A 72,089-nucleotide genomic window follows, 5' to 3' on the forward strand; every position below is an offset into this window, starting at 1 on the left:
AGAAAATTTAAAATTTTTGGCGAAAAACAAGGTGGCGGAAAATTAATCACCACACAGGAAAATTTATAATTTTTGGTGAAATACAAGGTGACGCCAAATTACCCTATCGGAAGATTTAAAAGATTTGAGGAAATACAAGGATGCGCAAAATTAATCACCACACAGGAAAATTTATAGTTTTTAGGACAATACAAGGTGGCGTAGAATTGATCACCACACAGAAAAATTTATAATTTTTGGGAGTGGCACAAGGTGGCGCAAAATTAATCACCCTCGCGGAAGATATATAATTTCTGGAGAATAACAAGGTGGTGCACAATTAATCACCCTATCGAAAAATTTATAATTTTTAGGGAAATACAAGGAGGCGCAAAATCAATCTCCCTATCGTCAAATTTATAATTTTTTTTTAAAACTCAAGGTGGCGCAAAATTAATCACCCTCTCGGAAGATTTATAATTTTTGGAGAAAAACAAGGTGGCACAAAATTATTCATCCTACCAGAAAATTTGTTTCTTTTTGGGGGAATACAAAGTGGCGCACAATTAATCACCCTGTGGGAAGATTTATAATTTTTGCAAATGACGTCGTAAGTCAATCGTATTGACACTTCTGAACTAGACAGCTGAAGTACACCTACAGACAAGCAATGGACCGCGCAAAGTTCAAAATAAAGATTTCCATCATTGAAGACCATTTTAGTAAAAAAATGATTGAAAAACAAAATGGGTGATTAATTTTGTGTCACCTTTTATGTGGCAGCATAAAAATATATGTATATACTCGTATGTGTATACATTCATGGTCGAAAAGAATAAATACTCCATATTTTGACCAGTTTTGACTACTTTGTTTTGAATTTTCATTAACTGTTTTTGTAAAAAAGATTTTTATACTTCATTTTATAAAAGCTTGAGGAATTTTCTTCGAAACTCCAAATTTTTTAAAATAAAAAATTTTGATTAAGAGAATTGAGTACGCAGTTTTATAGCTCATTGAATTTTAGTCCGATTGCATGAAATGTTTTTTATATGGTGCATTTAGTACCAGAGTGTTGTACTGATTTTATTTTTCAAACTCTGATAATTTGTTGTCTGACGCTCTACACAATTACCTGTTGCCACTCAACAAAAACCAATGACCAACTCGACAATCGGACAAACGATGAGCGTCCGAAAAAAGGAATGTATTCATAGTTATCTCTTTTTCTTCTTGCTAACGGAACATTTAACGAAGTGTCATCTTCTGTTTCATTCTACTACCCATTGCCTTCCTTTCCTTGGTTAAGTGCTGCTACTTTGCTTATAATTATAAATATTTAAATAAAATACCTTTCAGCTACATTAAATGGAGAAAATTCGGAGCACAGTCAGGGAAAGTTTCGTAAAAAAACAACGATTATTGTGAGCCACTCCAAACTTGGACTTTATTATACTCGTACCTGTAATAAAACTTAATGGGCTATAAATATGTGTAACGAATTTTTTTTTAATTCCTATTGAAATATTTAAAAATTTGAGGAATATTTTTTGACATAAAGATTTTTAATTGAGTTTTTATAAATTTTGTACAGAGTTTTGAACCTACTTATATGCATATGTTATTTGTGGAATAATGAGCTGTATTAAAAAAAAAAAAATTATGAAACTCAAAGAAGAAAAGAAGGTAGTCAAAACTGCTCAACATTTTTAAAAAAAATTAAATGAAAATTAAATAAAAAAGGAAAGTAGTGAAAATTACTCAAAATATGGCGTAACTATTATTTTGGCCACGTGTGTATACAAGAAAAGGCTTTGAATGATGAGAGGTATCAGTTTAGTTATGTCCGCCCGCCCGTCCATCCGTGCGCACTATAATTCGAGCAAAAATAATGATATTTCGATGAAACTTGTCCAAGGGTGGCTGATATTGAAAATGAGCAAAATCTGTAAAATACCACGCCTACCTACCCCAGCACAAATCACTCACATGCGGTACAAATGATGAACACAGAAAGAAGTCAAAGAAATACGACGGAACAATTTGAAAAATAGGCGGTGCCACGCCCATATCTACATATCTCCTGATTCCTATAACCCTTCTAATGCTGCCTGTTGATATATTTTTGTGCGCCACTGTACAAGTATTTTATGTTACTTTCATTTTCGTTAGCTAGTAAAATTTTTCGTTGTTTATTTTTTCTCCGGATGCTTTTGTTTTACTATTTCCATTTCATTGTTTCACTTTTGCTATTGCGAGTTAAGTAATTAGAACAGCACACAAACTAACAACTTTTAATGGAGTGCAACTTTTTGTAAACTAGTTCAACTTGAATAAACTTTGCGTTCAGTATTCAGTTCTTTTCTACCTTAGTTGTAAAATTTCAACAGGAAGTTGATATTTCAATTAGATTGATTAAAGTGTATCTGAACTTTTCGGAAGTAAATTTCAGCTAGACGTAGAATTTTAACAGTCTTTAAGAGGAAGTTAATAAAATGAATGTTGGCTGACTAAGCGAATTTCTACAGGAGAATTTATTTAAAATTCAGTTAGTTTTTGATGATAAAATTCAAGTTTGCAAATCAATCATTCACTGAATGCTAGAAAAAATCCAGAAATCCATAGTTTTGGAAATAATTAAATGCGTTAAGTGGTTAAATGTGAGGGACGCAGTAACGGAATGGGGAGGGCAGTATGATAATGAACAGTGACATTTGTACTAAATTTACATATGTATGTATGTGTGTATGTACCTCTCTGTTGTACATATGGCGTACCTGTTCTACTATGCCACAGCATACACCGTACAGCAGTTCACGATTCACACTTCAACGATTACACTTATTCGTGTGCAATATATTCGGCAAAAAAGTTCGTTATGCATAAGAAAATGTTTGCTCACTCCACGACCACTACCGACATCGCCCGCTCATACTAGAAATTGTTTGTGGATTTATTGCAGAAGATGATGTGCAGTGCGATTCGGTTATCATTTTTATGCAATTTTACATGACTGTAAGCGAGAAGAACCAAGGTGACATCACGATAAACTACTCTGCTGTGATGTGATCGTATGCGAGAATCGATTTAGCGCTGTTGTGATTATATAATATTATTGTATTTATTCATGACTTATATTAATTTGATTGACTAATTATATTACTTTTATTTATGCATGGAAAATGAGTCTGTAAAACTGTCACCATTACAAAAAAACTTAAAAATATTCGAAAAATTAGTAATTTTATAACAATTTGAGTATCTTCCATTTTATTTAAATTTAATTGAAAAAAAAGTGTGAAATGAAAATTTTAATAGGTCGAGAGGTCGAGAAGCATTTGAAAGCAGGAGAGATTTGGTGGCTCCTATAGCACTCTCGCTAAAAAGCCCATTGAATTTAGAGCTCAGACACAAAGAAAAGCTTGATGTATTGTTTGAGTTGTTGAAATCCTGAGCAGATTGTTTCTCCTGGGAAAATGATTGAGAAGATGAGTACTAAAACTCCGCGGCATTTGCCTGCTGCGGACAATGGTACAATAGTCATGTGAGAATTTGACTGGAAATGATGGATTCATGCTGACATCTGGGTCGACGCTTCGGCGTTGTTTCGCATGTTTGGCCATTTCAGGTACAGACTTTTTTCGAACATCAAACATCAAAGGTCTAGTAAAAAAGAGAAATACTGCATACTTAAAATATTTAATTGGCTCTCAAAATCTGAACTTTGAACCTGGATGGTAGGAAAGCCATACGGCCATTTTAGTTACAATTTTTTTGAAGTAAATTTTGTTCTTGTGTTGTCATGGTAACTTTGCTTTCGGCATTGATGCCAGGTTATTTGCACATAATTATGACTTGAACTTAGAAATATTTAATTTTCTTGGCGCTGCAATTAGTAGAAATGATGCCTATGATACAATTTTCTTATTCGAGTTCAAGATTTTTAACTGCCACTAATGAAATTGTAAAAGCTTTAAATAAAATTTCATATTTTTCTAATCAATATAAAGTTCGTGTGTAAATGTAGTTTATATGTATATGTATGTACATATGTGTATAAATTTATGTTTATTTATTTATGCCCTTGCCTATCTTCTTTGCGGCAAAGTTCCAAATAAAATCAGCGCCTTTCGGTTGGCAGCGCGAGCAGTTTAATGGTAAAATTATTGCTTGGGAACGCTGGTGGTCCAGCTATTATATAACTTAGTGAAATTGATTGGACACCAAGTCAGCTACCAACAACCAGCAGCCAGCTTCCATCTGTGAAATGGTAGTTAATAGCAGTTTGCCTCTTCCGCCAAAAATTGTGCCACTTTTCAATGGTCACAAAAGACTTGTCGGTGATGTAGAGCACGTTTTTATGTGCATTAATAAATATTTACAAAAATATTTTAAATTTATAGTGCAGAATTGTGTTGGGTAAATTTGTACATTTGAAAAACATTTGCAGTCATGTTCTAAATCGATTTCATTCATCATGCTTTGGAAACAGGAAATTAGCAAAACAGGAACACTAAAAAGCAACATTTGATGGGAATTGGAAATTAAATTATTTCACTAACACCATTTGCATGCCGTAAAAAGTGGGCAGTAAGTTTATCTAAACAGAGAGAAATCTAATAAAAAAACGAATACAAAAATCTAATAAAAACTTAGTAAAAAAATGTAATAAAAAAATTTTGTTTTTCTTCTGCGCAGTAAGTTTTTATGAATTTTCTTAGTAACACCAAATACTTACATATAAAGAGAATAAAGTTAACAAATCAGACCGTTTTTTATTCGATGTTATTTAATATTTCACCATGCCACGATTTCCACTCGAGTAGCGCAACAAGTTCAAGGTGCTTAGTAACGAGACTCGTTTCTGGCTCGCTAGGTTTGTGATTTAGCAAAATGTTCGTATAAATACTAATCCACAGGTGGTTTATCAACTAAATCTGTACCTAAAAAAATACCGAAAATATCTGTGCCTATGGTGTTGTTATTTTAGTTTCATCGATGAGTTAGGGCTCAAAATGCCTTTGCACTTACAGTGACCGCCGTCTACTGCGTCGAGTGGTGTGGTCACTAAAGAATTCCCTCCTCACTTTCTGGAGAGACACCCCTCCCGGAACAACTTTCGGCATTACTTGGGAAGGGCCCAAAATGACATCCATAAAGGACCAATTCTATTCACCCACGTCTGGGTCCACCGTATTTGTAGTTCCAGCTGTCCTCGCGTTCGAGCATTTTGTTCATTATGTTGCTCGGCGCGATGTCGCCAATCTGCTTCCTCGGAGCACCTCTTTCTGCGAACCATCTCTCATATCGCTCGACACTTCGCAGTATATGCACTTGAAATCTGTTACCTTGCCCATGCGGTGTAGGTATCTCCAAAAGTATCCATGGCCTGAGAGGAACTGAATTAAGAAGCAATTCACTTCCTCGCAGCTCCTTAGCAGCCATTTGCCTGTGCATGGAATGAGTTTCGCCGTAAATGCTCCACTCGGTTCAGTTTCTCATTGGCTTTGCCACCGCAGCATGGTTTGGCATCTCCGTTTTGCGATGCTAGTGATGACATGACGTGTGATGACATGATATGTACTGGGGTGTATGTAAAAAATAGGTAGAAAATAGAACTGCCTCTGACAATGAAGTAAGATGAAGAGTCATAATTAACATTGCTCGACAGTCGATAGAGAGATTGATGATGCCAAGTTTTTCTGAAAACGTGCAGACCTCGGGCTCCAAATAATAGAAAAAGTATTTTCTAATAGCGTTCGCCACTCGGCAGGCAATGGCAAACCCTCGACTGCATTTCTGCCATAAAATGGCTTCTCCCATCCACCTTTTGGACGCGGCGTAAGCCTGTAGGTCTCTCCAATTGTGGAAAACATGAAGACGCACACAAAAAAGAAGCGGGAAGGGCTCGACCAAAATACCCAAGAAAGCGTGCAAAAAGATGAAAATAAAAAATTTTATTCTTAGTTTTCCAAGATAGACAATATTAATATTTTTTTTGCCAACTTGAAGTTTTTGGTCGCCGAGAAGTATTAAAAAATCTAAAATTAATTTAAATGTAAAAAAATTTACCATCTAAAGGTCTTCCTGGGAGTTTTTGGATGCGAGGAGTGTTAGTTTGCAATTTACAATACTTTTACTAAAAAATGTTTACTAGGAAGCGCTTTGAAGCAAAGAATATGAAAAATTTCACATTTTCACCAAATTTTTTACCCAAGAAGGTCCTAAAGGCATATTGCTTCTGATTACGCATATTGATTCAAATACGCTTCTGTGACTAGAAACTTAAATTTAAAAAAAAAACTGAAACTAGAGAATATTGAGAACATAAAACTATTCCATACAGAACATAGACTTTCAGAAAAATTTGATTTCATCAAATATCCCCAAAGAAAACAAAAATATTTCATAGTGCAATTAACGACTTTTTGATATTTTGAACTTTTTGTACGCAAATTTTTTGACTCAGAAGATCTTTCAATTCAGAAGGAGCTATAGGCCTCACTGCGCACTTTAAGGCAGTGTTCGATCATTAGATTCAGTTTAGGTCTCATCATTAAGTATTCCACGTGATCGCACTATTTTGACCACCATTTCTGGCTGTCACCAATTTAAGATTTTAATTAGTCTTTTTGTACAAAAATTAATACTTTCCTTAACTTTCCTTTGGCAGAGATTCGAAAAATCAGATTTGAAATATCAGTACACTTCACTTTTTATTTAGGAACTCATACGAGAGGATGATATCCTGCCTTCATGCCACCTCATAATCCCACACAAGCTGGTCCATTGAGCTTTTGAAATTTTATTTATGCATACTTTTCAATGACTCTTTTTCATTGCAAATATTAAACCTTGCCAGTAAGTTAGGTTAGGTTGTAGCGACTGTTCAATACAGGATACACTCAGGCTCAAAGCCCATTGTGACGCCGCGTGGGGGCACTTATCCTTATCTCTCCATAAACCAGAGTGAACTTTTCAACAATTTTAGAAGATCCCTGATTTCTACAGCACTGAGATCTTTCAACAAATAAAACAATTGTCTAAAGTGCAGAATTTACGTGTGATCTTAAAAAGGCGATACTTGAAGAGTGGAACCAAATTAGTCTAGAATATACAAAAAAATTGGTTGAATCAATGCCTTGTAGACTTCAAGCTTTAATTGATAATAAAGGATACCCAATAAAGTAGTTGCTATTTTTTAACTGTATCATATAAGCTGCGATGTGAATTCTCTGTATGTTTTTGTTTAATTTTTTGCATTACAGTGAAATGAGTGAACACTTTTTCGTACGAGTATTTTATGTTGAGAAATGAAATAAAACAAAATAAATATAATATCTGCATACTCCGTTTTTCCATGTTCGCAAAATATTTTGGAATAAGGAACCCTTAAAAAAATCGTATCTGTATCAAAAAAGGTGTAAGTGACTGTATTTTGTAGTAGCTTATTTGATCAATCCCATTTTTTTAGTATATTACATTTTCGATAGTTTCAGCTTGCGATGTAATGCTTAAACTCGTGAATCATTTTTGGCTAATTTACATAGAATTTATACTTCACAAAAGAAAATGTAATGAAGTAGAATCGCAGCGTGAATATTCGGCCGAAGCGCCGACGTAAAAGCATGACCGGGCAGTCCCCATGACTTTCTTTTCTTTGGATTGCTGTAATGAATCCACTTATCCCTTCCCCAGGCGAAAAACAGACGTTCAACATCCCTTGGTTTGAACTCATAAGGAACCCAAGTCCCCTGTTTCTGAATCATTCCCAAAGCATGCGGGTAACTCCTAATACTGAAGTAAGCACTTCTCCTTGAGCATCCTCATTGAGCAATGCCTCCAATTCAGCGTCTTCGAAGGTTTTTAGCCTTCCTTCATGCGGACCGTCGTAAACCGTCTTTGAAGCGACCGAACCAATCTCGGCACGTTGTTTCACTTAAAGCAGCATCTCCATAAGCTTTTTGTAGTTCTCGATGCGCTTCAGCCGCCGTTTTTTTCGAATGAAAGAGCAAAATCAACACTTCCCGCAAATGACGATTGTTCGGCACAAAATCAGACATTTTCACAAAACCAAAACAAAATCACTAATGTGTCGAAGCAGTTTGTTTACCATATGTCTTCTTCTTCTTCTTAATTGGCACGATAACCGCTTACGCGATTTTGGCCGAGCTTAACAAAGCGCGCCAGTCGTTTCTTTCTCGTGCTAACCGGCGCCAATTGGACACACCAAGTGAAGCCAAGTCCTTCCCCACCTGATCTTTCCAACGCAGAGGAGGCCTTCCTCTTCCTCTACTACCACCAGCTGGTACCGCATCGAATACTTTCAAAGCTGCAGCGTTTGTATCCATTCGGACGACATGACCCAGCCAATGTAGCCGCTGGATCTTTATTCGCTGCGCTATGTTTATGTCGTCGTAAAGCTCATACAGCTCATTGTTCCATCGCCTGCGATATTCCCACTGTGGCCCATTTTTGATCAGGTACACGTCAGAAATGATGCTGCTATTTGAAGTGACTCAGTTGCGTGAGCTTTGGCCCCATGCTCCGCAATGGAGCTCGGGGAACTATAAAGATGATGAGCTGCGTGATTAATTATTGTAGACTTGGAAACCAATATCGTATTAAAAATCTCCTGGTGAAATTAAATTCGGGCACTAAGATGACGTATCTGCGATGTTCCCATGGCAACCACAGTTAAACCCCAAATCATTTTCCACCATTTATATTCTGAATTCAACCAGTGACTAAATAAAAGTCTCACTTCATTAATTCAAGATGTTTTTATATAACGCATGCAGATATATTTTAATATTGGCACCAACAGACTCAAAAAAAGCACTGCAGTATTCAACTGTCGAGATGTATAGCCTGAGGACTTAAGCCCAATAGGGAAGCTTATGGACCATTTATAATACAAAATACGCACTCGACGGCGCTCTAAATTTAGGGTTAATGCACGTTGACCTTAAGCTGATATTTACGAGTAGTTTGTCTTAATCCTTCACTATGAGTTGAGGTGCTTTTCGCTGTGGGTACATCACTCCCTACTAGCCACGATGGTTTTGCCGGAAAAGGTTTTTTTTTAGTTAATCACAAAGGGACGGAAATGGTAAAATGTTCAAGAATTATTCCTTAAACGCAAAATCAGATTTAGAATGTCGCGAAAACTAAGTAAATTTTCTTCATTTCATCTCTCTTTTTGCCCGCCACGGCTTCAAGACGTTACTGATTAACACAGAGCATTCTGTAAAAAAGCTTGAGGAAGAATATCAAGAAATATTTTCTCCAAAAATTAACTCAATTTTGAACCGCAGTGGAGTACTTAGTACAACTTTTTCTCTAAATTTCAGTGTAATGCATCCATTAATTTCGAATTTAGAGTTGCAAAGACATTCATTATTCACTGCATTGCTTATGTTCGAAATATACGAGTATATGTATGTATGCTAATGAATAACTTTAAAATTTAATATTGTTAATAATCGGTAATAACACATACATATACACTCACATATGCACTTATACATCCATACTCAAATTGTGTGTAAGTGTTTCATAAATTATTGACAACAGTTTGTGGTGAACAAACAAAGTTTTTTGTATGCATATGTTTGTGTGTATGTGTGTACATATAAAGCTGATTTTGTAATAGTTGTAATTATTCAGCTACAAATATAGCGGGTGCTTTTTTGATAGGCATACAATTTGTTGTCTCCTTAACGAAACGAACTTATTTGAATGAAATTGCACACATTTTCAACTTATTGACTTTCAGTTGTATAAAATTTAAGTTTTGTAAATAATATCCATGATGGAAAGAATAATGAGATGGCGCCTATCGTGGTCCCATTACTTTGCGCTCAGCGAATTTGACAACTAGTTGCGTGATTTTAGCTCCAGTATGGCCAGATTACCGTTTTCGTAACTTGCTTTAGCATTTTATTTGTTTTTTTGATGTTTCTTCATAACATTTTTCTAGCCTGTTCTAATTAAAATGTAATGTTTATAATTTTGTAAAAAATAAATTTTTTTTTAAATTAGTTTAATAATTCTCTCAGTTTTAATTAGCTTAACTTTTTTTTAACATCTGGTCGCATTGCCCGCGATTGTGTTTATTGTCGATGTTCTTCTCCATCCAGCAGTCAAATCTCTCTCGCTACTGCAGTGTTGCCTAGTTTTGGATATAAAAACGCACTAAAATGCCCATTTAAAGAAAATAAAATACCAAATTCTTTGTTGTGTTACTTAAAGAACTTTGTATGCGTGACAAATTGTTTTTAAAATGTGCGTTTTTTTTTAGGTAAATACTTTATTGTTATGCACAATTTATTTTTTGTTAAAGGAAAATCTTTTGTTAGGAGAACGACCTTTTTGCTATATTTAAGGTTATGTACCAAGATAAGGTACTCCTTTTGTAAAAATTTCATTATGGTTTCTTCAGTATTTTCTAGTAATTTTTGCTTATTGACGTGATAACGTCTTATAATTCGATTTAACAGGCTGCACGCACGAAAAAATGTGTCGTTACCTTGCTCATTAGTGTTACCTTGCTCATATGTAGTTACCTTGCTCATTGCATTGAATGAACTGCAAATTCTTTCACCATTCGAAAGCTACATCCTCCACGAGTAACATGGATTATATTTTATTTTGGAAATAGGGACCCGGGTAACCTTCGGATGTGTATGTACAATATGGGTATCAAATGGAAGCTGTTGGTGAATGCTTTAGTCCAGAGTATTTTTTATGCCGCTCCGTGACTAGGGTCTCGAGATAGAGACCAAAACGTGGACCCTAGAATGTGTTTGTACAATATGGCTATCAAATTGAAGCTGTTGGTGAATGCTTTAGTACAGAGTATTTTTCATGCCGCTCCGTGACTGGGGTCTCGAGATATAGGTCAAAACGTGGACCCGGGTAACCTTTGGCTGTGTATGTACAATATGGGTATCAAATGAAAGCTGTTGATAAGTGCTTTAATACGGGGTAATTTTCATACCTATTGATGACTAGGGTCTGGAAATGTATGCCAAAACGTGGACCCGCCGTGTCTTTGCACCGAATTAAACCAAACTTACACACATTGTTAAGGAGGTATTGAAGATGGTTTCCGTATAGTTTGGATACCTATTGGTAGACAGGGTCTCGAGATATAGGTCAAAACGTGGACCCGGGTAACCTTCGGATGTGTGTGTACAATATGGGTATCAAATGGAAGCTGTTGGTGAATGCTTTAGTTCAGAGTATTTCCATCCGCTCCGTGACTGGGGTCTCGAGATATAGGTCAAAACGTGGACCCGGGTAACCTTTGGTTGTGTATGTACAATATGGGTATCAAATGAAAGCTGTTGATAAGTGCTTTAATACGGGGTAATTTGTTATGTTATGTTATGTTATGTTATGTTATGTTATTTTATGTTATGTTATGTTATGTTATGTTATGTTATGTTATGTTATGTTATGTTATGTTATGTTATGTTATGTTATGTTATGTTATGTTATGTTATGTTATGTTATGTTATGTTATGTTATGTTATGTTATTTTATGTTATGTTATGTTATGTTATGTTATGTTATGTTATGTTATGTTATGTTATGTTATGTTATGTTATGTTATGTTATGTTATGTTATGCTATGTTATGTTATGTTATGTTATGTTATGTTATGTTATGTTATGTTATGTTATGTTATGTTATGTTATGTTATGTTATGTTATGTTATGTTATGTTATGTTATGTTATGTTATGTTATGTTATGTTATGTTATGTTATGTTATGTTATGTTATGTTATGTTATGTTATGTTATGTTATGTTATGTTATGTTATGTTATGTTATGTTATGTTATGTTATGTTATGTTATGTTATGTTATGTTATGTTATGTTATGTTATGTTATGTTATGTTATGTTATGTTATGTTATGTTATGTTATGTTATGTTATGTTATGTTATGTTATGTTATGTTATGTTATGTTATGTTATGTTATGTTATGTTATGTTATGTTATGTTATGTTATGTTATGTTATGTTATGTTATGTTATGTTATGTTATGTTATGTTATGTTATGTTATGTTATGTTATGTTATGTTATGTTATGTTATGTTATGTTATGTTATGTTATGTTATGTTATGTTATGTTATGTTATGTTATGTTATGTTATGTTATGTTATGTTATGTTATGTTATGTTATGTTATGTTATGTTATGTTATGTTATGTTATGTTATGTTATGTTATGTTATGTTATGTTATGTTGTGTTATGTTGTGTTATGTTATGTTATGTTAACTCATTCTCTATATCCATACAAAATATCTATCAAACAAATAAAATTAAAATTTTCTTTTGAAAAATGCAACCATTCAATCAGTATTTTCTTATGACGTTATCACGTTAAACTATCGTCAGTAAACCGACTTTACAGACAACCTCTTTTTTTACTATGGCTACATCTCTTGATGGCCTATATCCCACTAAGGATTCAGGACCGGAAGAAACGAGAACATCTATGGTTTTAATTCGCATTCAGTAATTTCAAACGCTTTCTTTCAATGTTAAGAAGAGTTGAGGGAAGAAGATTTAATATTCTTGCATAACCTTAAGAGAAGCACAAAATTACATTTCCACTTTTAAAATATCAAATTTTATAAGAATCAACAAATTTTCATTAGCACGCAAATAATTCTTAGAGCGGCCCTTTTTAACAATATTTTCTTTAATAATACAGTTTGTTTTTAACTTACAGCTTCAAAGCATTAAATTGAAAAAAAAGAAACAAACACCAAACTTAAAAAGTTTCGCATTTAAAGTATGAAAAAAGCACTAAATTTATTGCGAAGAGAGAATGGTTGGCAACAATGCTCCGACAGCAGATCAGCTAATGTAACGTCACGCACTCTCTGATGGGCGCAATCTTGTTTCTATAATTCTTGAAATTACCGACCATTTCCTTTAGAGTTGAGTACGAAAATTTTGGTGTATTTAATTAGAATCGATGGAAATAGTACTCACGTATGCAAAAACCCTGTAATTGAGAGCATTGTTTTAGAGTGTAATTTAGCGCGCTCTTAGTCAGAAGCGAGCCAGAATGATAGAATTAAGATTAAGCAGATTGAAGTGTGAAAATGTGGAAGTAGAAAAATGAGCGTAACGTAGCTGTAAATGTAAATAAGGTAGATAAGCTTTTATAAGGAATTAAAAGTAAGCTTTGGTTAATGCAGGATACAAAAAAAAAGAGTTAGTTTGATAGGAGGTAACCATTTGACTTTTTCTGCTCCTATGACATCTTCATCGTAATCTAGCGCCCAGAGAGAAAATTTTAATTAAATATATATCATATTTCTCAGTTGTCTTTGAAACAATTTTATGGACAAATTTAATAAATTATTTAATAAATAATAATTTTTAAATAAAATAATAAAAAGTGGAAAATGAATTTGGCATTAGAAGCTGTAAGAAAACGAGATATCAGTTAATGAAGAAGGAATACAATTTCTAAATTTCTCATGTTTCCTGTTTTTAAACAAAAATGTTTAGAGGCCAGCGACGTGATGGAAAAAAGTCTTCTGGAATGTCTATATGGATATTCCCCAGATTTTGCTAGATAATCTCTTTCGCTCTAAGTAGGTAACTAAGTAGTAAAGTCCTCTCTCGACGAACACAACTAACACTCTAGAGGGCTCTCATCATGGCTTTAATTCCAGCAATAGTTGAACTTTAAGGGTCTTTCTTACCTTCCCTGACAACTTTATAGCTACAGAATGTGGTTTTTGGAAATTATTGTTAAATCTTAATGATTTTCAGCCGATGCTCAGGTTTTTCACATGGTTTAATAGAGTAAACTGAACACAAATAACAAAAGCATAGGTTTACCAGTTTAGGTGGCTTGAATGATTAGCCCATCGAAAGTGGTTTAGTTCTAAACAAAATAAACACCCGTTGCAATGTCTTATTTATACAATCGAATTGTGTTGTAAATGTGCGCAAATATTATTTTATATAATTAACACACACACACTCATACATATATTATTATTTAGTAGTTGAGCCATAATTAAGGCACCTCTTAAATTAATTACCAGGTACTGTTAACGCGTTAAGGCTTTGTCCAAAGGAAATTTAATTTAATTAAAGTTTAAAATCACTATGCAAATACACTTACACCTGTACAGACACATATGAGCATAAATACATATACATAAATTGGCATGTAAATATTATGGAAGTATTAGCGATTAAAGGTTAATTAAATCAAATGGAGAAAGTTTAATTGATAATGGGAAATGTGTGTATGTAAATAACTGTAACTGTACATATAATACAATAAAAGTGTATTGGCGGCCGAATGGGTTGGTGCGCCACTATCATTCGGCATCAAGAGAGAACGTAGGTTCGAATCTCGGTGAAACACCAAAATTAAGAAAAAGTGTTTTCTAATAGCGGTCGCCCCTCGACAGGCAATGGCAAACCTCCGAATGTATTTCTACCATGAGAAATATCATACCCCAGTTTGAAAGTGGGAGGGAGGTATGTAATTTGAGGTTTCGCTCTCTCGCATCATTTCGCAAGCGGTTCTTGGCACTACCAGATTCTCAGAGTTTTCTCCTTGCGAACACTTTTGCATGGTGCCTGTACTTTGAGTTGCTTGAATGCTATCCAAATGATATTTGATCGAAGCTGCTTGTATTGTAGCCAAACTAATTGAGAAAAGAAATACCCTATGCACTTGAGTAGATTTCTGCTCGCGAAAACATTATTCAGTACAGACAAGAACGCTAGCCGTAAAGTGAAGCAAAATTTCATAATTGAATATTTGTCTTGAACAGTGTCCGCCAGCTAAAACTAGTGAATTGCGGTATTACTTAAGTTGCGGCATTTGCTTAGTAGGAGTACTAGACTATACGAGTAGATAGACTAGATAAAACACACAACTAGGTTTTTTCTGTGTGCTGGAAATGGAATGAAATCTTCGTATTTTTTCTATTCGTAAAAAGTTAGATATGATTTTAAAGGAAAAATCCTTAGCTTTGGTTTGAGTAAAATTAAAAAAAACGAATTTGATTTTTTTGAAATATTGGATTAAATCGAAATTAAAAAAAAATTAAAAAAAAACGATTTTGTTTTTATTAAAAATGTTTTTAAAAATGTTTTTTAAAAAACAAAATCCATTTTTTAATTAAAAAAGTTTTTGAAATTAAAAAAAAAAAAAAAAAAATTAAAAACAACATTTTTTTTTAATTTAAAATAATCCTTTTATTAATTGTTTTTACATTTTTAAAGCAAGGTATTTTTTCTCTACATAAAAAGTTAGATGTGATTTTAAATGAGTAAAATTGAGTAAAATTTAAAAGAAATATGTGTTTTTCTCGAAATATTTGATTAAATCGAAATTAAAAAAAGATGTTGTTTTTTAAAAACCAAAACAAAAACAAAATCTTTCTTTGAATTTTGTGAAGTTAAAAAAAAAATTAATTAAAAACAAAATATTTTTTTTATTTAAAACAATTTTTTGAAATTAAAAAAGAAAATAAATTACAAACAAAATCTTTTTTTAATTTAAAACAATTTTTTTATTATTTTTTTTATACATTTTTAAATCTAGGTATTTTTTCTCTACATAAAAGGTTAGATATGATTTTAAAGGAAAAATTCCTAGCTTTCGTTTGAGTAAAATTAAAAAACAAAACTATTTCATTTTTTCGAAATATCTGATTAAATCGAAATAAAAAAAAAGCAAAATAAAAACAAAATCTTTTTTTTTGAATAAAAAAAAAAAATTTTTAAATTAAAAAACAAAATCCTTTTTTTTAATTCCAAAATATTTTTTTATTATTTTTTTTACATATTTGAATAGTGGTATTTTTTTTTTCTCCATAAAAAGTTAGATAGGAAAAATTCCTCACTTTCGTTTGGGTAAAATTTACAAAATATTTGATTTTTTCGAAATATCTGATTAAATCGAAATTAAAAAAAGAACTAAAAACAAAATTTGTTTTTTAATAAAATCTAAAATAATAAAATAGAATTTAATAAAATCTAATAAAAAAATTTTTTTGAAATTAAAAAAAAAATCAAAAAACAAAATTTTCTTTTTTATTTAAACTTTTTTTTTATTATCTTTTTTAACATTTTTAACGAAAAGTACTCAAAAAATCCTAAAGAAAGCATTTATTTGTTTTCTTCTTTGAGACCAACAATTATTTATCTTAAAACATGGGCAGAAAAGTCCCGAGCCTAACAAAGAAAATACATTTTTTTTGTTCATAATTAACTCAATTCATCAACGAAGTTTCCATCAGGAACAACCAATTCATTCCAGTGCCGCTCTAATATTTCAATACCACTTCTGTAGAACTGTAGATTTATATTTTGCCTCAAAATAGGCCTCGTTTTCAGGGGTAACCTCTTCATCGAGGGAAATTTCATACCAGCGCGAAGTTTTTAGGTCTCCGAACAGCCAGCTGTCACTGGGAGCCAAATCTGCCGAATATAGTGGATGTGGGAGCAATTTGACTTGCAATTAATGTTGGCTTGATGAAACAAAATGCGACACTCACTTTGAACAGAACTTTCTGATAATGAAATGCTCATGCAATATAAATCCCAGACGTCCAGCTAACGAAAGCAACTTCACTTTTTGATCATTCAAAACGATTTTTTAGATTTTTTTTCCTTCTAGTGTTACCGCCTCATGTGGACGTCCACTGCGTTGTGTATCATTGATGTCTCTGCGACCACGCTTGATGACAGCAAACCATCATTTTATTGTTGCTTCTGATGGAGCGGAGTCCCATAACATTTTTCAAGCGATTGCTTTGCTTCCCCCTCAGTAAGCAGTGTAAAGTTAAAACCCGACTTTAATTTTGATCCATTGGTACCATCTATGTGTTAGGCCCGTGACTTTTCTGCCCATGTGTTACAATTCGAAAAAAAAAAAAAACAACATAAAAAAGAAGAAAAATTTAACCCCTATATCTAAGCAACTACTCAATATTTTCTGTCCTTATTTGGCAAAATTTATGTTACTACATAATAGAGCATACCCACGAAATCTAATCGAAATCAAAGCGATGAAATTTTTCGAAAATTTTCCTTACCCGACCTTTTCCTCCCATTTATGATGAGCGTCTTGATGTTGTCAAACATATGAAGGTTTTTATATTTTTAACCCGCCTTTGAACGTCGATAGGTAGTAATAGCAGAAATGCCCGCGGATGTTTCCAATTTTTGAATTTGAAGGGAAGTCCTTATTAGCAAACACTTTTTCTATCTTTTGTGGTGGCATGCCAGCAGTGAGCAGCGCATCTTGGACTAACCGATTTCTAGACACTCCAAACCCCTTCAATCACAGAAACTATTTTCGTTAAACTCAGGTATCGTGAAAAAGATGTGCAGCTGGCGTGAAAAAGATGTTACTTGCCCACACTTTTCATATCAGCCACTGTATGTCAATAAGAACAATAAAAACAAACTCTCAGCGAAATAATAAAGCCGCAGTATTTGACTACGCACTGATAATCGAGCCTCAGCATCATCGACCAACCAACCAACCAACCAACAAGTGCCGCACTCTTTAGCACCTCAGCGCTATTGCCAATCGGCAAAAAGTCAATCGCACATACCGAAGTGCTACCAATTTAAATGGTGCTTGCGATAATGAAACGCGCCACATTTCACTTCGTATGACAATTTAATAAAAACACGCCTGTGTGCCCGACCAGCTGCCTTTGGCATTTCCATAAAGCACCAATTGAGCGGTATGCCCCGCTCAAGTGCAACCAACAACAACGCAAAGCAACCACTTCTGCCAGTGAGCCATCGGTTGAGATGTAGTTGAGCAGTTGTGGCGCGTGGCCAACAGCTATCAACCCATTTTTGAGTCTACCAAATGACTGTGATGGTGAACACATACAACAAACTTTCTATATTTCCTTTGCGCTCCACTCAATTTCCTTGGAATATGCCTCTTGCAGCCTCTTCCATTGGCGCTACAATGACTGCTACTGCCACCGTGCCGTTATCATATCTCTTTTGGCCGTTCAGCCATATCCAGTTGTCATTGAGTTAATGTGTACACTTAAAGAAATCACTGGGGCAAAATTGCTCGACTACGTTTGTGGCATTACTCTTACATATACTGAAATTAACTGTTCGTGCAGTGGTTATGGAAAGAGTGGTGGAGAGTGGCCAGACTGAGGGAAAGTGGCTAAAGCCTGATGTTGACAGTCGAGCGATTCCATGTCAATGGATTTGAGTATTTTGCACTTGGTTTCTAATTTCTTGAAAATTGATTTATTTGTAGGCCTAAGAAGTAAGAAAAAAATATGGAAAAAGAATTAATATAATATTTCTGAGATGTATTCAATGTTAGCAATTTTTGTATGGGGTTTTCTTAAAGGCAAGTATATTCGATTTTTTTTTAACATTTTTAGAGCCTTTTTTTTTTAAATGTACTTGAAAACAAAATTTTAAACAAAATTTCAAACTGTAAAAGACTCATAAAGAGCACCAATGAATATACAAATTTATGAATACTTTCAAATCTATTCTACGATATTTGCAAGCTTTTGTTTTTTCCCTAGACAATTTTAAAATAATGATTATTTTCGGTTCATGAATTAAAAGTTTTAACCCTGAGATGCTGTTGTTGTTGTTTTAACATCATACAAATTCCCCATAATGGATGGAGCAAGGATGATAATTTTACCAAATTTGCTCTTTAACTATGGTGAAAAAGAAAAGTGTGAGGGAACTTCGGCTGCCACTTGGGGAATCAACAGCCTAATTGGGCGTTCGGCAGTCGAACCTTGCCCGCTCATTTCACACGTATTCACACACTCGTCAAATCAGTCGTTGTTCAGACAGTAACGAAGTGTCATTGGCTGACTTTTTTTCTATATCAGCAACACAATCTGAGTTGTTTTATAAACACATCCCTAGTGACGTCTACCCATCAGCTGACTCTGTCAAATCCGCTCAGTGCCGAATAACGCTCTACTAAAGAGCACATTTTTAAAAATCTTTTCACCATAGTTGAAGTGACAGCTTTTGGCTGGTTATAAATCTGCATCGCTCTGGCACCGTAGAACCAACCGGCCGTTGTGGGAATATGTAAGGTGCTTAAACTCATGTTATGGAAGCGGTACCAAGTGCCTGTTTTTGGCTTTAGCTGAAAGTTTTTCATGGGCTCTGTAAGTTGTTCTTGGGCTCTGTCGGAAAGCATTGCCACCAGTGCTGGTGTACGCCAAGGCTACCTGTTGTCTCCTTTATTATTTTTAATTGTTATTGATGATATACTAAAAAGCTGTATTGAAAGGGTATTGAAAGAAGAGACATTTATTGGAACTTCTATGAACATCTCGAAGACCTTACCTACGCTGATGAAATATGTCTTCTCTCCGTTAAGCACACCGACATGCAGAACAAAATTGACGATCTGTCCTCAACCTCATTGAATGCAGGGCTAAAAATAAATCAAATTGAGAACGTTGACACCTTTGGCTACTTAAGTAGTATCATTGTGCCGCTGAAGACAGTCGAAACTAGACGTTATCACCAGAATAAATAAAGCGAACGGCGCGTATGCACAGCTCCGAGCTATCTGGTCTTCGAGCATCCTCAGCGTACATACAAAATTACGGATCTTTAAGACAAATGTACTATCCGAACAATTGTATGGATTAGAAACCTGGCTCACAAATAATTGGATCGAAAACTAAATTCAAAGCTGTGTGAACAGATATTTACGCAGGATATTGAAGTTCTGATGGCCCAACACCTTAAGTAACGACAATCCATACGAGAGGTGCAAAAGCCAGCGGGTGGCTCATATAATAAAACTGCGAAAGTGTAAGTGGTTTGACGCTTCACAAAGGCGCAAATGAAATATATCATCAAGCACTGGATTAGAATCCAAAAGGTGCTCGAAAGGTTGGTCGTTCAGAAATATCTTGGAGAAGAACTGTCCAGAAGGAAGTTGAAACGTTAAGAAAAACTGGGAACGAAATCAAGCTCCTTGCACAAAAACTAAACAGATGGAGGTAGGAGAAACAGGACCCGATGATGATGATGATGATAACCCTACGCAGGTTCAGTACACCATTTAGCTTTGACTGTTTTCTGGATATCCAAAACGTCCCACTCTACTACGCCGGCTGCCGTAGCCAAATGAGTTGGTGTCTGACTAGCATTCGCAAGTGCATGAGTTCGAATTTCCTGGCATGAAACACAAATGATAAAAACAGTTATATGCAAGTAGCGGTCGCCCATCGGCAAACAATGGCAAGCCTCCAAGTGTATTCCTGCCTTAAAAAAGTTCCTCATAAAAAACCATCTGCCGCTAGGAGGCGACGTAAAACTGTAGATCCCTCTTTTTGTGGAAAAATCATCAAGACGCACATCACAAATAGGATGAAGAGCTCGGCCAAACACCCAAACAGGTTGGAAGAAGCAATTATATATAAATTTATATATAACCATTCTTTTCAGATGAGCAAATCGGTATTTTCGAACACTTATGTACGTGCGCTGTGTTTTTTCTCCTCTCAAACTTATTTGGAAGCCTCAAAGGATTATCACTTCTAACATTTTTTTTCTAACACTTTCTTTAATTCCATGGAAGAGTAACCTTACAAGCTGGCACCACCGCATCGGCTTTACTTTATCCCATCCACTTCACTTTTCAAGTAGCTTCATATTCCAGGCAACATCTCCTCATTCTACTTCAGCTTCCTCACAACTAAGTCTCATTCCTCCTTTTCCCCAACTCCTCGCAAGTAAACAGCTTTTCTCCTCTTTCCCTACTCATCCTCAGCGCCCTCCCTACTCTTTCTCAGCTTTCTCCTTACTCCATCTCATCTTTCCTTACGCAAGTCTCCCAAATGCGCGTTAAACTCCTCACTTCAATACAGCCAATCTTTTGTAGTGGCATCGGACGCACAACGTAATGCCATCGTAAATTGCAATAAAGTGGCAATTGGCGCGTTCGCAAGCACACGCACACACACACACATAGATACTCAAGCAGATCGCAACACCTTAGCACTACCACAGACGACTTACCTTAACTGCTATCAGCTCCACATGGACGGCAATTTCTTCCACTTCAACTCTTCAAAAGCATATTACAAGCGGCAAGGCAAGTGGAACCCACCATAGGCCGCAATTTAAATATGCCTGTTTGCCTGATTGGCCATTCCGACACCAAGCTGTTGACTGTTTGTTATTGGTTTTGCCATTCTGTTGATTGCCGTGCTTGTTGTTGTTGTTTTTATTACTGTTCTCGCTGATGAGCTGCGTGCGTTGGCGTTACGAGCAATCGTTGTTGCCTTTAGTTGGTTTTTATGATCTGCGCACTGTGGCGCGTTGCTTAAATTATGAAAGAAGGTAGGCAGGCAGGAAGGAATGACCCGTGCTGCAGCAAAAGCCCAGGCAATCACACTGAAACACTTTCACTCCATTTCACTGGTGGCGCCATTATTTTATATGCGCGTCGGAGTGTATGCGTGTGCGTGTGTGTGTGTGTGCACTCATCAATTGCATTTAATTAAAATCAACTTAAATTGTTATCGCGCGCCTGCAATTCGCAGAAATCATCGTTTGGCACCATCCAAGCAAGGCAAAAGGTAAATATTAAGCATCTAATTTGCTTTCAATGCGTTCTGTTTTTTATGTTATTTTTTTTTTTTTTTTTGAAGAAAGTAATATTGTAAAAATTCATTGCGTAAAAATTGATACTTGAAGTGTTGGCAGAAAATATGGTTATTAGCTTCATTACTTTGCTTGTGCGCAGAATTGAAATGTGCCGTTGTAAGTGGCAGTGTTTAATAAGAATTTGATGTGTATAGACGGCTGCTTTGATTGAGAATGCCATTGAGAATTTCTGATAATTTTTTTATGTACCCAATGGCCGACACTTCGACCCATAAGATCTTTGTGCGCTCAGAATTTCTGATAGTAATAAAAAAAATATAAAAAAAAATTTAAAAAATAATAATAAAAAAAATGTAATATATATAAAAATATTAAATAAATACTTCAATGGTCATCTAATATAATGAAAAGTTAAAAAAAAACACCAACTTAATGAATCAAAATTACACTTTATTTAGAATTTTAGAGTTTTGCTGATTATTTATTAAATTACTCAGACAGCAGATGATTAAAACTGCCGAGTACTGCTAAAGTTTCTAAAGCAGAAGTTGTTGTTGTTGTTGTAGCAGTAACTTCAAGTAGAAGTCTTTGCGAATGCTTAGTGAACGCAGGAGCGAGGGAGATATGCACCTTTTTTCCACTAATCAAGCTGCGATCAAGGCTCTGGTGACACCTGTACCTCCAAATTGGTCCCTCCCCGTAAGGAGGAGATCAAATCTCTTTAACATTTCTCTGTTCTGGGTTCCAGGACATAGGATCATAGAGGAAAACGAAATTGTTGATGCACTTGCTAGGAACAGTTCGACTGAATTGGTCTTAGAGGTCCTCCACCCGGTCATCGGCATCCCCCTGACTGTTGTTAGAGGGATATTGCACAACTTGCTTCTCAGGAAGCTAACTATGGTCACTCTTAACAACACCAAAGGAAAAGTCCTTAGGCAACAGTCAACCTCATAACACTTTGCCATCGAAAGTGGTGTCAAACAAGGCGATACCTTATCAACAATTCTGTTCAATTTGCTTTTGCATTACGCAATCAAGGACGATGTGAAATCCGGTCATCATGCCATAGCCGTCCTCGCTCGAAATCGAAGGTGCACGATTGAACTTTCTTTAATATCGAAACAAAATCAAAGGCTGTTGAGCTCCATATCAACGCCGATAAGACCAAATGCATAAAAATGTCACGCGATGTTGAAAGGCGATAAAAAAATATCAATCGGGACAGTACGTTTTTCAAAGAGTAGAAAATTTCAAGTACCTGGGGGTACTACTAAAAAATGGCAACAGTGTTCACCACTGAATCCAAAATCGACTTCTGTTGCTTCCTACGCCAACCTGAAACTACAAAAATCCACATTACTCTCACGCAGCTGTAAATACAGTATTTACAAAACAATAATTAGACCAGTTTTGACGTGTGATTATGAATCATGGGCAATGTCAATCAAGGATGAACAAAATCTCCGAACTTAAGAAATAAGAGTTTTACGAAAGGTTACATTCAGTTATAGTGAAAAGTTTAGTCCAATCCGAGTCGAGAATGGTTGTTATAGAATCAGATACAACAAGGAGCCGCTGCACATTTGCTAGGGGCAAGTTCAAGTTCGTCAACTCCCAACGAAATCAATGGTTAGGTCATGTCACGCGCATGAGTAAGGAATGTCCCTAAAAATCCTTCTTAAATTACAACGCGCTGGTCACCACATGTAAAGTAAAGCTTAGGAAAGGCTGGTTCGACAACGTCATCAAAGATTTGAAGCAACTGAGAATACTTAACTGAATGAACCCAAAATTGTTCGCATGACAGTGATATTTAATGCCATCAGTAGTTGGGTTTGTATCTTTGCTAAATACCAGGTGGCGCAAAATTAATCATACAATTTGGTTTTTGATAAACTTTTTGACTAAATAAGGAAACAAATTATTTTGAGTGATGGATATCTTTAGTTTGGCCTCTGCGCGCTCCATTGATTGTCTGTTTGTATACTGCAGCTGTCTCCGATGGGGTGATTATTTTGGCCCACTTTGTATAACCTTCCATGTCACATTGTAAAACATGCCAGAAATATCGAAAAACTTAGCGAAATCCGAAATTTCCGCATTTCCTTCTTCTGAAATTTCTTACTTGAATTCTGGTTTTAAATTTAAAGTTTGTTCCTAATCCCTGAACCTATGAGTGGGGAAGCTTGTTATTGGTCATCTAAAGACAGAACCCATTACTAAAACATGAAAAGCCACATCAGAAGCACAAAGAGAGGGTTCGGTGTGCATTATCCAGCTGTGTAATAATTGTACCATATCCTTTTGAAGATCATCGAGAGCAAGAAATTCCTGCGGACGGAATCTCTTATCGGTGTATGCTGAACGCTTATTTTCTGGCAATAATGAGAAGATATCCTTCCTTCAGTACCTACATAACGCTATGGACTATTTTCTTTGGCGGTACCTCAAGAGTAAAGTCTATGAAACAAACCCAGTGACCAACTGAGCACTAAAAGAAAATTTCGTTCGTGAGGTTAATGACTCTCCCGGATATTCCAAAAGTGCAGAGGAAATAATTACAATAAAAAAAAAATAAATTAGTGCTAGTTTTCTTTGTAGTAGTTATTGAAATAAACATTTGTAAGTTCTTATTATTATGGTTCTTGATCTTTCAACCGGACACCCTGTAGGCAGGTAGGTGAAATGGTTGAAGTGCCAATCTGGCACTCCTCAAGTAGCACTGAAGCGCCGTTTTGATGCCATTATGAGACCTCCAACAGGCAGATATCTACAGCCAGCCAGAGCTATTGATATAATGGAGAAGAAAAGAGCACCCAGTGATCTTAATCGTCTAGCTGCCACACCCAGACATTTACAGAGAAATTGCTCAACAGTTTCGTTCTCTAAAAGGTCCACCCAGCTTCTGTCATGGGGTTAAATGGTAACCCTAGCTTTTCCGCGTGTATGCCAATCGTCCGGTGACTGGTAAACACACCTACGAGTTTGGAAATTGAATGGCGCGGAGTCCAAAGGACTTTTTGAGTCCTCCGATAATGTATTAGGGCCAAAGGGTTTTCGAAACAGCACATGAAGAAGTGGAGCTCCATATTTTCTGCGCTTTTCTGAGAACTAATTTGTGCAGTTCCCCTTTAACAACTGTCAGGGGGATGCCGATGACCGGGTAGGAGGTCTCTGAGGCTAATTCAGTCTCCTTCCTGGCAAGCTCATCAACGACTTCATTTCCCTCTATGTTCCTATGATATGGAACTCAGATCAGAAAAATCTTACCTGCACCGCCAAGAGATTTGATCTCCTCCTTACAGGAGTTTACTAGTTTCGTTCCGCACCATGGCGTCATTAGAGCCTTGATCACGGCTTGACTATCGGAGAAAATGTTAATATCTCCCTCGCACCCGCGTTCCCTAAGTATTTTCCTTGCCTGCAGACTTCGGCTTGAAAAACACCAGCAGTATTCGGCAGTTTAAAGGAGATAGAAAAATTGGTTGACTTAGAGAAAACCCCAGCTCCGACTCCCGATTCCATCTTAGGACCGTCAGTGAAGACAGAGGTGCTAACTTCGGTGCAGATTTTCCCTCGATCTAATCCTGCCTATTTGCAAAGATTGCCTTAGCGCGACCCTCAAACTCTAGTTTGCGGATAGAGAGACCTGTTCAAAGTTCGGAGAAATACGGTTGAGCTGCGATGGAAATAACGTAAAAGTCTATGGGAAGTATGTGCAAGTTGGGGGCGCAAGTTTTACAAGCTCCTGTGATGCCAATGCATGCATCCCTTTGCACCCTCCCCAGTTTTGTGACATTATAGGCCTTCCGAAGAGCTTCCCCCCAAACCAGGCCTCCATGCGTTAAAATTGGCAGAACCACTGCGTTGTACATCCAAAGCACGACCTGAGGTTTGAGTACCCATTTTTTCCGAGTATAGATTTGCAGGAGTAGAAGGCTATACTGGCCTTGTCTACCCAATGTGTAACTTCCAATGGAGCGTAGAGTCAAGTATCACTCCAAGATACCTAACATCCCATGAATGCGTGAGAACGTGGTTGTTTAATTTGGGAAGTCGAAAGGATGGAGGTTTATATTTCCTGGTAAATAACACCAGCTCCGTTTTGTCAGAGTTGACTCGGAGGCCAAAAGTGGTAGCCCAGTAACTGAGTGCACCCAGTAGCCTTTCCAAAATCTCAGCCATGACTGACGGAAACGGTCCCGATATCATTAGGACAAAGTCATCGGCGTAAGCTACTACCTTAATCCCACCCTTATTTAGCATTATTAGAACTTCGTCAATAGCAAATAGCCAAAGCAGAGGCGAAAGGACACCACCCTGAGGCGTCCCCCTGTGAACGATTCTACCGACTTTAGCCCCTCTTACGACCGCATTAACTTCCCTGCAGCCAAGCAGGGACGAGATTCAGAGACATTTACCATTACCATTACCAATGAAGAGTACAAATGATAAATGATAACTAAGTATTTTCATACGAGTTATTAAAGTTGTGTCTTATGTACATAGCACAAAATTTGTGGTGTCTTAAATGAGTCGCCGCCATATTTTAGCTCCAAATCGCAGGATACTTTCAGCGGAGTACCTTCGCTCATAAACTCCACTGAGGCAAGTCAATGCAAGCGTAATATTTTTTACGCGATTCACAATGTAAACTGCTTCGACCACTAATATTGCCATTTTGTGCTCACTTAAATGCTCACCTAGTATTAATAAAATAAGGTGTATGTATTTGCTGCCTTCCAGCAAAGTTGGTTGAGCTCACGACCACCGAATTACCAGCCATTATGGCACACACAAGTCCGCTCAGCCGCGGCAGCTACCGAGGTAATCAATTCAATGATATGCAACTTGTATTTAATTCATTTAACACTAAATACATCATTGGCCAATGGGAAATGTAATCATTAATCAAATTGAAAAATTGTGAAAAATCTGAAAATCAATTTGTGAGTGAACTGAAAGCGCAAATTGTCATTAATTAATATACACCGCTCAATCAACAGCCAGTTAATTGATGAAATCAATGCCAACAGCAAATCAGGCATTATGCAAACGAAAGCTTACACAAAATTGTTAATCATTTGGCAAGTTGTGAGAAGTAGATGTGAGAGGCACAAAACTCAAGGGCTGCACTGAAATCAAATTCATACCAAAACTCCTATGCCTTGGTATGCGTGCGAGCGAGTTGCCGTTCATAAAGTATTGCATTCCAGAGACGGATGTGTGTGTGTGCGTGAGTGTGTTTGTGTAATTACCAGCAATAATCAAAAGCATTGCATGCCACCGGTGGGAGCGCAGGTAGCTGAAGGACACAAAAGTCAGCGTATGAGCATAAAACTTCTGCGTCTTCGCAACGCTGTGTGCCTGCTAATGAAGTCATTCACCAAATAAGCAAATCCAAACGTAAATTCATCAACAGTCAACCAAATGACTTTCGGCGAAGATCTGGCAGAATCGTGAAATATGTATGTACAAAGCAAGGAGCGAGGGAAGCTGAGACAGAAAGGCTTACCCGCAATCACGGCAGCGTTGATAAGGCAATGTCAGTAGCAAAAAGGAAGTGTGGCACAGGATGAGGTGGTCGCCACAAGCAAACGCAATCATCATTGTCAACCGCACTAGAAACACACACACACATAAGCACACGCACACACAACTCGAAGCTTGCGCCCCATATACAGGTAAAGCGCTAAAGAGTTGCAAGAGAAGAGGAGTTGCTGCAGTTTGGACGGCCAGTTGAAATGACAGTTTGAAAAACGAGCTGCAAATTTGAGCAACAATAAAAACAACAGCATAAACGCAGCACCACATTGCAGCACAATTGGCGCACTTGACGTAGATGGATGGATGGATGGATGGATGGATGAACGAATGCATGACCAGTCGGTTGGACGAACATAGAAATGCATAAGTGCTAGGTGCCTTTGTGCATACATACATACACACACGCATAACCATCACACCGCATGTGTGTTCACATGTTTCGATTGCTGCCTCTTCAAAAGTGCGTGGCAAAGCTGTGGCAAGTGGCCGACAGGTGTTGTCACAAGCGCACGTAAGCTCACGCATGCACCCACACTGGCGCACATACACGCCCTCACACATCTGTAGTTAGGCATAGTCATCAGTCAGCTCCTCTGGCCGTTATTTCAACTGCCCGCCAGCAATTAATAATCCAATAAAAGTCTCAATTTGGGCGTATACAAATCAAAAATGTTGCATGCCTCACAAGTGTAGCAACAAGCATGATTTCGAAATGTTGCAAGCGAGTGAACGAGTGTAGCCGCTTGTGTGCTTATTTTTGTTTTTGCGCGTCTACTTGTCGACCACCAATTATCTCTTGCAACGATTAGCTGTAAGTTTACCAAGGTCCTCTTGTCCGACTGTCCGTCCGTACGTGTAATTGACGCTTTTGCTGAATGTTTGTTGAGTGCTGGTATTTAGGCTTACGATTGTCAACTGTTTCTAGTTAAATTTTTCAAATGCTCGAGAACGGAGTTAGAAGGGTATGGAGTGCGTGCGATTACTGCTATCGGAGTCGTGGGGAGCTCCAAATAAGTGCGAATATGTATTGAGTAAGAATAGTGATTCTTAGTGAAGGACAGTTACTCAATCAGATATTTTGTATCGTAGTTTTTTTTAAAACGTTATGAAATCAGGATTTTGATTGGGATTGGACGTAATTAGCGTGGTGCAGCTGATTGTTGCTTTATATTGCCTACACAAAAGCTAGTGAGTGGGATGCTATGCGGCCTGAAAGAGCTGCCATTAAAGCTACTTTTTAGACTCTAAGTAATTAATAATATTGGAGCTCTGCAGCTTTGAAATGTGTGATGGGCACTCTTAGAGGATGCACACACATTAATATCAGAGTTATTGGCCAGCCTTAGTCTTCTGATACTAAAGAGTGATCCATTCAGAGGTAGCGAATTTTAAATTGAAATAAAACAATGAAAATTCAAATATATTGGGCAATCTGTATTATTTTAGGGTACAACCATTCCATCACAGCTCAAAGTGCAATCAGGTTAAAGGAGGTTGGCCTCAGGGGGCAATCTCTCAAGGGACATGGTAGCACTTTTGAGCAGTTAACACCGTATTTCCCCGAACTTCGAACATATCTCTCTATCCACAGACGAGCGTTTGAGGTTGGTGCTAAGGCAATCTTTCCAAATAGGCAGGATTGGATCAAGGGGAAAATCTGAACCAAAGCTTGCAGTTCTGTCTTCACTGACAGTTCCAAGATCGAATCGGTAGTCGGAGCAGCGGGTTTCTCTAAATCAGCCAATTTATCTATCTCCTTTACACTGCCGAATACTGCTAGTGTTTTTCAAGCCGAAGTCTTTGCGACCCTGCAGGCGTACAAAATTCATAGGAAACGCGGGAGGGAGGGAGATATTAACATTTTCTCCGATAGTCAAGCCGTGATCAAGGCTCTAACGACGCCATGGTGCGTAAAAACTAACTAGTAAACTCCTGTAAGCAGGAAATGAAAACACTTGGGTGTGCAGGTAACATTTCAGTGATCTGAGTTTCAGGACATAGTAACATAGAGGGAAATGAAGTCGCTGATGAGCTTGCTAGGAAGGGGATTGAATTAGCCTCAGAGACCTCCTACCCGGTCATCGGTAACCCCTGACAGTTGTTAAAAGCAAACTGCACAAATTATTTTTCAGGAAAGCGCAGAAAATTTGGAACTCTATTTCTTCATAAGCTATTTCGCTTCTTTGAGTTTCCTTTGGCCCCAGTACAATATACGGAGGACTCAGAAAGTCCTTTGGACTCCGCGCCATTCAATTTCCAAACTCGTAGCTGTTTTTACCGCTCACTGGACGATCGGCACACAGGCGGAAAAGCTAGGGTAACCATTTAACCCCCATTACAGAAGCTGTGTGGACCTTTCAGAGAACAAGACTGTTGAGCACTTTCTCTGTAAATGTCCAGATTCGGCAGCTAGACGATTAAGATCACTGGGTGCTCTTTTCTTCTCCATTATATCAACAGCTCTGGCGGGAGGTCTCATAATGGTATCCAAGCGGCGCTTTAGTGCTACTCGAGGAGTGCCAGACTGGCACTTCAACCATTTAACCATTCATGACTTTTAGTTTTTAAACATAATTCCTTTCAAATGTTAGCTGCAACTGCGTCGTCATTCGCTCATCCGTAGGCACCAATTTTGTATTACTCGCTGGAGGACTTCGGTCGGTATCTCGTGAATAACTTTAGTAATATTGGCATCCATTACCTTAATCGAAGCTGGTTTGTCCTCCTCCTTGAAGAAATATGGGCCGATGATTCCTCCAGCCCATAGGCCACACCAAATGATTGTTTTCAATGGATGTGAAAGCTGTTCTTGAATGGCTTCGGGTTGCTCTTCATTCAAAATATGGCACTTTTGCTTATTGATGTAGCCATTAAGTCAAAAGTGGGGCTACAGTACCAGAGTACTTCATTCAAGGAAGCTTTTAAATTTAGGGTTAATCTAAATGAGTTGGCTAAGCGGTACTACGGAAGTCGTCCGGTTCCCTGAACTCAGATGCATTGCTGGAAATTGCATTGCGAATGAGCTGGCCAGGAGGGAAATTGACATTAAATCAATCAACTCCGCGGAGTATGCGAGGATTTCTTTTTTCTCAAAACAAGTTCTGAGTCATGTCGGTCTACATCCAACAGTAGATGGATCAGGCAGCTCCCTTGTTATATAACTAACTTGTAGAAATGAGAAAGTAGAGGGTGTGGAATACTCCCTCTGTCGCTGTCCTGCTTTTTCCAGTAAGCGACAATGCTGCCTAAACTTTTACTTCATTGGTTGTTTCGTAGGGTCGGAATCTGCAACCGTTGATAATATTTTTACGGTTTAGCAGAAGTTTCTTCATCACCAATTACTTAGAACGAGAGACTTGTGCTTAAACATGTGGTATCACAATGGGAATCCAAGTCTAAATGCACCGCTTTGCTTCCTCGTGGAAGCCACCGTAACTCAACTCAATCTAGATGCTCATCGTTCACTGCTCAGCTGCGGTCTTGAAATATTGTTGACTTTTAGAGTATAAATTTATGAATAGAACTGTGTACGTTCAAATTGTCGGTAGTTTTGGCGTAATTTGTCTGAGGAACCCACTTTGTCACCTCCAATTTACCTCTAGAAATGCTGACATGATTTTTAAGCGTCTAAGGTAACTAAAGAGTTCGAGCGCTTCTTTACGCTCTTTGCTCCGAAAAATGATGCTGCCAGTAGATTAATTTCGTGAAATCTTAATACGGATTAGGGTTAATATCAATTTGATTAAGAAAAATGTTTAAGTGACCAGAAGAAAATGCAGCCACTCTCCGACTAATTTGGAGTGCGAAGCTTCAAGTGAAATCAAAATTATGATTATTCTTGGCTTTCAAAAGAAATCTGTGCCCACTGTCAAAAACTGCAAGGGAACCGCGATTATTCATGAAGTATAAAATATATATATTTAAAATTTTTTATACATCAAAGTATGTACAAAACTACGAGTCGCGTACTTCTCATTAAGCAGCGTAGTCTTCATCTTTGTCTAGTATAGCCTGACATTTTCTCGGCATGCTTTGAAGCTTTTCTGCGTAGCTCGTCGACAAAGAGGAGCAGTTTTTGCGAACTTGACGCACGAGTTGTGGACTATTGTGGACTATCTTTTCAACAAGATGCGTGTTCATAGTTCCCCACTCATTTTCAATGGGGTTGGCGTCTGGGGACTGGGCAGGCCAGTCCATTACTGTGACGCCATTTTCTTGTTTTGTTGTTTCTCAATGTGTTTTTCTGAGAGCAGTGGCTTAGATGACGTGGGACATTAGGATATGTTCGCCTCTTTCAGTCGTCGTTCGATAGTGTTGATACCCCCATCTATTCCCTTTTGAGCAAGAATTGTGCGTGCTTGGCGTAGTCGTAGGGCCCCGCTTAAAAAGTTGGACGATAACTTAATCCAGCTCTTTTGTCGTGACTTCCTTTAAGCCGCGCTCGGAAAAGACATCAGCATTTTTGTACATTTTATACCACTGATTCCTCATCATAACAAACTTTTTTGATTTTTTAATCACTTCTGCAGTCGGGGCGTCAGATAATTTCGGCCCTTTCGAATGCGTGCATAAAAATACCGCCTCGAAACGTTTCGCATCGTTCTCACTTATTTTTGTTTCGTTGCATTTACGGGAAAGTTTCAAACGACACTAACCTAAGTCAGCACTGGCGTCGTATCCCTTCAGTGGGCCTATTACGCAGCAAATCTTGAAGATACAAGAAAAAATCCGATTCTTTTCTTCTGACACAGACTATACTTAAGTGAAAAATCATGCCTTCGAGAAAAGTTCAGAATTTCATCATACGATTGCGGATACGTTCACGTCTTCATTCAATGATTCGAGCTCCGCGTTTATGCCAAGACTTGCTAAACCAGCCAAGACGTTAAACTAATATTTTTTATCAAAAACTTGTAAAAACAAGCATCGCTAAGGAGATGAGAATTTCACGTAAATGTAGAGTTTCATTAGTTGAGTACGTTGGAATATAAAGGGTGGTTAAGTTTCAAGGGCCGGTGTTGATTTTGAATAAAATACAATGGTTTTAGGCAATTATTGTCATTTCTCTTTATTATGATAATACTGGTATGGCTGAATTACGTGTGAAAATATTGGCCAAATCACCGCCGCGGCCTCGGCGGCACACCTCCATCCGATGGTCGAAATTTTCGATGACGCTGAGGCATAATTGAGGTTATATGCCGTTAATGTGCCGAATTATCTCATCCTTTAGCTCTTGAATGATTGCTGGTTTATCGACGTACACCTTTTCTTTCAAATAACCCCACAGAAAGAAGTCCACTGGTGTCGTTGACGTTTAGGTGTGCTTCACATTTAACATCGGCCCTTGAAATTTAACCACCCTTTATAACTCAATTCTTTTCCGAATTGATTTATGCAGTTATTGTTTGCAATCACAAAAATTTTTTCTCTCTGTTAAACGTTTTCCGCTCGAGAATAGTCAGTCGATTGCTTTTATGATCTAAAGAAAAAGCAAGTCCAATTTTAAGCTTGCGTTAGACTTTCTGCTCAAAAGCCGCCAACGCATTGCATATGAATCTATTCCATCAAGGAAGAACTCCAAGATTTTTAGAAAATTTCTGAGTACCAAAAATCTAAGCTTAACGCAAAATCAGTGCCACTTTGCTTGATCCCAGCTCAGCCTTCTTTCGACATAGAAAAAATCCCAGGAGGTCCAGTCATGACTTAAGATATATAGGAAAATTCTTATTTAATCTTTTCAAATCACAAAGGAATATAAAATTTGCTATAAAATATTTCTTTATGTTTAATACCCAAACGTAAAATATCTCAGCAATGCTTCACTACCCAACCACACGACGAAATACTTACACTGCGACCGCCCATGATGATTTGACACTTCCTGCGACTGAAAGATCAATTTGCAGATCAACTGCAAAAAAAAAAACACATAATAGAAAAAAGCACAACTTTCAATCCTAAGCGGCACACAACTGAACCAGTAGTTAGAGTTGGCAGCAAGAAAGGCGTTGTTCAACGCCTAAGTGTATGCATTTCACCACTTTAAGGCTGAAGTATGGAAATTGAAAAATTGACATAATTTATAACCAGCAGTGTTGCTGCTGCTACTCAGCATTGCTACCAGCAATTGAAGTAAAAGTCGAGTGCCACAGAGAAAGGGCGTTAGAATTGGAAGGGCGAAGAGATGAGCCAATTTAGAGCGAGAACGAGAAGTTGGTAGTTGAAAGACCTGGTACTCTGTGCTGAGTATATTTATTTTTCCAGCAGCAAATTCTATTGCTCGCATGTAGGTGTGCAAGTCTGCAAGTTACCATCCCTTTAACTTTACTAAAATATCTCTTCATTCCATTGATTGTTAAGTACTTTGTTGCATGCTACACGATACTCAAGCGCAGAATGGGGTCAACTAGGAAATTGAATATGAAATTAGAAATTTCATAGCGGCAAAAGTGGTGTAAGGCGACGTGACAGAAAAGAGTGCACTGCGGGAGGAGTTGCGTACAAAGATGTTGCACATGAACTGGCATTATTTTATTAGTTTATTTGGATGACAACATGTTGCATGTTCACGCTAATATAACTGTTAAATAGTGTACATATGTCAGTAATTTTATACAGAAATTAAAATGTAGTTACGATAACAGGTTTTTATATACAATTTTTACTTACATTTACTTGGTTATCTGCTGTGTGGCACATATGGCACGGCTGTGTGGCATGTGACTGACCAGACGGGACCATTAATTATGTTTTAATAACTGCTAATGACTTAGTTGGAAAATATGCACCTAAAAACAAACGAATTTTGTATACTGCACACACCAGCAACCCTGTAGGAAATTGGACTGATTGGATTACTGAAATAATTTTTTGGTTCAGTTGTGGGGTTATTATGGCTATTTCGGTATGGCTATTAAATGACGACACTGGCGGTGTAAACCGATCAATTAAATTCCATGTTTATGTGAGAAAGGATCATCCAAGGCTTCCCTGTGGCTCTGAATTTCAAAGCAGGGAATAAGGAAATCTAGAAACGGTAAACGAATAATTGGTTTAGTCGAAACTAAAGGTCTGGACCTTTTTGTGGGTGTGTGGCCGAGCTCCTTCTCCTATTTGTGGCGTGCGTCTTAAGGTTTTCCCACAAATAGAGGGACCTACAGTTTCAAGCCGACTCCGAATGGCTGAGGATTTTTATAAGAACTAACACTCTAAAAGGCTCTCAGCATACCCGCGCTAACGTGTGGCGCAGAAGATTGGTCGACGACAGTATCCGATGATATCTCTCTTGAAGTGTTTAAGAGAAAGATTCTGCGGAAGATTTTTTGACCTTTGCAAGTTGGTAACGGCGAGTATCGTAGGCAATGGAACAATGACCCGTATGAGCTTTACGATGATATATGTAGACATAGCGTAGTGAAAAAAAGTACAGTGGCTCCGGCTCTGAAAGTATTCTATGCGGTACCAGCTGGTGGTAGCAGAGGAAGAAGAAAGCCTGAGGTGGAGAAGGACTTGTCTTGTCTTGTCTTGGTGTGTCTAACTGGTGCGGGTTAGTACGAGAAAGAAACAACATTGTTAAACTCGGAGGTTTGCCATTGCCCACCGCGAGGCGACCGCTATTAGAAAAATATGTTCCTATCACTTGATGTTTCATGCGCATTAATTCGAAGCTGTGCACTTCCGAAGAGTAGTCACGCACCAACCCATTCGGCTACGGCGGCCGCCGATATGAAAAGTTACTGGCGAGAGATACACAAACCTTGCCTCACCACACAGCAGAAAATCTGCCATTTTACTACATAAATTTAGATACCAAATTTTTAATAAAAATATTTTCCTTACATGCGAAACTTCCGCTGTTTGAAATAAATCGGATAGGTGAAATGATTACCTTCAAGGATTAGAGGATTAACTTGGACATGAATACTAAATTATTTCATTTTGGCAACATTGAAGGTGATTTGAAAAATAGAGAAGAGGGATGGCTAGTAATACCCAAGTTCGTCATCTTCTCAAAACATAGGTTAGGTTAGGTTAGATTTAGTTGATCCTGCAGATCGCTCATAAATCAGAAATAGTGATACCAAGAGCTTGCAGGGAGAGTTGAAGGCTTAACTAGACAATGGGAGCTGAAATGCTTGAATTTTAGCCTCGCAAAAGCAGGGAAGCTGAAGAATAATTGCTGAGGCCACTCCTACGCATTCTCCATACAATTGTCGCAAAGTGTACTGGAAGTAATGTTAAGTCTCACGACACAATGCATTATAAGAACATCCACCATAGTCGAGAGTTGAGGCTTTGTTAGCCTTAATCGCTTCCTCGGGCACCTCCTATTCACACGTGCCGTTTATTCTTTCTTAGCTTTCATGGACACAAACCTATTTTCTTTTAATTCACATTTCAATTTAGGGAACCGATCGAAGTCATACAGCCGAAGATCCAGCGCATATGAGCGGATGCGATGTTGCATTGGCCTAGAACCCCTATGAAAGACAAGGTGGAGTATTCAGTGTAATGCTTTAGTAAAGCGCTTACAAAAGACGAGTCCTTTTCTCGATTAGGATCGTTTTTAACTTATTTTTATGAGAAACTGAGAACGAACGTAAAAGTAGTAATTTTGCCATTCGAACGCCTTCACTGTACAGACTGAACCGGATTACCAATTTTTTTTTTATACTTTCATCAGTTCTTATATAGAAGCGTGAACCAGATAGAATTTTCTTCAACAATTAAATAAGTTTACAAATTTACAAAAAAAATTCCGAGCTACAGTATTCGACTGTCGATTTGGTTGTGGTATTGGAACATTTCCTACATTTTTGGTTTATTTATTTATCTGGGCAAACAAAAAATCAACTCTAATTTGAACGGAAGCTATGCCTGTAATGACATGTTTGCAGAAGCGAGAGGCATTTCATTTGAAAGAGAAGGATTCATGTTAAACAGCTGGTAGTCGATGGCGTTTGAAAAATGGATGCGTGTTTTATAGCAGCGTCTTAGTCTTAGTCTTAGTTTTTAATAACCACACGGGGAATAGCTTCTTTCAAACCACTTTTTCTTATCATATGAAAGTATCAAAGATAAAAATAAGCGCAAAACATCTGTTTCTGACGAACTACGGCCATGAATGGCCTTGTGGAATGATCACGACTTCGTACGAAGTAAATGGTTAGGTTAGGTTAGGTTTGGCAGCCGCATCGCACATAGAGACAGCGATGCCACTTAGACCCCGAAATGGGTCCGTTCTGAGCCGCAGGGGCTGGGCTACATTTTTCTTTCAATATTGAATCATCCTCAGCTTTTGACAAAGCGTAAAAGGTTGTTGATACTTATAGTGTATACGAGTAAATTATCTATATTCATTAAAAAGCAGGATCTTAAATATCGGTTTCTACTTCTGGCTAAAGCCGGGCATGTGCAAAAAAGGTGTCCACATTCCTGCAGCTACGACAGGAATCAGGCATGTAAACGCCTAATCTCCTTACATGATTTCCGATGAGACAATGTTCGGCGAGGGCCACTACTAAGAGCCTGATTTGAAGTCTACTCAGTTTTATAAGATTCTTCGGCAGACGTAGATTCAGCCTTAAAAATGCCTAGCAATTTTACAGGTTTTGACACTAATCCATCTTTGATTTACAGAACTGATTAGTGTGTCCTTAATAAGAAGCTTAAAAGTTGCGAGAGGTACCCCTTTAAAACTACTTTTGTTTGGCATACAGGTACCTTCTCTTGCAAGTTGGTCAGCCCTTCAGTTCCCTGGTATATCTCTGTGACCTGGAACCCAGCATAAGATGATCCGATATTATTTGGCCATCTCATTAAGAGATTGGCGACAATGTAAGACTTCCTTGATGTTATTTGCAATGCATCCAGGGACCATTTGGCTGTCTGATAGAATGCAGATATCTGTTGATGATATTTTGTTTATCTCAAACCATCTTAAGGCTTCATGAATAGCTCTTCGCAATATAACCCTGATCTTACACCACTGTCCATTTCAGACCCGATCATGTAGATCTTAACGGGTGTGTTGGCTGATGGATCTTCTTCAAGTCATTTCAGCCTAGAAGGGATTTTCATTAAGAAATTCCTTTCGGAACAGGGAATGGGAGGGTGAAAATCACAATCACTGGGTATATCCGTATAAGAGTCTAAGATGGTTGAATGTCCATGTGTAAGAATGTCTTCCATTGTGAGCTCGTTCTGAGCCTTTAAGCGGAACAGGCCGCTGAGTATTTGCAGAAGAGATCTAGGGGTGGCACATGTAATATGATATCCAAAGCCATGGATGGCGTGGTTTTCATGACGCCACATATTGCTAATGCCGCTGATCTCTGCACCTTATTCAATAAATTAGAATAGGTTTTTTCCAGCATATCACACCACCAGACAACATTTCCATGTAGAAGAATGGGTCTGACGACAGCAGTATAAAGCCTATTAGGTATAAGGCCATTTAGGTATAAAGCCAAACATTTATTTAGGTATAAAGCGAAACAGCCTTAGGTTTGATTCCCCAGGTCTTATCTAAAGCTCTCTTATAGGCTTAAAAAGCTAGCTTCGCTTTCCTAACTCTTTCTAAGATGTTTGACTTCCAAGGCAATCTCCTATCTATGTTTAGTCCCAAGTACTTGGTTTCTTCCAAAATCACAAGACCTTCCCCCTTTGAGCATAATTGGACTTAACTGAGGGATTCTGAGTTTCATAGGGAACAATATGAGGTGTGTTTTGCCTGGGTTAACTGGGTAAATGGTTGATTTATTCAGGATTTGTAGAAGACTCAGCTCTGTCGAATTCAATAGAAAGAAGTTGTTATGCCACAAATAAATGCTTGTTTAACTTTATGCAAAGTTGTTTCATAAAAATACAAGCAGCAAACTAATAGAAATTGTATGCAGAGTGGAGACATGGACTGAGAGAGTAACTATAGAGATCAATTGGTGAATTTAGTATTTACTACACCCGAACTGTTGCAGTGAGAGATAATTGGTAATTGATAATTACTGGAATCTTATCAGCTAAAGCCTCCCAGTTTCTGATAAAGAAAAGAAGAGCAACGTGAACCAGTTATGGTCCTAAAACCACTAGTACCTTCCCTGCACTATTCTGTTAGATTTTCCTAAGGAACACATCACACAAATTATCACTATTAGTATTACTTTGTATAACATTTTATGTTTTTATGTTAAAGAAGCGAGAAATTCGTTCGCTTTTTTTGGAGTCACGCTCATTAGCATTGCGCCGCACAAAAGCGCTTATCGAAAAAAGTATATAATTTTATCAATTGAATGTGAAGTATATGTCCATAAAGTGATCAGCCCGTATATATACACATTTACACATACACACACACAGCGATGCAAGTAGTTAGACGCTCATTCCTTTCACCAACATACTCGTACATGCAAAACCATTAGTAGTGGCCGCTCAATTTGTTGCTAACTTTTATTAAGTCATTTGCGATTTGTGCACGCAAGTCATTAAATTTCATATACTACGCCCTCCTGGTTAACACAACCATTTCCGCTTATACACTAAAATATGTATGGGTGCGCAGTTACACCCTTTCAGTTCCTGTGGGTGCATTTTATCACAATGATACAGATAAGCGCTCTTTAATTGCTCACTAAGCTTGCTATTTCTATTGCTTATGCGCGCATGCTGAGTATTGTAGGGCTGCTTCATAAACAAATATTTTTATTGTAATGTGGGTAATTATTGTGGTAATAAACAACTATTTTTTATTTCTATTTCATAAATATTATGGCAACACACATACCAAGTGCCCACTTTTAGGGTAATGACACCGAATTGGGAGATAACAAAGTCGTTAGTTAGGCTGAGTGTTGACAATTAGATAATTGGTTGAAATTAAATGAAGCTAATGATTATTATATTTGGAAAATATATTAAAAAATGTAGGCAGCTTATTAAGATATTCAGTAAAATGTGGGAACTCAGAAAAGTGACAAGACTATTTGGGTGAGTGCAATATTGGTCTTTAAGCAAAGTCGGCATAAGTTCTTCCTCACCTGCGAGTGTGCAGCGAGTTGCGCTTACGGTTTTCATTTCATTTGCCAGGCAGCTCGCTGCACGGCTCAAAAGGGTTAATAAAATGATAAACTTAAGAGGTAAACTGTGCGCAAAATATCGGGTGTTCTTTAAGAGCTTGAGAAATATAATTACAATTAAAAGCAGAAATATTATTGGAATTGTTCTTTTTTTTATTATAATTTGGTATACAGTCATGAAGTATAAAAGATATATATTTAAAATTTTGTTTACATACAACTATGTACAAAATTACTAGTCGCAATTACTCTATTAGCAGTGTAGTCCCCATCGTTCTGACATCTTTTCGGCATGCTATGAAGCTTTTCTGCGTAGCTCGTCAACAAAGAGTACCATATTTTGAAAACTTGACGCACGAGTTGCTTTAAATCGTGGACTATCTTTTCAACAAGATGCGCTTTCATAGTTCCCCACACATTTTCAATGGGGTTGGCGTCTGGGACTGGGAAGGCCAGTCCATTACTGTGACACCATTTTCTTGTTTTGTTGTTTCTCAATATGTCTTTCTGAGAGCAGTGGTTTTGATCATGTGGGACGGTAGGATATGTTCGCCTCCTTCAGTCGTCGTTCGATAGTGTTGATACCCACATCTATTCCCTTTTGAACTAGAATTGTGCGTGCTTGGCGTAGTTGCAAAAAGGGTCCCGCTTAAAAAGTTGGACGATCACTTTTTCCTGCTTTTTTGTCGTCACTCGCTTCAAGCCGCGCTCGGAAAAGTCATCAACATTCTTTTACACCTTATACCACTCATCACTGATTCCACATAACAACAAATTTTTTTTTATTCACTTTTGCAGTCGCGGCGTAAGACAATTTCACTCATTTTTGTTTGGTTGCGTTTACGGGAAAGTTTTGAACGACACTAACCTGCGTTAGCCCTGGCGTCGTATCCCTTGAGTGGGATTATTACGCAGTAAAACCAGATCGAAATATATGTTGAAGTTAAAAGAAAAAACCGGTTATTTTCTTCTGACACAGACTGTACATTCTGTCAAAAAAATATCGGGAATTGCTCATTTAAAAACGCGCGTTACACATTTGTCAATTTTTTTTTTTGCTGGAATGTTGGTACAACTGCCCAGTCGCCGAGTCTGCGCGTAATCTGTTAATTAACCTGTTTTTGACATTAAATTATATCAGGCAACCGCAGGTGTGCACTGTGATTTTCACTATGGAAAAAAATATCGAACAAAGAATTGGTGTTAAGTTTTGTGTTTTGAACGGGATTTCGTGTGCCGAATCGTTGCAAATATTGCTGAAAGCCTATGGCGAGGGGGCTTTATCAGAAATATGGGTCTAACAGTGGTATAAGGCTTTTTGTAGAGGGACGCCTTCAACGGATGAAAATGTCGACAAAGTCAAGGAAATGGTGCTGGAAAACCAGCATTTAAGTTTGAGGGAAGTAGCTCGTGACCTTAGCGTGTCTCATGAATCAATTAGCAATATTTTACACCATCAATAGGGCATGAGACGTGTGGCCGCTCGACTTGTTCCAAGAGAGTTGAATTTTTGTAAAAAAAATCATCGGAAGAAGATGGCTGAAGACATGCTTGAGCGAGTCAACTCGGAGCCAACGATTATCCAGCGCATCATAACTGGTGATGAGACGTGGATATATGAGTTAGACATACAAATCAGTCAACAGGCGGCGAATGGCGCTATCCACCTGAGCCGAAACCCAAAAATTCACGTCAAAGTCAGTCCAAAGTGAAAGTCATGCTACTCGTTTTCTTTGATTCTCATGGTGTTGTGCACCCGGAGTTCGTTCCACTTTCGTTCGTTAACACTTTTTTGACCAAAAAACTTGACAAATATCATCGAACAACCATCGTATTCACCGGACTTAGTCCCCTTTTACTTTTTTCTTTTCGCAAAACTTAAATTGCCACTACGCGGTCGCCGCTTTGAGTCGATAGAGGACATTAAGGAGAATTCGCTTTCGCTGAAAGAGCTGAAGAAGATCTCTTTAAACGCGTTTGAAAGGTGCTTTGGTGAGTGGACTAATGCAAATGTGCATTGCCTCGAATGGAATCTATTTTGAAGGGAACAAAATAAATTTTGATGGTTAAACATGGTGATGGTTTTGCGAGTTATTGAACAATTCCTGGTACTTTTTTGACAGAAGTACAATTTCTTGAAATATGGATTCTGAAAGTTAGTGATATAAACCAGCTATCGCTATTTGAGAGGAGCATAATGAGAAAAATCTACGATCTCATTCGGCTTGAAAACGACTCCGCATCCGTTACAACAACGAAATTAAATTGAAAACCTTATTGGTGGTGAAAATTTAACACGTTTTATTAAAGCGCAACGGATTAGATGGATTAGCCACATTATATGAATGCCCAACGAACGAATTCAAAAAAGGATGTTTACTTTGCGTCCAATTGGAGGAAGAAAGAGAGGCCGATCAAATAAGAGATGGCTTGATGACGTAGAAGCAGACTTAAAATCGATGAACGTTCCTAATTCGAGAAATGAGGCAAGAGAGAGACTAAATTGGAGGAGGATTGTTGATGAAGCTATGGTCCACCACAGACTGTGAAGCTAAGAGAGAGAGAGAGGCAATTTCATGGAATTCATTTTTTAAGAAGATATTCGGCATATGTCCGCCCCAACTACAAGTTAAATGGTGAGGGGGCAATAGTCATAATAAAGATTTCCATCACTCAAAATAATTTTTTTTTAATTTAGCAGTTAAGTTGCGTAAATACGAAATTGGATGTTTAATTGTGTACCACTTCCAAATATCCAAATCCAGCTTTTGATGGCTTCACTTTTTCAACTCTCATTCTCCTCCGTTCAGTAATATAGGCGGAACAACGTAGGCATCAATTTTCTTCATAAATTCGGAATTTTTTTAAAAGCTTTAGAATATATTTGCGTAATTTTCTACTTCAACCTTTAGATTAGATTCTAATTTATTTAATGTGTTACTATTTATTTAATTTTTTATATTAAAAAAAATTTTCACTTATCAAATATGAAATTTTTTGAGCGAGTCTATGTTCAAAAAATAATTGATTAGATTACAAAATAAATAATCACTTTTTATTGCAAATAAATAGACAGGTATCTGTAGTATAAATTTAACTTACAAAAAAAGTTGAAAAAACACAGTACAAAAAAAGTAAATACAAAAAAAAATTATACAAAAAAATTGGTAAAATTTGTCATTAGTTGGATTATCTAACGCAGATTTCAGATGTTAACAATTTGTTCGACATTGAAAGCTTTGCTATTTATAAGTACTTTGTAAATGTGTACAGGGTGATCCACGTATAAGCATTTTTTTAAAACTTAAATGAAAGTAACAAACTCAGTTTACCAAGTTGGTTGATGACAGCATTTCCGAAAAAAATCTACAAAATAATGATCCTTTGATGGACTGTGGGATATTGTGCGGCAATCTGCCGATAATAAAAACCATCCAAGTTCATATAGTAGTAATTCGATGGTCTAACTGTTCATAACTCCAGGAATCTAATGATAGTATTTAGGTTAGGCAGCTTTAGAGTGGCTATTAAGAGGTCCCGCTGGTCTGGAGTTCGAAAAGTGAGGGTATTTTAAGGAATTTTTTTTACAATAAAGAAATCAAAAACGAAATGTGTGTTTGGGCCTTTTATTTAACTTCTTTTACATACAAAAATGACTTTTTTTAATTCTAATAATTTCAAAAATGGCGCAGTAGTTAAAATTTCAGACGATTTGGTTGAATAGTTATTTGTTTTTGTTTTTTGACAACACCAGGCCGAGAAAAGTAATTTCGAGATAAACGAATTTTAAGTTTGAGGTAGAGGAGCGCGCGCGTCTACCTAATTAATGGGCTGTAGTAGCTATTCTATTGGGAATTTCCGCATACAAATTTCACAGTATATTCTTAAGATTCTATACTTTCGAAATATCGAAAAAAGAAAGAATCGATTTTTTGAAATTTCTAGACCACCGGGTCCCCTGAAATCAATTTTGGCTCCTTGCATTAACTTAAAATGTGTTCAACAAACAGTGCAGATCCAAAATGGATGAGCTCTGCGCAAATAGGCAAGTCACTATTTAGTGGATACCAAGACACAAAGGAAGAGAGGGAAATGTGAGTGCCGATGAGCTCGCTAAGGCAGGAATTCACTATTCGCAGAGAGCCGATGAGCTCGCTAAGGCACTATTCGTTATGACAACACTCTACTGCAGAATTATGCTAAGGACTTGGAATATGAAAAATAAAAACTTTATTTTATGACTCTCTAGAAAAGACTGCAAAATATTAGTTGGAGTACTGACGGAACACTGTCTCACTCCACATCACAAAATTAGATTAGTGCAGATCGATGCGTGTAACAAATGCAACAAAGCGAATGCTAGCGTTGCTTCTGAACACTTTGCCACTGTCCTACTCTTTGTAGCACTCAGCAAATCTGCCTACTCTCGACATATTTTTCATCCCTGAAGGATATTACTGACAAAAGGTTGAACAGCTTATTCAGACTCAAAAATGCATACATTAAGAATTACATAAAATAATATCATCGACTCCAAGTACATAGCACTGGTAACACAATCAACTCTGGAGGCCTAAGTGAGATCTTTTTATAAATCAGCCTGCACTACCTAACTTAACCTACGTTAGAGTGGCAACCGCTGAATACAAGGCTATATTGAGATCAGAGGTGGATAAAAGCCCGTCTCTTACTCCCTATCATATTTGGAAGCTTTTGGAATCTGCAAGAGACATGCTTAACCTTTCTGTAGGCTAACCCGCGCGGCGAGCACTCCGATGACAGCAAATATGCACTATTTATGTAGACGTACGCAACTCGTGTTTATTTTTTTTAATCCAGTTTCGCACACGTTTGCCTTGTAGTACGACACATTGCGTGTTGTTCTCAATTTTCACCAGCTTGCCTACTAGGAGGTTCTCCAAATAAGATTCTACTGAATTGTATCTTGTCTTCCATGCTGATATGCCATACATTTTATTCTCTGTGACTCTCTAGACTCGAACGTTAATGAGGTGTCGTTTCTGCTATTCACCTATTTTCTGAAGAAATTGGCGCTGGTCCAGCACAAATTTACAGTAGAAAGTGCCAAGGCAGAGAGCTCAAACTGCCAGATTATCACTATAAAAAAATATTATAAAAATATTATATATTTTTAGAAATCCAATTTTAACCTATACCACAGCCTGCCTAATACCTGGAAAATGCTCTAGATTGTCCCACTAATTTCAGCCACAGAAAATCGTTAGTCATTACTATATAACTGAAGTTACATTACCGCTAGTATTTTCCAAAAAAAAAAAATCAAAAAATTTCAGCATTTCAAAATGCAATTTCAGCGGATTCATTGCCTGTTCCACAACGGCGTTTGGGTATTTCGATCACCCAGTAATCCAAAAAAAGGTGTTTACTTTGCGTCCAATTGGAGGATGAAAGGGAGGCGGACTAAGAAAGAGATTACTTGATGACGCAAAGCAGACTTAAAAGCGATGAACACTCGTAATTGGAGAAATGAGGCAAGAGAGAGACAGAATTGGAGGAGGATTGTTGATGAAGCTATCGTCTACCACAGGCTATGAAGCTAAGAGAGAGAGAGAGAGAGAGAGAGAGAGAGAGAGGGAGAGAGAGTAATTTTGTTAGGTAATAAAGCTCGCATAGCACAAATTGCACGACTCATACAAGAATGATAGAAAGAAGATTGCGCCCATCAGAGCGTACTTGACGTCACGTTTGCTGAGTTGTGCAGTAATGCCAACAATTTGCTCTTCGCAATAAATTTAGTGCTTTTTTATACCCAAAATGCAAAAATTTTTAAGTTTCGTATTTATTTCTTTTTTTTTTTAATTTAAAGCTACCGAAGCTTTAAGTTAAAAAACAAAATATATTATTAAACAAAAAAAGGTTAAAAAAGGTCACTCTGAGAAGATTTTAGTGCTAATGAAAATTTTTTTACTCTTATAAAATTTGATAATTTGAAAGTACAAATCTAATTTTTGGCTCCATTTAAGGTTATGCAAAAATATTAAATGCCCCTCTTTCAACTCTTCTTAAGCTTGAAAACCTTTTTACACATTTTAAAAAGCCTTTGAATTTATTGAATGCGAATTAAAACCATAGAGGTGTAATCGTTTCTTCCGGTCATCAATCCTTAGTGAGACATATGAGATTAAGAGTTGTATTCATTGTACTAGAAAATACTAAAGAAACCATACTGACATTTTTACAAAAAGAGTACGTTATCTAGTTACATAACCTCAAATATAGCAAAAAAGTCATTCCCTTAACAAAAGAGTCTCGCTTAACAAAAAAACCTCATAAATTAAATTGTGCATAAGCATAACACATTTATTTAAAAAAACGCGCATTTTAAAGACAATTTGTCACGCATACAAAGTTCTTTAAGTGATTCAATAAAAATTTGTTGGGTTATTTTCTTTGAATGGGCATTTTAGTACGTTTTTATATCCAAAGCTAGGCAACACTGCAGGAGCGAGAGAGAGATTTAACTGCCGAAAGCAGAAGAATACCAACAACACCTGCAATCGCGGGCACTGCCACCAGATGTTAAAAAAAAGTAAAGCTAAATAAAACTGAGTGAATTCTTTAAATAATTATTAAAAAATGTATATTTTACAAAATTATAAACATTAAATTTTAATTAGAACAGCTAGAAAAATGTCATGAAGAAAGAACAAAAACTCCGAGACTAAATAACAAAAACAAAAAGCTAAATCAAGTTACGAAAATGGTAATCTGGCCATACTGGAGCTAAAATCACGTAACTAGTTGTCAAATTCGCTGAGCGCAAAGTAACGGGACCACGATAGGCGCCATCTCATTATTCTTTCCATCATGCGACTCATAAAACTTCTTTTCTCACTGTTCGGACAACAAACAATAATTGTGGAAATAGTTTGTAATATTTCTCAAAATTACTCAAGGGCGAAACTATGATACGATACAGACTGGCAGTCATAATTTTGAGCACAAAAAAGCTGGAGTTGTCGAAATGGCGTGTACTATGGTTTCTATTGTATTTGGACCAGCCTGTATACTTATTTATGAAATAGACTGAAGCAAATATTATGTTCGGAAATTGACTACTTTGATTGGGTGGTGAAATGTTGAAACCAAATGAAAAAATATGATAATTAAATTATAAAAATTACCACTGCAACAAACAAGCAAATAATAACTCAACTAGAGCGCGCCAATTTTCGTACTATAAATATTGTAGATATGTATTTGTTTATATTTAAACACTGCATTTCATAACTAAAGCAAAGGGACACGTTTTGAAAATTTATTGGTCTCTTATTTAATTTTAATAATTTTTTTATCGAAAATATAATTCATTCTCTTTCAAAAACTATATAAATTAAGCTCAAAAACCTTGTGCAAATTAAAAAAAAAATTATAATAAAAAAATAACAACTTTTATTATAATTTTTTTTTTTTTTTAATTATAGGTTAAACTATCAGAAAAACTACAATATAAAAATGAAATCAAATAATTTTAAAAAATTTATAAAAAATAAAACAAAAAAATAGCAACTTTTATTAAAATTTCTTTTTTGTTTTTTTTTCTAAATTATAGGTTAAACTATCAGAAAAACTATATAAATGAAATCAAATCATTTTGTTAAATTTTTTAAAAAATTAAAAAGAAAAAATAAAAAAATAACAACTTTTATTAAAGTTTCTTTTTTGTTTTTTTTTTTTCTAAACTATAGAAAAATTATAGAAAAACTATATAAATAAAACGAAATCATTTTGTAAAGTTTTTTAAAAGATTATAAACAAACTTCATTAAAATTTAAAATTAATTGATTTGAACATCGTCTTTAGAAAAAATTTGGGAATGCAATTTTATAACCCATTTTTAACAAAAATTTAATTAATTTTCTGTAAAAAACCATATAAATTAAGCTTAAAATTTTGTGGAAATTCCAAAAAAAAATTACAACTTTTATTAAAATTTGTTTTTTGTTTTTGTTTTTTTTTTAAATTATAGATTAAACTATCACAAAAACTATATAAATGAAATCAAATAATTTTGTAAATTTTTTTAAGAATGTCCAACGATCCACGTATAAGAATTTTTTTTAAACTAAATGAAAGTAACAAACTCAGTTTACCAAGTTGGTTGATGACAGCATTTCCGAACAAAATCTACAAAATAATGATTCTTTGACGGACTGTGAGATATTGTGCGGCAATCTACCGAAACCAAATACCATCCAAGTTCACATAGTAGTAATACGATAGTCTAACAATTCAAGGCGCGAAGAATCTAATGATAATATTTAGGTGAGGTTACTTTATAGTGGCTATTAAGGGGGCCGATGGTATAGAGCTCGAAAATTGAGAATATTTTAAGGAATTTCCTTTTAAATAAGAAAAATAACAAACGATATCTAAAATTTTTAGGCTTTTTATTTAACTTTTAATTTTTTTAATAATTTTCCGCAAAATTGGACCTGGACAGTCTTGTCGATTTTGGCTCTTCTAGGTGTTTATCAGAAACACAAAAACCAAAAAAAATATTAAGATTAAAAAAAAAAAATTTCATAAAAATTTCAAATTAATTGATTTTAGAAAAAATTTGGGAATGCAATTTTATAGCCCATTTTTAACAAACATATAATTGATTCTCTTTCAAAACCCATATAAATTAAGCTCAAAATTTAGTGCAAATTAAAAAAAAAAATTAAAAAATAACAACATTTATTACACATTTTTTTGTTTGTTCTAAAATTATAGATGATATTATCGCACTTTTTAAAAAGTTTTTCAAAAAATTAAAAAAAAAATTTCATACAAATTTGAAATTAATTAATTTAAACGGAGTCTTTAGAAAAATTCAGGAAAAGCACTTTTATAGCCCATTTAATTTTGATATAATAAAGTGCAAGTTTTAAGTACCTCAAAAAACGTGTTGATTTTTTACAATTTTTTTCGAACGCTGTTGGTTCTTCCATATAAAAAAAAGTGAAGCATTCAATATATGGAGCAAATGCGAATAGCCCTCAAGAAAGAAATTATGAAAAATCAAAGAAATTTTTGAGCCACCTCAAGTTTGCACTTTAATCCATTAAAATTAAATGCGCTACAAAACTGCATTACCAGAATTTGGCTCTGTTTAAATGAATTAATAGGAATATGAATAAGTTCGTGCGGTTTTACAACAGATGGCGTAACTTGATTATTATTCCATCGATCCACATTTCCAAACATTCATTGGAGAGCTACTGTCGTAAGGCACAAACGTCAGTATAAGTTTTTTATTTGAAGCGTAAACAACAATATTTTTACCACACTTGAAAATGTCGAATTTCGTGCCAAATAATGTGTTTTTGCGGGGAATTCTTCTTCATTATTTTAATATGAAGAAAAAAGCAGCCGAAAGTCATCGTATCTTGGTGGAAGTTTATGGTGAGCATGCTCTATCTGAGCGAACGTGCCAGAAGTGGTTTGCACGCTTTAAAAGTGGTGATTTTGGCTTGGAAGACGAAGAACGCGAGGGTGCGCCGCCAAAGTTCATGGATACCGAATTGGAGGAATTGCTCGATCAAGATCCGGCTCAAACGCAAGAAGAGGTTGCAAAAACTTTGGGAGTTGATCAATCAACCATTTCCAAACGTTTAAAAGCCATGGGAATGATCCGAAAGGTAGGCCATTGGGTGCCGTATGAATTGAAGCCAAGAGACGTTGAACGCCGTTTTATGGCATGCGAACAACTGCTTCAACGGCACAAAAGAAAGGGTTTTTTGCATCGAATTGTGACTGGCGATGAAAAGTGGGTCCATTACGACAATCCAAAACGTCGGGCAACGTATGGATACCCTGGCCATGCTTCAACATCGACGTCGGCGCAGAATATTCATGGCCTGAAGGTTATGCTGTGTATCTGGTGGGACCAGCTGGGTGTTGTGTATTATGAGCTACTGAAACCGAATGAAACGATTACGGGGGATGTCTACCGACGACAATTGATGCGTTTGAGCCGAGCACTGCGAGAAAAACGGCCGCAATACGCCGATAGACACGACAAAGTTATTTTGCAACATGACAATGCTCGGCCACATGTTGCACAAGTGGTCAAAACATACTTAGAAACGCTCAAATGGGATGTCCTACCCCTCCCGCCGTATAGTCCAGACCTTGCGCCATCCGATTACTATCTCTTCCGATCGATGCAACATGGCCTGGCTGACTAGCACTTCCGTAATTACGATGAAGTCAAAAAATGGATCGATTCGTGGATTGCGGCAAAACCGACCGAATTTTTCACAAAGGGAATCCGTGAATTGCCAGAAAGATGGGAAAAAGTAGTAGTAAGCGATGGACAATATTTTGAATATTAAATTTGTAACCATTTTACGTCAATAAAGTTTCAAATTTCGAAAAAAAACCGCACGTCCATTAATTTTGAAATTTTGATGAAATTTTAAAATTTTTTTTTTAAATTATACAAAGTGCGAAGCTTTGAGTTAAATAGTTTTTATGATAGTATAATCTACATTTTTAGAAAACGAAAACTCAAGAAAATGTTTCTCACTTATGTGAAAATAATCAAAAATTTGCAAAACATCGCTGTGTTACTTTTTTGACCCCCTCTGTACAAACGCACATTAGCGATATATCAGACGCCCGCGCACGTGGCAAAAAATTAAAATTTAATTAAAAGAATGTTCGTAAATACATTAAAGACAAAAAATCAATAAATAAAAAATGAATAAAAATAAATAAACGCACAAAAACACAATTGAATGCTGAAATGTTTTGGCTGATTTTCAGTGACAAATGGGTTGTGAAATTTATTGATTTCAAATTAAATTTATGTCAAATGCATGCGACAGCAGCAAAAATAAAATTACAGCAATTCCAACAATAATTATAAAATGGAAATAAACAAATGAATGCACAAATAATTTAATGAATGAATTGATTGAATGACTGAAATTATTGAATGATTGGGTTAAATTAACAGTGACGGAGGGGAGTGGAGGACTGCCACTTCAGACGGTAATAAGTGGAATGACTCACTTGGTTGATGGCGTTAATACGAATCAACGATTTATAATTTGCTTTAAGAATTATTGAATATGAAAAGCAAACATACAAAAAATTGCAAGCGTTTGAGCCCAATGAAGTTATATTAAAATATAATATGAAATAGCAAAGTTAAAAATTTCTTCAATAAAGTTGTAAGTTTCAGACTACTTTAACTTCACACACACTGAGAATTGGAGCTTACTGTTACATTTCGCTGCATGTATGTGTGTCTGTACATTTGCATGGGTCTGTACATGACTGGCATTCGGTAGTGCCCGACCTCGAAACCCACTGTGGGAAAGGGGTTTCTCTAATAGCGATCACCCTTCGTCAGGCAAAGACAAACCTCCGAGTTTATTTCTGCCATGGAAAAGCTCCTCCTAAGAACTATCTACCGTTCGGATGCGTTATAAAAACAATCAAGATAGGATGAACGCACTAGTTACATATATATATAATGTATATATGTATATATGTGTATATATATATAAAGAGTCTTAAAAAAAACGCGCCCATTATATGCGAACAATTTTTCTTCTTTTCCTCAATTGGCGCGATAACCGCTTAACCGAGTTTAACAAAACGCGCCAGTCGTTTCTTTCTCGTGCTAACTGGCACCAGTTGAAGCTAAGCCCTTCTTCGAACGCAGAGAAAACGCTCACCATGAGTACATCAACAGTGTCTCAAACGAGATTTAAAATTTTCAAGGACTCCTTTACACATTATCACATTGAGTCCAACTCAGTCCGAATATTGTGTTTGAGCTTTAGAATCGTTGTTGGCTTATTCACATAGACTTTACTTTTCAAAAAACCATACAAGAAGTAGTGTAGTGGAGTTAAATCGCAAGGTCTAGGTGGCCTATTTATGTCACCATTAGGCGAAATTAATCCGGCGGGAAACTGTGATCGCAATAATGCAATTTATTCTTGTGTTGTGTGACTTGTGGCTCAATCCAGTTGCAAATAAAGTTCGTCTATGTCTACTTTTTCAAGCTCAGCCAAGCCACAAAACATCTTCAATTTCTTGGCTAATGCAATGTTTATTGACAGTAAAAGCTCTTTCATTTTCAGCTCCGAAAAAAACAGCCCGATTATTCCACACGGCCAAAAAACCACACCAAACAGCACATTTTAGTGGAGTTAATGATTTTTATTTGTTGACAAATTCATCCAGTGTGAAATGAGCTTCATTACTAAAGAGGATTTTGCTTGAAAAATCAAAGAACCAATTCACGAAATTTCTGCATTGGTAATGATCTGTTGGCCTCAATTCTTGTGTTAATTGAATTTTGCTAGGATGCAAATGCAAATCCGTATGTGAATTTCGCCAAACAGTCGATTCATGAATGCCTGATTGTGGAGAATGTCCAGGCGAATGAATTGATTTTGAAGGCTGTTCAGATGTTGCGTTTAGTTTTTGGCCTGCCAGTTCTTTGCTATGCTCGACAAAAACAGTTTCTTGAAATAAGCCGGAAATTTCGCGTCGATATATGACAATGGACGAAACATGGATCCATTACTTCACTCCGGAGTCAAAACGATCGTCATCTGAGTGGACAGCAACCGGTGTACTTCGTCCAAGGCGCCCGAAAGCAAAACAATCGGGTGGAAAGTCATCGACTATCGTGCTCATGGTTTCAGGAATTTTTCTAACCACAATCAGTGAGATTATGGAAGGAGCTCTGGTATTACTCAGCAATTGGGCAACGGACTGTGGTTTAAGTGTAAACCCGAGAAAAACTGAACTGATGCTATTCACTAAGAAAACCAAGGTACCAAACTTTAATCTTCCAAAACTAAACGGCGTTAGTCTAACGCTAATCCAACAGGCAAAATACCTAGGTGTTATCCTAGACGGCCGCCGTAGCCGAATGGGTTGGTGCGTGACTTCCACTCGGAATTCACAGAGAGAACGTTGGTTCGAATCTCGGTGGAACACCTAAATTAAAGAAAAATATTTTTCTAATAGCGGTCGCCACTCAGCAGGCAATGGCAAACTTCCGAGTGTATTTCTGCCATGAAAAAGCTCCTCATAAAAATATCTGCCGTTCGGAGTCGGCTTGAAACTGTAGGTCCTTCCATTTGTGGAACAACATAAAGAAGCACGCCACAAATAGGAGGAGGAGCTCGGCCAAACACCCAAATAGGGTGTACGCGCCAATTATATATATATATATATATATCCTAGACCCCAAACTCAGCTGGAAGTCCAACGTAGAGTACAGGGTAAAGAAAGCGAATACAGCAATTTACACGTGTAAGAGAATGTTAGGTAAAAAATGGGGTCTCCAACCAAAACTAACCAATTGGTCCTACACAGCCATTGTAAGGCCAACACTAACATATGCGGCACTAGTCTGGTGGCCTGCAACAGAAAAGAAATACAACAAAACTATGCTGAACAAGATACAAAGAACAGCGTGTATCTTAACTACAGGAGCGCTTAGCACCAGTCCTACTGAAGGGTTCAATGTACTAACTCATCTGCTACCATTAGATTTACACATCAAAACAATCGCTACTTGCAGCGCGGCGAGACTCAGAGACATAGGAAGCTGGACAACAAGGTCATACGGTCACAGTAAGATTCTCCTACAAGGTCCCTCGCTGTTCAAAAACAGATCAGACTACACAATTCCCGACCTAAACTTCAAGAAAGACTTCACGGTGCGTTTTCCTGCGAGAGCCGAACGGAGCAAAGGGAAGATACGACATCGAAATCTGTACCGATGGTTCTTAGATGAACCGTGGTGTGGGAGCTGGCTTCTATTCGGAGCCGCTCAACCTATCTCAATCAATTCGTCTTCCTGACTATGCCAGCGTGTTCCAGGCAGAACTGTTGGCGATCAGAGAAGCATGCAAATCACTACAACTCTACAAGCAAGTTGGTGCAAGAGTAGCTATCTTCTCAGACAGTCAAGCAGCTATAAAGGCCTTAGACTCCAACTCTATTTCATACAAACTAGTCTTACAGTGTAGAGGGGAGCTGGAAATGCTTAGTCATTGGCTTGAAATCACTTTGATATGGGTTCCCGATCACATGAACATACGGGGTAATGAGATAGCGGATGAGCTAGCAAGAAAAGGTTCGACACTAGTCTTAGCTGAGGTGGTGGCAGTCTCCACCCCACTAAACACAATAAAAGTATCCATTGCTTCACACTATCATGCTTTAGCCGAAAGAAGATGGAAGCAACTAACTACATGTATTACAACAAAAAACACATGGCCGTAATACAAAATCTCGGCCAAAAATCTCACGCATCACTGCAACCCTTACAGGCCATTGGAAAGTAGGGGATCATGCAGCTAGATTCAACCTACCCTTCAATCCTATCTGCAGAAGCTGTCAAGCGGAAGGAGCGAAGGAAAGTCTTTTCCACTACTTATGTGAATGTCCAAGGCTAGCTAGGGCACGACTCCGCTCCTTTGGTAAGCCTTTCTTGCAGCAAATGAATGAGATCTCGGGCATCGAGATAGAGAATTTGCTGCTATACTTGGACCTCACTAAATGGATCTGACTTAAACAAAAAAAAAAAACATCATTATACGAGGACGGTGGGAGTAAAACGGCGCTGGTCACTAATTAGGATTATTTCAGGGGAAATACTCAACCACTTCAACAACATCGACTATCTTGAAAAGGAAGGAAAACACCGTCAACGGTGAATATTATATAGCGTTATTGGAGCTTTTGAAGGCAGAAATTGCCCAGAAATATCCGCATATGCCAAAGAAAAAAATTTTGTTTCAACAAGACAATGCACCGTGTCACAAGTCAATGAAAATAATGGCAAAACTACATGAATTGAACTTCGAACTGCTCCACCGTATTCGCAAGATTTGGCTCCCAACGACTACTGGCTATTCGCTGGCCTAAACAAATGCGGTAAGAAATTTTTCTCGAATGAGAGGAGATTATCGCTGAAACTGAGGCCTATTTGGAGGCAAAAAATAACTCCTTCTACAAAAGTGGTATTGAAATGTTAGAATGGCGCTGGAATAATTGCGTTGTTTTGATGGAAATTTCGTTGATAAATAAAGCTAATTTTGAATAAAAAAAAACAAAAACGTGTTTTCTTTGTCAGGCCCGGGACTTTTTTCAATGTTATTTCCTGCAAAGAAAGATAAAAGAATTTTGCGATTTGTTGTTCTTGAAAAGATCGACCGTCAAAGGCGACATAAAAAAGGCATCTAGGAGTGACGTTTGACAATGCATATCAACAAAATTAGTTTAATTTATGGGAGATATGCACAGAACTACTGACCCTATCTCATACTTCATTTTTGGCAAGTCAGCGCAGAGAGAGTTTGTTTCCTTACCGATCTTACTTATCTTAATCTCCCTTTCCTACTTTTCTGACTGAACAATTTAATATTCGCCCGAATTTAGGCTGATTACCATATAGATTAAGGCCCGCTCTACCTGCTGTTCTTTTGTGTACACTATTAGAGATTGAGGCAAGTCCAAGGGCCGTCGCAGCTTCAAATTTTCTAATGTTTAGAGTTGTTTGTGGTAGTAGTCTGGTCAAATACTCATTTTTTATAGATATTTTTTAGAAATTTCCTTTTTAAGAAAATAAAATGGGATCGTTTTGATGTATGCGATTATTGACATCAAATAGTATACAAAAACAATTTTGTTTTTTTGACATATTGTATTTTTTGTAGTAGTGCGGCACCAAAGTAAGCGTCTTAAAAAAAATGGGTGGCTTGTCAACAGAATTTCGGTTATTCAGGACATCTGTAACGAAAAAGTTACACTGATTATTATTCTGTAGGCTTGTCATTCTGGCAGGTGCTACTTTCGTTTCTTTTCAGCCCCAACTTTCCATACTAAAGTTTGATTTCCACCCGGAAAACATACCTTTTTTTCAAAAGTTCGATATTTTGTTATTTTTCCTATTGTAGAAATTTCTCCCATAATAGAACTCATATTCAGAAAGACTCTTAGGGCATCTGACAGTCAATAAACTGTTGCACTTGTTATCCTTCAAACTGGGGACTGAATTATATAGAAAAGAAAGATAGAATGGATTGTAGTGCAAGGAGTGATAAACATTGCAGGCCTTCAAGGCAAACAAGACATACCAAGCAATGGTTTTAATTTTCGCACAGTGATAAATCTAATAGAATCGCATGTCAATAATCTCAATATTAATTAAATCAGAAAATTCTAAAGAATTCAAAATAATCTTAATGCTTCTTTAATAGAACAGCTTCTCAAACACATATGCACATAAGTAGACATAGCACAAAAACAAAAAATTACAAAAGAAAAACTACGTTCGGTGCCGATAAAGTAAGAATTTGCATACATTTAATTTATTGAAAATTTCGAATTCATAACTGATTATATAAGTAGATCTTATTATTGATATGCGAGTGTAAATAAAAATTTTCATTTCCGCCGTAAATTCATAAGCCTTTCCCTCTTTAAGGCCACAAGTAAAATATCATTTTCCCTTCCTTCCTCAGTGTTCAACATCCAAGTAGCTATGCGTATCTCTGCCGCATCAACAACGCTGGTGGTTAAGGGCAAGTTTTCAACTGCACGCGTAGCTCATTAAATACAAAAATTTTATTTAATTAACGCCAATACCGGTAAGTGAATATTGTGCCATGTAAATAACTACATATAAAGAGGTATGTGTGTGTGTGTGTGTGTATTTACATATGTTCCCAGTAGTAGTTGGGATCATCGTTTGAGTGCACGCAGAGTATGCAGTTGAGAGTGAGAACTCGTGTATGATTTCTCTCCATTGATCGTTTTGCTTCTGTGTGCATGCAAGCGGGTGAGGCTATATATAATATGAGGCTCGCTTAAGCAAGCAATGAGGAATCGCTCTCAAAAGAAATTTTCTAATAAAAAAGTTCTCTGCTTACTGAAGAAATTTATTTTTTTGCTTATATGTTACATACAATCATGTCATTGGATGCGCTAAGAGAGCGGCCCTAATGGAAATCATCTATTTTACTGCTTAAGCGAGCAATTAGGAACCACTCCTAAAAGCATCATTCCGCGAAGCTACTGAAAAAGTGAAAAATATTTGCTTTTTCAAACCATCTCGGCGAGTTATGTATAACAAACTGGGAATTAAGAAACTATTATTTTAAATTCATTTAGGCAATAAATGAAATGAATGAGTCAGTGTAGAAATTTTTGCGAAGAGATTTTTTTGCTTCGCAATACATCCTTAAAGGATTCAGGTAGAGGAAATTCAAAATTGAAGTTTGGCGCAGCTCTTTTCACCCTTATGGGCACAGTAGCGAAAGCTTTAAAGGTGATTTTCTCAAAACTAACAAATTTTAAGTCGGCCAGACTCATACTCGTACCTCGAAGAAGTTTTGAGCGATTGACTTCAAATATTAACTCTATATCTTTAATTGCATTCTTTTTATAAAAAAAGCTTTTCTATAAAAAAAATTTATGTTTTTAAATTTGGATTTTTCTAATACTTAAAACAAAACTTTTTCTTGAATTTTGAACTTTAAAAAACATTTTTTTTAACTTTTTTTATTTTGAAAATTTAAACAGAAAAAAGATTATTTTTTTTTTTAATTTTGAAATTTAAAAAAAGTTTTTTTTTGGATTCGAAAAATTATATAATTATATATATATATATTGTATAATTGGCGCGTACACCCTTTTTGGATGTTTGACCGAGCTCCTCCTCCTATTTGTGGTGTGCGTCTTGATGTTGTTCCACAAATGGAGGGACCTACAGTTTCAAACCGACTCCGAACGGCAGATATTTTTATGAGGAGCTTCTTCATGGCAGAAATACACTCGTAGGTTTGTCATTGCCTGCCAAGGGGCGACCGCTATTAGAAAAATCTTTTTCTTAATTTTGGTGTTTTACCGAGATTCGCACCGACGTTCTCTCTGTGAATTCCGAATGGTAGTCACGCACCAACCCATTCGGCTACGGCGGCCGCCATTCGAAAAATTTCCTTTTTTTTTAATATTGGTTTAAAAAACAAAATTTTACTTTAATTTTGAACTTTAAAAAACAACTTTTTTTTTTAATTTTTTTTAGTTTTGAAAATTTAAATAAAAATCAGATTAATATTTTTTAATTTTAAATTTTTTTTTTAATTCGAAAAATGTTTTGTTTATTTTGAACTTTAAACAAACAATTTTAGTTTTTTTTTAATTTTGAACTTTAAAAAACAAATTTAGTGTTTTTTTAATTTTGAACTTTAAAAAATTTTTTTTTTACCTTTTTTTTTAATTTTGAAATTTAAAAAAAAAATTTTTTTTTAATTCGAAAAATTAACTTTTCTTCGATTTTGAACTTTAAAAAAAACTTTCCTTTTTTTATTTTGAACTTTTAAAAAAAATTTTACTTTAATTTTGACCTTAAAAAAGTGATTTTGTTTTTTTAATTTTGATAATTTAAATAAAAAAAGGTTATTGTTTTTTAATTTTCAACCTTTAAAGAATTTTTTTTTTTTATTTCATCATTTCACTTTCTTGTTAAATTAAAAAACAAATAATTTTGAGTGATGGAAATCTTTATTTTGAATTTTCGCGCTCCATTGGATGTCTGTTTGCTGTCTAGTTCACAAGTGTCAAATATGCTTGACCTACGACGCTATTTGCAAAAATTTTAAATCTTCCAATAAGGTGATTAATTTTGCGGCACCTTGCGGGCGGCTTGATATATGGTTTCATGCCTTAAAACAAAAAACAAACACAAACAAGCGAAAAGCTTTGCAGCCACCATTTTATTTTTCATAGGTTAAACTGCTTGACTGTTAGTCACGCATAGAACAGTTCAGCCCATTATTTTATTTAAATAACTTTGCCAAAAAAACAATAATAATAAGAATAAGACTCTTTTCATAATTTTGATTTATTGATTAAAAAAAAAAACAATTTTTAAAATTTAATTTAACTTAAGATAAATCTAACTCCAAAAAAAATTTGTGAAAAAGTTAAATTCATATAAAATTCTATCTTTTCGAGCATTGGCATTGTATACAGTCCGTACATTGTCCCGCTGAAAAACAATTCCCAAAAGCTGTTTATTTTTGTGACCTTTCTCTTTTCAATTCTTCAAACCGCTCGGAAGTCTTAACAAAAGGAGTCTTCTTTTATTTCTCGCTCATTTCCAGTTCTACTGGGTAAATATGTAATCACTCACGTAATTATCTTACATATAGTACATCCTACATATTACCAAGTATTATATTTAAATACCTACATATACATACATACACACATACATGCACAGCCATTTTCGCACGTTTTTCATAGCAACGGAATCTTTTTGATTTAAATTACCATTTTTATTTGGCTATCACTGCACTTTGGTGGCAATGCGTTAATGTGGTTGTAATCAATTCCCTTCGGCGTGTCATTTGCTCATTGCTCTGCTACTCATGCACATACAACTCACACATGCATGCAAAAATTCCCTTATATTCGAGTGTGTAGCATGCAATAATATAAGTAGCATGGCATAAATGCATACAAATATTTAATCATTTTAATGAAGCCTTTGTAAAAAGAAACGTAATTGATGATTAAAAATGTATTGTAAATGAATAATTTGGCGAACACATTCATACTCACATGCGAGTACATAAGAGTATAAATAAGTAGGTATGCATGTATTTAAGTAGTATTGCACTTTGGCTAATTGAGTAAATACGAATGACCTGCAATGTTGACTGATAGATGCATAATGGCATGTAATTATATGAAGTGAAGGGAAGTCAAGCAGATTTGTATGTATGTACATATGTGCTTTTTTTGTAAAGAACAAGTATTTATACGTAGTTGAAATTGCTCACACCTTTCAAAAGCTCTTCAGCGAATAAAATGTCAAGCGCTTCGGTTTACTTTATTTTCTGCGCGTGATTCATCAAACATTTTTTGTATTGCTAAAAAGCAGCGACTATGACAATTTAATTTTTTTTTAATTTATTTTATTTTATTATTTTATTTTATTTATTATTTAAGCACCTTTTGTTTATTTATTTAATTACCTTTTGTTAATTTTTAATTTTACTTTTGCTTCGAAAATAAAAGTTAATTTCAGTTTTTTTGCTTTTAAACAATTTTTTTCTATATTTTTAATTTTATTTTTTTTTTGTTTAGACAATAATAGTTACTTTTGCAGTTTTATTTTTTGCTTAGAAATAAAATTTATTATTTGAGTTACATTTCATGCTTAGAAAATACTTAGCCATAAATCCTTTGACAAATTTTACGTTATTTTTGCTTTTGTTGGTATGTCTAATCATAAGTACTCGAAGCGTTACAATTTTTAAGGCCATACATTTAGTTTGAGAAGGTCCAGAAATGGATCGTAAGCTGTGACTTGCAGGTATTCTGGGCCACTGCCGGAATGTGACTTGCAGGTATGTTGGCCCACTCGCGGGCAATGGATTTCTTCAGCGCCTAAAGACTGGTGAATATTTTATTTCGGACTTTGCTCTCCAAAATGGCCCAAAGGTAATAAATAATCCATCGGATTCGCGTCTGGTGAATTTGAGAGCCATTGTGTGGACGTTATGAAGTGCGGAACGTTGTTTTTTAGCAAATCTTGGTTCACTCGAGCTTTGTGAGACGGTGCCGAGTCTTGTTGGAACGTCCATAGTCTGCCAACGAAATGTTTGTCTGCCCACGGCTTTCGCATTTACCTTGCCGCCAGGCTCGATGAAAACGATTGGAGAGCGCCCATCTGCGGTTAACGCGGCCTAAACCATTACTTGCGGCGGGTGCTGCCTCCTGGTGGCCAGACGATGACTCAAATTTTCGTATGAAGGGTTGATCAGATAAACCGTATCGTTTTGGGAGTTCACGGATTGCCCAATTTGAAAAATTTTCAAGTGTTGTTGCTGCTTTGGTGTGAGATCGTGGGTTATTTGGATCTTGTAAGGCTTGATTTTGAGATCATTTTGCAGTATATGGCGGATGCTACGGTCAGATATTTTCAGTTTTTTCGCCATTTAATTGACACTTCGTCGGGAATTTCGCTCAAGTAGATTTTTCACATTTTGAATCGTTTCATGTGACGTTGCAGGTGTTTTTGATAGTCACCTCCATGACGTTTCGCGATGCTACCAGAATCATTGGATCGAGTAATGGTGCGATAAGCAAAAACTTTATTTATTTTAAGGTGATCGAGCTCACGAACAATCGCTGGTTGTGATTTTTCAGCCAAATATAATGCGATTACACTATTATGTTTGAACTCCATTACTTATTTTCTTTTTTCGCGTTTACTCTCGGCAAAATGCTTCTGCGCGCTTGTAAACAATACTTCGGACTGTCATTTAGCCAACTAACAGATAGCTGACGCCCGTGCATCGTTTTTCCCAAACGTTTGAAGTGGCAAACAGAAAAAGAACTGGTCGTTATCGCGCGGTTCGAACCAGTGCAGCCATATAATCCGTTCGAGAAAGAATTCCCAGAAATCCACCCAGAAAGCAGAAAATCATATCCAGGGAAATAAATATATCGATCAGATCCATGTCAAGACTAATTAGGGATAATTTCCACATGAATGCCTTCCATTGTTCAACTGGTCATCTTTTGATAACGCGCTTGAAGAAAATTAGACTCGACAGATACAAGCAGCTTCTTCGGTGGCAGGCGGTCAACGGCCATGAAAAGGTTATTTTCTTGAAAAAGTATTTAAACAGCAAAACGACAAAATCTATGGTAAAACGCAAAGAATATTTTCCAAGGGTTCAGCATGGCCATCATTCAGCCTCCGTAATTGTTTGGTGGGAAGTGTCTTGTAAAGGCGTTACGTCTCTTCATTTCTTCGAAAAAGGGGCTAAAACCGGGGCAAAAGTGTACCAGAAGAATGTCTTAGAAGGCGTGGTGAAGCAGTCTCTCTTCAATGGATAGCGTGGGATCTTCCAGCAATACTCCGCTCCAGCCTATAAGGCAAAAACCACCCGCAGTGGCTAAAAACCCATTTTCCTGGGTTCATAGCCGCAGAAGATTGGCCGTCTGGGAGTCTAGATCTCAATCCATTGAACTACTGTTTGTGGTCAGAATTGGAGAACATAGCCTGCCGAAGACCTCACCGAAATTTGCAGAGCTTCAAACAATATTTGGTTCCAGCGGCGACGCCAATATCCATGGAAAACGTGTGAGCTGCGAGAGCTAAATGCCCTAATCGTTTGAAGGTTTGCGTAAAAGCAAGTGGTGACCATTTCGAATGGACATTTAGACTTTTTTTTAAATATTTATATGAATAAATAAAACGAACTTCATTAAAAAATGTACTATAATTTAATATCTATAACGGGTTTAACTTGTAACAGAACTTATGGCATGACTGAGTAAAATTTATTTTTTGATTTTTTTTTAATTTAAATTCAATTTCTTACTTAGAAAAGAAAAGGTGATTTGATATTTTTTGCTTCTAAATTTTTTTTTCGATCTTGATTTTTTCTGAAAATAACATTTATGTTTTTATATGTTTAATTTCTTCTACAATTGAATTTGCTTATTGAGTTGTTTTGCTTTGGATATGAGAACGATTGAATTATTATTATTGAATTTTATTTTTTGCTTAGGCAATAAAATTTTTTTATTTTGAAAATTTTTAGACAATAAAAAAATTGTTTTGTGAATTTTTTTAGCTTTTTGAAAATTATTGAGTTTAGTTTTTTGCTAAGACAATAAATATTTTTGTTTTTCAGTTTTTTAGCTTTTTGAAAATTTTTGAGTTTAGATTTCTGCTGAGACAGAAAAAATTTTTTTTTACAATTTTTTTTTAGCTTTTTGTAAATTATTGAGTTAATTTTTTGCTTAAATAAAAACATTTTTTTTTTAATTTTTTTAGCTTATTGATGTTGAATTCTAAATACAACTCTGCAAACCAATCCTACTCTCTTATAGTTCACTTACATGGAACTTTATACTTGTACAATTATACGTTAGATGGTAGGCGATGCAAAAGAACTTTGTACTTATTAAACATTAGATAGTAGGCGATGACAAAAAATGTAAAAACGGGAGTTAGAATAAAAACGTGAATTACATCGACACGAGTTTTTCTTTTTCTGCGCGGAAATACTGCTTCAAATGGTTATGGGCCCAGGTATCGATTTGGGTTTCTAAGTTCACGGTCAACATACATAAATAGAAGCTGTAATAATTCGGTTGATTTGCTTATCCGGTGTTAAAAGCAATAGTCGCGGTAAAATGGCTAACGCTTTAGCCAACATCGAAAAATTAAGTGGGGAAAATTATACCACTTGGTGTATTCAGTTAAAGAGTTTACTGATTACTCTAGATTTGTGGAGTGCAGTCGTGGATAAGTGTCCGGAGGAGGAGCCTGGAAAGACCATCTGGATAGTATGCGACAGAAAGGCTCTCGCTACTATAACGTTGAGCGTCAAGCCAAGTGAACTGATACATATTAAAAACTGTACCACAGCAAAAAGTGCATGGGACACGTTGAACACGCTCTACAAGGCAGATACAGCGTGTAGGAAAGTGAACCTATTTAAAAAACTGATCCGATTTCAATTCAGAAGCAACGAGAAGTTTTCAGCTCAATTGAAGGAGTTCTGCTGTATTGTAGATGACTTAAAAGAAGTTGACATATCCATGGATGACGACTTTTTATCAATTTTGTTGCTTTGTTCATTACCAGACGAAATGGAAAATTTTGTGGTGGCAATCGAGAGCAGGGACGCATTGCCCAAATTGGATAATCTCGTCGCGAAGATTCTGGAAGAGGAGCAAAGGCACGGCGACAAATGCAGTAGCGCAGAAACGGCTTTTTCGGCAAACGAATCGAAAAGACGCGTTGGATTTTTTCGAAATAAAAGCAGCGGCGGCAGAGGCGTAAGGAGTGAGGTTGGTGTAGGTAGCGACAGAGGCGCTGGCAGCGGCAACAGCAGCAGAACAAGACAAAAGGAAAATGGAACAGCGAGCGAAATCACAACTTTCAGCAGGTACAACAACAACAATATAAAGTGCTTTAAGTGTGGACGGAGAGGTCATATACGTTCTCAGTGCAGTTTTCAATCAAATAATTCACTCGTAGATGATAAAGCTTGGTCGTTAGTAGAGAAAGAGGAGAATTTGAGCGAGACTTGGATAATCGACAGTGGCGCAACGTCTCACATGTGCAAAGATGCTAACTTGTTTAGTTCTCTTGTTTGTGTGAAACATAGAATAGTTTTAGCTTCAGGTGCTTGCGTTTATGCACGCGGAAAGGGCACGGTTAATCTGAAAACAAAGTACACAACTGTTCATTAGAGAGACGTTTGGTATGTACCTGATCTACATTCCAATTTTTTTTCCATCGCTAAAGCTGCAGAGAGTGGAAATGTCATCAAATTTACAGAAAATAATGCCATAATGCAAGACAAAAATAAAAAAACAATTCTTACTGGTGCATTGGAAAATGGCATATATGTTGCTAACGTTATAGTGAGCAAAAGTGCGGACTGTGTAAATGGGGTTAGTGATGACGCGAGTGATTGGCATAGGCGGTTTGGCCACATAAATACAAATGATTTAAATAAACTTTCAAAAATGAATATGGTAAATGGTTTGAACTTTAAAATTTCAAAAAACATTGAATGCTTTACGTGCGCGGTATGCAAAATCCATAGTAAGCCTTGTGTGAAATATAGCGGAATTTATACAAAAAGTGTATTAGAACTTGTATATACGGACTTGTGCGGGCCTATGGGTGTGAATTCGGTTGGCGGTGCATCGTATTTTATATCATTTATAGATGATTACTCGCGATATACTGCAGTTTATTTTCTAAAAAGAAAATCCGAAGCGTTTGATATGTTTAAAATTTTTGCTGCGACCGCGGAGAAGCAGATTGGCCGCAAAATAAAAACAATTCGTAGTGACAATGGGAGAGAATTCGTCAACTCTCAGTTTAAAAATTGGTTACGAGGAAAAGGCATTCGGCATCAAACCACTGTGCCGTACAGCCCTCAGCAAAACGGTGTGGCTGAAAGAGCCAACAGAACTTTGGTAGAAATGGCGCGATGCTTATTAAGCTCTTCTAAAATGCCACAATCATTGTGGGCTGAAGCGGTAAGCACGGCGGTATATATTAGAAACAGGTGTCCTACGAAAGTTTTAGGTGCAGTTACAACTTACGAGAAATGGCATGGGCGGAAACCATCGGTTGCACATTTCCGTACGTTTGGTTGTGATGCAGTGGTTCTGCAAAAGGGGCCAAGACCACGCGGTAGTAAGTTTTTGCCGAAAGGGGTTAAGCTAAAGTTTGTTGGCTATCACCCAACTACGAAAGGTTATAGATTAATTAACTTACAAACGAATCAAATCACAATTGCACGTGATGTCATATTCTTCGAAAATTCATTTGAATTAAATTTAAGGGACAGTGATGTCAACGAAGAAACATTTTTTATTGAACTTCAAGCAAAACCAAGTAGCGCTGAAGAAGAGTTAGTAAGCGAAGACAGACGTGACGAGCGTGAAGACGAAGGCAGCGAGCGTGAAGAACATGAAAGAGCTGAAACTGAGTCTGATTACGAGGACGCTGTTACTGTAAACAATAACAAGAGGAAGCGAGGAAGGCCAAAATTGGTGCGTACAGGAGGTGTAGGAAGGCCGAGAAAAGTCTATTGTACAGAGGCTGGTCCGGAGATGCTGAACTCTGTTATTGAAAATCCGAACACGGTCAGTGAGGCGCTAAATTCTAAAGATGCTGACAGGTGGAAGGAGGCAATGAGAGTAGAGTATGAATCGTTGGTGCGGAACGCAACATGGGACTTGGTGGATCGACCCGCTCATAAAAATGTTATCGGCTGTAAATGGGTTTTCGCAATAAAACGTAATCCGGATGGCTCAATTGAGAAGTTTAAGGCGAGGCTAGTTGCGATGGGTTGCGCACAAAAATACAACGTGGATTACTGCGAAACATTTGCTCCGGTGGTACGTCATTCAACAATTCGTCTAATTTTGGCATTGGCCGCGAAACACAAGTTGCTGGTTAACCACATAGACATTGTTGCTGCATACTTGAACGGCGATTTGGAGGAGACGGTTTATATGTGGTCAGCCACCCATGTTTGGAGATTCGAAAAATGTTAATAAGGTATGCAGACTTAAAAAGGCTTTATATGGCCTGAAGCAAGCCGGTCGAGAATGGAACCGGAAAGTTACGCAAGTATTGCTGAAGATGGGATTCGTAAGGTGCAAGTCGGATCCATCGGTCTATATTCGTCGTGGTAATGCGAATGTTAGCATTATTGCTCTCTACGTAGACGATATGATCTTGGCATGCTCAAACAAGCATGAGATGCGGAGTATAATAGAAGCGTTGAATCAATACATTGAAGCGGTCGATCGCGGGCAGATATCATTTTATTTGGGGATGGAAGTTGAACGGGATGGTGATCGAGGTGACATCACTATACATCAGAAGCGATATGTCGAGCAACTTCTTCAACAATGGGGCATGGAAGATTGTGAACCAGCGGCAACTCCATGGGCTCCAGGCACGGTGCTTCATAAATGTGACAAGCAGTGCAGTGACTTGAAGGCGAAGGACTACCAAAGTCTTATTGGCGGGCTGATGTATCTGGCTGTCATATCTCGTCCGGATATTGCACATGTGGTGTCAAAGTTATCTCAATATAACTCACATCCGCATACAGAGCACATGCAGGCGGCAAAATACGTTCTTCGATATTTGAAGAAAACACCTTATGGTAAATTAACTTTTTCTGCTAATTTTGAGAATTTTGTGTGTTTCACAGACGCTGACTGGGGTAGCGACAGCTTGGACAGGAAGTCCTATACAGGTTATTTTGTTACAATGGCTGGTGGAGCAATAGCTTGGGAGTCGCGAAAGCAGTCTGTGGTTGCGTTAAGTTCGATGGAAGCTGAGTACATAGCATTATGCCAAGGTACTAAAGAAATAGTTTTTCTTCGTGGTCTGTTGAATGAGTTGGGTTACCTGGAATATACAAGAGGCCCTACTTTGATTTTGTGTGACAACCAGAGTGCGCAATTTATGGTGAAAAATCCCATGGTGCAGAAACGAAGCAAACACATCGACATTCGATACCATTATATACGAGAGAAACACGAATGCGGACAAATTGAGGTCGAGTATGTTCCGACAAATGAGAATGCAGCCGACATACTTACCAAAGCATTGGGGAAGCAGAAGCATATTGAGAATTGTAACTTAATGAATATTGAAATGTAAACTTGAATTTTTAAATGTACAGGCTTGGTTTGAAGGGGCGTTTGTTGAATTCTAAATACAACTCTGCAAACCAATCCTACTCTCTTATAGTTCACTTACATGGAACTTTATACTTGTACAATTATACGTTAGATGGTAGGCGATGCAAAAGAACTTTGTACTTATTAAACATTAGATAGTAGGCGATGACAAAAAATGTAAAAACGGGAGTTAGAATAAAAACGTGAATTACATCGACACGAGTTTTTCTTTCTCTGCGCGGAAATACTGCTTCAATTGAAAATTATTGAGTTAATTTTTCCTTAAATAAAAACATTTTTTTTTAATTTTTTAGCGTTTTGAAAATTATTGAGATTAGTTTTTTGCTAAGACAATAAATATATTTTTTTTGAAATTTTTTAGCTTTTTGAAAATTATTGAATTTTATTTTTTGCTGAGGCAAAAAAAATTTTTTATTTTGAATTTTTTAAGCTTTTTGAAAATTATCGAGTTGAGTTTTCTGCTTAGACAACAAAAATTTTTTTTTTTTTTTTTTAGCTTTTTGAAAATTTTTGAGTTTAGTTTTCTGCTTAGACAATAAAATTTTTTTTTCAGTTTTTTAGCTTTTTGTAAATTATTGAGTTAATTTTTTGCTTAAATAAAAACATTTTTTTTTTAATTTTTTTAGCTTATTGATGTTGAATTCTAAATACAACTCTGCAAACCAATCCTACTCTCTTATAGTTCACTTACATGGAACTTTATACTTGTACAATTATACGTTAGATGGTAGGCGATGCAAAAGAACTTTGTACTTATTAAACATTAGATAGTAGGCGATGACAAAAAATGTAAAAACGGGAGTTAGAATAAAAACGTGAATTACATCGACACGAGTTTTTCTTTCTCTGCGCGGAAATACTGCTTCAATTGAAAATTATTGAGTTAATTTTTCCTTAAATAAAAACATTTTTTTTTAATTTTTTAGCGTTTTGAAAATTATTGAGATTAGTTTTTTGCTAAGACAATAAATATATTTTTTTTGAAATTTTTTAGCTTTTTGAAAATTATTGAATTTTATTTTTTGCTGAGGCAAAAAAAATTTTTTATTTTGAATTTTTTAAGCTTTTTGAAAATTATCGAGTTGAGTTTTCTGCTTAGACAACAAAAATTTTTTTTTTTTTTTTTTAGCTTTTTGAAAATTTTTGAGTTTAGTTTTCTGCTTAGACAATAAAATTTTTTTTTCAGTTTTTTAGCTTTTTGTAAATTATTGAGTTAATTTTTTGCTTAAATAAAAACATTTTTTTTGAATTTTTTTAGCTTTTTGAAAATTATTGACTTAATTTTTGCTTAAATAAAAACATTTTTTTTTTAATTTTTTAGCGTTTTGAAAATTATTGAGTTAAGTTTTTTGCTTTTTTTTAATGTTTCGAAAATTATTGAGTTTAATTTTGTGCTTTGATTTATCTTTCTAAGCTTTTTATTGAGTTTTTCTTGTAGGCGCAAAAATTACAACTCTTCCGATAGGGTGATTAATTTTGTGCCACCTTGTGTGATACACAAATGCCTCTATTAAGAGAACTTCACCACCAATTTTTCTAATTCCTATTACTGCCAATGCGCGCCACACTGTAAATTAAATGCTAATGAACTCCATAAATTTATGGCAAATAAATCAAAAATTTAATGCAATGGTGAATAGTATCAAATTACACATAAAATGGAGCGATAACTCTTCATAAAATAAAAAATAAATAAATCAAATATCTAAAGCGAACAACTCCGAACAAATTACAAATTCACTCCTACTAAAAAGTTTATTGTTATTGGTGTTAACTATACGCACATACATAGAAACACTTAGTGCATATGCTAACCAGAAGCATACACCCACACATACATACGCAGCTAATAACAAATGGACTGCCAAATGCCATTTACATTTTTTATTTTTATTGATTTATTGCACCGCCTGGGCAGCCTCAGCGCCCAGATGACGAGATGCCGAGATGAGGAACTCGCTGCACTATATTTGTGTAAAGCTTATAGATTTTAGCATCTACTAATGTTTGTACATATATTTTTTTTTATGTATTCTGGTTGTAAGTATGTACACATGTAAGTGCATTACTTTGTTGTCAGCTCGAATTTCAGGCTCGCGTGTTTTTCATTCGATTTTCGAGTGCTTATTTTGTCAGATTTGTTGCATGTTGTTAGTTTTTGTATTTTCGCTTTTTGGTGTGTTTGTGTATGTCTGCCGTGTAATTATGTGTGTAAGCGTTTGTTATTTTGTTATTGTTATTGCTGTCAGTTGTCATTTGTTTACGTTTTGATTAGTTGCAGTTGTGCCGCCGTGCAGACAGCATCAATTTCCAATCCCCCCACGCACATGGAGTGGAACGGGCGCTATGCTGCGCTTGTATCCCGCTATGCTATTATACCTGCATGTATGCGTGTGTGCGTGGCATGCATTCAACATGCAGCATGCAACATGCGTCTGCAATTTGTTAAATAATTTCTCAAAACAAAATAGTGGGCACACTTAACAAAAAACAAAAAAAAGTAGTGAACAAAAGATGAAATTCGAACAGGCATTGAGAAGAGTGTCAATGAATTTACGCTCCCTACACCGAAATATTGGACTTAAGAAAAAAACGTGTCAACGGCATTTTTGTTGCATTGTTCTTTCATTCCCGTTTGCTTGCATTTATTGCATGCTGCTCCGCGTCGCCGCACAGATTAATGAGCTCTAATTTCATTACCCACAAACATCCGGCGAGCATTTCATTGAAATTTTGTATACCCCTCAACGAAAGTGAAATACTATAGTAATGTGGTATAAATACTATATTATATTAATTTTGTCATATTATTTCAAGCACCTAGAAGAATTTTTAAACATATGAAATGAAATTCAGTGCGCGTTCCTAGCCATAGGGGCGTAGAAGATACTGAGGCGCCGAGAGTATTAGTCAGGGTAAAGCCGTGAAAATAAGTTTTGGTTACAAGGCAAATATCGCTTTTACCAGCATAAGTTGCTACTTAAGGTACTTGCTGCGGAATGAAGAGAGGTAAGAAAGAATTTTTTGTAACGCAAAAAATTGAATTTGGACAGGACTCATAGAATTCGGCAACCACAAAAGATGCGATACTTTAGAAGCTTTCAAGAAGGCTGCTTGATCGTATGGGCGGCGCTTAAGTACGACTATGACGACTTGCTTCATAGGTCATAACATGAATTTACGTGAAATTCCTCTGCAATGTTTTAATTCATTTTTCACGGCACTTTTAGAGTGAGAAATAGATTTTGCAGCTGTAATCCTCAGACCAGCTGTAGAAAAACAGTTTTTTGTTGAAAAATATGTAACAGTAATGGGTTGCCCGGCACTCAATTCAGATTTCAATCGCTTGGAAAGTATTTGTGGATGCCTTCTCAGTGAGTTTGATCCACTGGCAGGTAATTTTACACTCCAAGCTTATCGAGAAAGCATATGAAACACGAAGGCAAGAAAATAATTTTTCTTCACTCCTCCGCTTCCTAATCGAGTCAATGCCGAGGAGCTGAAAAACAGCTTTTATTGATGTTAAGAAAAAAAAATGCGTGTAGCGCAGTACACATAACAGAAGTAAAACTTTCAAGGAAGACAAAGAAAGAGGGAGAGACCCGGGAGAGAATGAGAGAGAGAGAGAAAGAACATATATCTAAAAAATTCACAACATTTGCAGAGAATACAAATAGACAAAATTTACAAAAAACGGAGAAGGGTCGACCGGTGTAGGTAAATGCCGGACACAAACCGTGGCAACAACGCGCACTACTCCGAGCGTTTATCACACGCACAAACGCAGCGATTCCAGGACCGCAGCAATGGCACAAATTACCGCAAGGCAATACCAATAAATCCGACGCCGGAATGAATAGCACTTGATAGTACGCGCAAGCACTAGCCAGGAAAGGGAAATACGGCAAAAAGTGGGTACCAAAAAAACGCCAAAAAAAAAGTGACCAAAACACGCCCCAAACAGTAGGCATCAAGTAAATATGTATAAACCAAAAAGTAGGCACCAAAAATGTATTTCGCACAAGTTTGCGCCAACAAACAAGCGCCAAAAAGTAGGTAGTATTATTTCTTATTATTGCCCAAAACGTTGCATGGCCTTGAAATTTTGCTTTTCATGTCGCGATGGACGACATCGACTCCTAAGAAGTTTCACTTCAAAAAATTATGGCTTCTTAGTTTTTTGGCCGAGCTTCTCCTCCTATTTGTGGTGTGCATCCTAATGTTGTTCCACAAATGGAGAGACCTACAGTTTTAAGTCGACTCCAAACGGCAAGTGGTTTTTTATGAGAAGCCTTTCCATGGCAGCAATACACTCGAAAGTTAGCCATTGCCTGCCCAGGGGCGACCGCTAATACAAACAACTTTTTCTATTATTTTGCTATTTCATGCCCGGAAATTCGAATCTAAGCAAACCTGTGATATTGCTGTTATTGTTTTATCCTTTTGTGGTTCTCTTGATTTCTCAACCCTCTTAGAAAAAACTCGTTTTCAATGTCTCATTTCGGAAGCCACTGTGTCTTCAATTGTTTTACTTGTAGGTCGCCAAGTTTATACGCTAAAAATTTGCTAATATGTGAAAAGCCCTCGTTGAGCTAAATAATATTCCTAATCTATTTGTGGAACAGCATTGAGACGCACACCACGAATTTGAGGAGGAGCTTGGCCGAACCATCAATAAAGGCTGGAAGTGCCAATTAAATTTGTATACTTGCCCTAACCACTATTAATTCGTACCCCTATGATTTCTTCTCATATAAACCCTTTTGCAAAATTGTAAACACATCACTATTTTTTATAAAAATATAGTTCATACTACAACAATAACTGTGTAACGCAAAGCTTAAAGCCGTGTATCAGGCTAATCAAAATTCTATCAAAACGTTTAACTTTTAACATTTTTTTTCAATTTGTTTGGGTATGCAGCCTTATAATATATATTGAATTTCAGTCTAACAAAGTGCAAATTGCGATTGACTAAAAAATACCTCTGATTTTTAACAATATTTTTTATTTAATTCCTTAAACTTAGAGTCTTACGTACTTTTGTTCAGTAGTCAGTAAGAATCCATTGTTCATTTGACTAAACAAATAAATAAATAAATATAACCCATCAGACCCGGGATACGCTCATAAAAAGCATCATTGAAGACTGATGCTAAAGAAAGTATTATTTATTTAATTAAAGATTGGAATTAAGTCAACTAAATGCCTTCTTCCACATACGAAAAATTGCGAGCACTAGACCGCCAGCAAAAAAAATTGTCAAAAATCAACGAGATTTTTGTGGTACTTCAACCTTGCACTTTATTATAACAAAATTCATTGTGCTATTAAATTGCATACTCCAAATTGAAAAAAAAATTAAATTTAACAAAATAAAAAAATTAAATAAAAAAAAATGTTTAAATAAATAAAAAAAAATATGAAAAAACGAATTTACAAAAATTAAAAAAACAATTTATAAATAAATTTATAAATAAAATTTTTTTTTTATTTTTTTTTAATTTAAAAATAAAAGTTTTTGTTTTTTAATTTAAAAATA

Source organism: Anastrepha ludens, chromosome 4 (assembly GCF_028408465.1).
Source record: "Anastrepha ludens isolate Willacy chromosome 4, idAnaLude1.1, whole genome shotgun sequence".
Lineage (NCBI taxonomy): Eukaryota > Metazoa > Arthropoda > Insecta > Diptera > Tephritidae > Anastrepha > Anastrepha ludens.